Here is a 70321-nt window from a genome sequence, read left to right as displayed (position 1 = left end):
AAGGGAAATTATAATATCCAAAACTAAAAATGGAAGTAACTAGAAACCAATGTTGATTGTTCATCCACCTTCCAAAGTAAAGATAACTTTAAAAAATAAAATGTATAGAAATTAGAAAAACTGAATAAAAAACACATCTTTATTGAGACAATCACATAATCACACCAGACCAAACATTGTAACTTCAAAGCGATCTTATCTTGGAGTAAAATTTTCCCTATCATAGGATTCCATCATCCATAAAGTAGAGCATCATGATAATCAATTAAACTAATACCCAACAAAAATCCTACTTAAAAAAATCAAAGTAACATTTTTTTAGCACAAACCTCCAACTCTACAAGACCTGCAAACATCAATCAAAACCCTACAGCGACAGTTTGCAGCAACAGTCACCAGTTACCACCCCACTCTGTGCTCCCAGCGTGTTGCCGCCCTCCCATTGGCCACCATGGGCTCTTGCTTCTCCTCCGAGGCCCCCGCCGCCGGCGCGGGGCCGGCGTGGCGGAAGAGGCGCTGCGGGGAGCGGGAGGGAGCGGCTGCCGCCGGCGCCTTCTCCAGCGGCAGCAAGAAGCTCCCCGGAGGTGGCGGGGGCGGGAGAGAGATGACGGAGGAGGAACTCTCGCGGGTCGTCGGGAGGATGTGCGCCAACGGCGCGAGCGCGGTAGCGTGCCTCCACACGCAGCAGGGGAGAAAGGGTACCAACCAGGACGCCATGGTCGTGTGGGAGGTGAGCCTGTTACCGCCGTTTCTTGCCTGCTGGTTCGCTCCGGTGGGTTCTGAGCCCTGATCAGTTGTGGTATTCGGTCCGTGAGCGATCCTTGGTCCCAAAAGAGCCGCCTTTTTCCGCCGCGGTGCATGGTTTTACAGCGTCAAGTGATCGCATTTACCCTTCCAAAGTGTTCTTTGAGCTGTTCGTGGTAATGGCATGGTTGGGTTTTGATTAGGGGCATATTTTGATTTCGGGAGTTGTTTTGATTCGAAGGTATAAGCGCCTCTATGTAAAATGTTGTGATTTTTGATTCTCCTCTGATTCGGAAGTGTTCGTTGAATCTCCTCTGAGGTGTTCGTTGAAATGATTTAGATTGATTCGGATTTGTAGTTAGAGTTGGAGTTCGATATTTTATTTTATGATTTGGTTTTAGGAGGCACCCTTTTACTCCACTGGATGGCTTGCTTCGAAATGCGGAGGATTTTGCTTTAGATTATCCGAGCTTTAATCTGAAAGTGAGAAGTTTTTAGAGTGGAAAGTAGTAGTATGAATTTTTTCTGATGATTTCTGAAAAAAAAAATCGGATAAATGGGGCATGAATCAGCTGAGATGTTAGAGCATTGTTCGTTTCTCATCTTTGCTTTTGGTTCTAAACTTGTTTGTAGTTCAGGTGAGATTCTTTCCTGTGATCCTTGGCAAACTTTTTTTAGCTTTCTTTGTTTTGATCTCTTTTTGTTTAAAGAATGGTGTAATGTTTCTGTTTTCTTGAGTCGGATGTGCTTGCGATGTCAGATTATTAGTTGGGGCTAGTAATAGCTGACTTGTTCCATTTAGGGCCCATCATCATCAATTTCATTTCATGAACAGGTAGGCATCTAGTACAAACAATTGGTTCATTACACAATAGGTTGGTCTGCTGTTGTCATCCTTAGAAGTAGCTAAGGTTACGTAGGCTGTTGCCTTGTACTAGGTATTTAAGAATATCTGTGTGCATTAGTTTAGCAAGTCAAAGAAGTAAAGGCAGCCATTTTCTAAGATGCATGGTGGATCATGTTCTTCAGAGGAGAATGAAAATAATTTATGTGTGTAGATTCTCAGAATAGTGCTATTGATTGCTAATATTTAAAGAAAAAGGTACTTCCTTAATTAGAGTGAGGTATTTTTATTTTTGTTGGGACTTGAAATTGAGTTACTGCCTTATTTGCTTTTTGTTCTGTCTTGGGGTTTTAATTTTGCTCTTTGACAACATTTCCTCATATTTTGTTTTCGCTATAATGTCCATTATACCAGAATTCACATTTCCATTCATCTTTGAACATTTCATTGTGAATACACGATAGTGTTGTCGGGACTATTTGATGCCTTCAATAGGAATTTTCTTAATGTGGGACTATTCTCATATATTAATGATGGTCAGTCGCAATTGTTGCAAAACGGGCCCAATGAGTTTATTTTGTTACAATTTGTTAGTTCCTGCCATGGATGACCGGGTGTCCATTTGATAGTTTTTCCTTGCCTAAGTGTCTCCATAGTATTCTTTGTTGATGTTTCCTTTCTATTACTGTGTAACTAATGGAAAAATAAGATTCAACCAGCGCATTTTGTTGAAACTCAGTCAATGAGTCCATCTCCTCAATACTTTTCGCTGAATAGTAGAATACAATATACATAAGTGCCTCTACTTTTAGAGAATTACAGACATTACTATCCGATCAGATTCAGACCATTGGATCAACACAGAGAAAAAAATTCACCGTACAGTAAATGCTATTACTTAACTATTGTGTGATGTTGCCTTTCTGTTGCTTCAGAGTTTTAATTCAAGTGATAGCATCTTCTGTGGTGTGTTTGATGGCCATGGGCCATACGGTCATTTTGTTGCCAAGAAAGTTAGAGATTCTCTTCCTGTAAAGCTACGCACACGATGGAAAACCAGTGCTAGTGGGGGCACTAGTCCTCATCAAAATGGAAGCATTTCTGGAAGTATCAACTCCGAAGAAACTGCTTCTGTTGTTGATGATGAATGGGGTGAATCTGTTAATGGTGATCAGAGTGAAAAACTTCCCGAGATGTTTCTTCCACTTAAGCAGTCTTACTATAAGGCTTTCAAATTGATGGACAAGGAGCTCAAGCTGCATCCCACAGTTGATTGTTTCTGCAGTGGATCTACGGCAGTCACATTGGTAAAACAGGTAACAGATATTTCTAAACTTGCCCTGCTGTTTGTCGATACTGAAGCTTTTCAAAATAAGTGGTACAAATATGACTGGAATTTCTGGATGAGCTGGACATGGTTTATTTTCAGGGATGGGATCTTGTAATTGGAAATCTTGGGGACTCAAGAGCAATAATGGGGACAAGGGATGCCTCCAACAATCTAACTGCTGTGCAACTCACTGTTGATTTGAAGCCTAACCTTCCCAGTACGTTCATTTCTCACTTTGATCATTTCATTGGGTGTCCATGCGCATGGCTCTCAAACTGAGGCCCTTCTTAATCTGCATGTAGGGTCTTTCTTTTCATTTCTGTTCTTGAGGTGCCTTTAATTGAACTATGATATACATATGATACTTGTCCAGAACAACGCCTCCTTTTGGTGGTTGCAATATTTTACCTTCATTACACGTTCTTTAGGGGAAGCTGCTAGGATCCAGCAATGTAAAGGAAGAGTTTTTGCTCTTCAGGATGAGCCAGAAGTTGCCAGAGTATGGTTGCCAAATAACAACTCTCCTGGATTGGCGATGGCAAGAGCTTTTGGAGACTTTTGCCTTAAAGATTACGGTTTAATATCTGTTCCGGAGATATCGTATCGCCGTCTTACTGAAAAGGATGAATTTATTATATTAGCCACTGATGGGGTATGCTTCTTATCATCCTACATTCTTACTTAAAATGGTGCTGCGATCTAGAAATTTCGCCTGACAATGTATTATATCTTAGTTCTCCAGTCCCTTCTTAAATCCCTAAGGAGTAGTTTTCTTTTTAGCACCTTTGCACGGAAAGGTTTACAACCTCCAGCTGCATCAACCTTGTTATATTGAAAAGTTCAATGCATGTAGGTTTGGGACGTTCTCTCAAACAAGGAGGCTGTTGACATAGTAGCATCAGCCCCATCTCGGGCAACAGCAGCAAGGGCTCTCGTTGATTGCGCTGTCAGATCTTGGAGGTTGAAGTTCCCAACATCCAAGATCGATGACTGTGCTGTTGTCTGCTTATTCTTGGATCATGAAAAGTCAGCTGACTCGGTTCAAGACAGTGAACCCAAGGAGGAGACGGCAGAACCCACTGGGGAGGAGGTTTTGACACCAGATGCCAGTGCTAAGGTTGATGAAGGCATTGCAGATGTGAATGTACATATATTGAGTGAAGAGCAGATCACCGAGACCACGTTGGAACACTCCAATACGTTAAGGGACTTTGATGAGATTGTAGCGGTTGACGAACCTCCCATCTCAAAGGAGCCCGAAAGATGTGGATCTGCTCGCAGCCTGGCTGATTGCATATCGACAAACGAGGAGGAGGAATGGTCTGCACTTGAAGGTGTGACACGGGTAAATTCCCTCCTGAACCTCCCTAGAATACTATCTGGTGATAAGAGATCCACCAGCTGGAGGAAGCGGCGGTGAACAGCATATCCTCTGGTGAATTCAGGTTGGGTGCTTGCAGAGGCACATTTCAACCAGTATTGGCATTTTCAGTCGTGTAAAATTCTTCGGTCTCTGGGATTTGTTCTAGCTGATTTTTAGCTTCCCCAGATTGTTTTGACTGGCAGGCGTGTACATTCCAGATTGTTTGTTCATTCTTGTGCTTTGTCAGGAGGTGTTCCATGCTTGGGCTTCCTTCGTTTGTGCATAAGAAAGTTGTTATTCAATGAGAAGCCTTTTTGTAAATCATGCAATACCTCCTCCCTTCTGACGTTGGATGGATGCTCGTCTGCCGCCGTTACTGTATCAATACAGGAATAATTCAGTCCTATATGTTATTATGCATGAATTTAGTCACCTTCGTTGGCTTGGGCTTTGCCTGTGAAACTCACAGATCCTTTATCAAGCCTTACCTATTACTGTTAACAATCTTGTGTGTTCCATCATCGTCTCTGAATTCTGTACCAGCCAAACGGCACTTAATGAATCACACAAAGCTATGATCATTTGGAAGTAAAGAATGTCATGGGGAATAGAGTAATTTCCCCATGGTTCTTCTCAAAATCTTTCATTCCAAATTGACTTGGAACGTAAGAAGTTTAGATAATTTTCAACCATATTCTCTTTATTTTGTTTTCTTTCTGATTTCTTTCTCTGTTCTCATTCCCTTTATTTTCTCTTATCTTCAATAGCTTCATTTCAAGGAAAATCGCGAAGGGAAAAGAGAGAATTCCGTCCTGAAAGAAATGACCTAAAAATCCCGTCGTGAAGGAAAACCGTTGGAGCGTTGAAGGTAACGAAAATCCCTTCACGATCCCTTGGATGTGGTCTTATGAAAAACAATATACTCTCGGTTATACAATCTGTAGAACCAGCCCTAAAAAATTGGTTTGCCATCCTAAAGTTAGACCTTCTTGACTCAACAAGTAACAGTAACCTTGTTGTCAACCACTACCTTCGGTTTGCAACTGGAATTAGCTTTCCTTGACGAAAGCGCACACCCTTCCCTCTCTTCTTCGCAATATAAAACACACAAGTTGACTTTCAACTTATATTTTCTCCTATTATCCTCTCGTATAATAAAAAAACATTAAAACTCAAATAATTTACATAATTTTGTCATCCATCCTCTTTCCTAATTTTTTCTCTTTGTTACTGGATATCAGACTCATTTTACTAATAAAAATAAATAAAAAAATTAGAAGAGAAATTAACAGATAACCTCATCATCTTTTTTCAAATCTTATCTAAAATCAAAATATGATATTAATATTTTTATAGATATATATAATATTTATGTTTTGGTTGTAACTTTCCATCGCCACCCCCCTCCATATTAGCACACGCAAAACGACTTGTGGTCGAGCCGCCTCCGATCTGAACACCCCCCGCCCCTTCTCTCCCCTCCGTTTCCAAGCAGACGCGACTCGCGAGGAAGAAGAGGGAGACCAGGCGAGGCCACTGTTAGGGTTAGGGTTTAGAGGGAGGCGGGCTTCGGCGATGGCGCTCAAGTTCCTGAACAAGAAGGGGTGGCACACGGGGAGCCTCCGCAACGTCGAGCGGGTATGGAAGGCGGAGCAGGCGGAGGAGGCGGAGAAGCGCAAGACGGAGGAGCTCAAGAAGCAGGTCGCCGCCGAGAGGGAGAAGGCCGAGTTCCGGGCCATGCAGGAGCGGGCGGGGCTCAGGCCGTAAGTTTTCCGTCCTTCTCTTTTTGCTTCGCTCGATTGGATCTGAGCGGGTGGTCCGGCTAGGGTTTCGCTTCGATTCGATGGGGTTGGGGGTTGGATGGGGGTGCCATTTCTGGTATTTTTGGCTTCGTCCGATGCACTAATCGCGTGATGGTTGCTGCAGGGCGCAGGAGAGATTGGACTTCCTCTACGAGTCGGGGTTGGCCGTCGGCAAGAGCTCGGAAGGGTTCCAGGCGCTGCAGCAATCTGCACCGGGGGCACCTGCGTCCTCCTCTTCTGCCCAAGCGAGCGCTGCGGATTCTTCTAAGGTACAGTGCTTTCCTGTAATTCTTACCTCCTCGTTAATTGTAGTTTCTTTAGGCGCACCTCGATCAGGTGAGCTATACTAATGGATTGGGCATAATTTATAGCTGGAAACCAGTAAAAATGTTCTGGTTATTACCTATGCAGTGATAGAGATCATTTAATCAGGTAGGAAGACTATTTAGTCAACACCACGACAGAATTAGAATGTTACCACGCAATTGATTGTAGTGATGGTTGCATATGAATGTTGGGCTGAGGTCGCTATAGTAGGATATTGGAGATGTTAGCTAAGGACATGATGCTATGTCATGCTGTTACTCAAAGCGGTATATTTTGAAATCTCTCTCATCTAGTTAGAAAGAACACATCACAGAATATGTTGATCCTTTTGCACATATGCAGAGTTAAATGGTAGACGCAACAAGGAAGTGTTTGCCTAGCAGTGGATCCATGAACTGAATTACGTACAGGATGCTTACATGCTAACAACAATACTTTGTGTTATGACAAATAACATGGGTTCATGTTTTCACTCAATTTGTCGTTTCAACTTTATATCTACCCCAGAGCAATAGTTTTACAAATATCATATTTATCACATCACCAATAAGATTTGCATTTGCAGTCACGATATTATCTGTTTTATTTGAATGTTTCAGGCAGCTGCTCCAGGAGCTTTATTTGAGGATAAGCCCCAATCTGCAAATGATGCATGGAGAAAACTCCACTCTGATCCTCTACTGCTAATAAGGCAGCGGGAGCAGGATGCCATAGCAAGGATTAGAAACAATCCAATCAAGATGGCTGAGATAAAGAAATCTGTAAGTTCTGTTTTCCTTCCTTGAACTTCTGAGCAGCTCAACTATAGCCAAACTCATCTACAAATACTCTTATGGTTTCTAAGCATTTTCAGCTGAACACATTCATTGACACAATCTTTCTCTTGTTTAGGTTGAATCTGAGAAAAAGCAAAAGGAGGAAAAGAAAGAGAAGAAAAAACACAAGAAGCATCGCCACCACAAGAGTAAGAGGCATCACTCGCATGAGAATTCAGATTCAGAGGAAACAAGTGAGGGTAAGGATGAGAGAAGAAAGCAAGTTCGTTCTTCCCCAGAGCTTAAGAGGGAGGAGAAAAGGTCCAGGCATGAGAAGAAACAACACAGACAATATTCATCAGACTCGGACAATGATGAACCAATGGGAAGACAGCGGGAGGTGTCAGAAGATGATAAACCAAGGAGAAGATGGCAGGAGGCGGCAGAAGATGTTAAACCAACAAGAAGACGACAGGAATATGATGAACCTAGGAGAAGACGGCAGGACGATGATGAACCTAGGAGAAGACGGCAGGATGATGATGTACCTAGGAGAAGACGGCAGGAGATGTCAAAGCATAATGAGCATCCACGACATGATCACTTGGATGCTGATGATAGGAAGAGGAGACAGCATTCATCTCCAGACCGCTACCATAGTTATCCAAAGCATGATGGTTCAGACTCTAGGCACAAAAGAATTGAGGATGGGCACAAGACCGGCAATTCCACTTCTGAACACCGTTCTGGTTCTGAACAAGGTTTGGAAGACCAGAGGAGGCAAGAAAGCCAACAGGGCAGGAATGACGGGCCTTCGTTCAACCGCCGACGGGGTGGCGTCCATCATATGTCAGAAGAGGAGAGGGAAGCTCGACTGCGACAAATGCAGGCAGATGCTGAGGTCCATGAAGAGCAGAGATGGAAGAGGTTGAAGAAAGCTGCAGACGATGACGCTAAAGAGGCAGCAACTGTGAATGCAAACCAATTCAAAGGGAAGAACTTCTTGGAAGATGAAAAGAAGAGCATATTTGGAACCCAGAAGGGGGGCAGCGCCACGATTGAAGAGAGCATCCGGCGCCGCGCTTATTATTCACAGGGTGGCCGTGATGTTGAGCGCAATGCGTTCAGGCGGTGAATGAATCGTCTTCTGTATCGTCTTCTGTCGCTTCTTGTCTACCGTCCTGCTAGTACGTCGTGAAGAATTTTGTGTTATGTACAATAATATCACATTCTTAAAAATTTGCAGCAATGTCATGTAATCCCTCTGATTCAAATTGCATGTCGTTTTAGGATTCCTACGGCTATCAAGAAAGCTTGAGGCTCGATTCAAGCACGGCTTGAGATCTTAAGAAGCCAAACTTAAGTGTAACTATAAGCTCACGAGACTGTCGAGTTTGAATAGCTCATCAAAAGTTCGGTTAATCCTAACTGTTTTCTATCGAAGCGAAGTTGGTGTCTATTTATTTTAGTCAAGTTTATTTTTTTTAATCACATCATTTAATTTAAGTCTAATCATCTAACTTCAAGGCTATATGATTTTATACACACATGACTTATAGATATGGATATAAAAAAACTTAAGGCTTGCGAGCTACTCGAATTCGATTGGCTCTATACTCGATTTGAATTCGACTCGTGACTTTAACAAACTAAGCTCAAGCTTAATTATAGGCTTGGTCAGATTTTTAGCTCAAATCAAACTAGGTTCGAGTTTCTATCGAGCTCGGTTTGAGCTTGAGACGACGGGCTCGCTCCAATTTGGATCGTTGATAGTCCTATTCCTACTGGTCAAATTTATTTCATTTTAACCATCAATATATAAAGAATTAATTAGATTGATAATGTAAGATAGATGCTATTAGATTTATCAAATACTTTCATAATATTTTATTATCTTTATTTAAGATGTTATATTTCATAAAAATTATTAGTCAAAGGCTTAAATTGTATCTTGTAGATCATGTCGATGTCCTTAACATCATGTATTTTTTCTGGTATCTGTATCTGGCTCGATGGAAGGCGTAAAAAATAATTGGAGGGAGTACAACTTTGCTACATGATTTGAAAGTCGTGTTTAAGGAATGGTCGGCTTTCTTTTGATTGACGGTAATTCGGGATTTTGAAGCGGAAAGGTCCAACACACATGCTGGGCTTGGTCAATCCGTTGATGGCCTTTGTGGGCCGTGCTTCTTGGCCTGCTAATCCTGTAGGCCGTACTTATAGGCGTGTATGTATTCACTTCGATGGGGACTTATATATATATATATATATATATATAATTTTCAAAACTACACGTTTGTTTGAAAATTTGGCAGGAACGAGAATAAGATATCGCCCGATGAACAGGTGACACCTTGTGAACCCCGATGCTCAGAGAAGGTCTCGCCTGTTCAGCGGGTGAGAACTTCATTATACCCTGAACGGGCGGCAAAATTATAGTCATATGTTCATCGGGCGACATGTTTGTGAATTAATTTAATTTTCAGAAAAATAGATATGGTTCGGCGAAAAATGTTTGTTGTCCAAATAATTGTCCAAACGGCTTCACAGAGTGGTTCATTTTTTCCTTAATTTTGGTTTGATGTAATTTTGTCGACATTTTTTTATTTAGTTGATGTAAAGTTGTGTGAGAAATTTTTTTAGTGAAGTAACGTTGGGAGATACAAATTGAATTTGTCCAACAATAGTAGTTATGAAGCATAATTATGATATAACCCGGCACAGAGATTACATATGCTGATAAATATTACATTGGACATGAGATTTTTCGTCGTTGCGCGAAGGAACCTTAACCATAAAGAGATAATGACAACAAATATTGGCATATACAGTATGCCTAAAGACTAACCTAATTTTGTGTCGCTGCTTAACCTAACATGTCTTAGGGAATGAAAACAGTCTAGGTTACAATGGATGCTCTACTGGGTGAACCTAGGATATTTGCCCTTTATGAGGGCATCGGGACCTGCCGCCTTAGCGTGAAGGGTCATCTCCCGCTTTATTTCCCTCTTAGTTTCGCGTGCTTCAGCCATGACACGCTTCTTCGTTGCCTTCCTCATGTGCTCCTCCTCTTGACACTTAAGTCATAGTTCGTCCTACTATTGCTCGTACTCCCGGCGTTCATAAGCTTGCCTTCTCCACCGCATGCTCATGTCGACCCACTGCTTCTAGTTCTCACTTTGCTCTATATCCAGTCATCCTATGAAGTCACAGATAGGTAAAGGAGACTGGACAAATAAAACAAGAGGGAAGATTAGTAAGACGATACATGAAATCGTATGAAAACTGCCACAAGAATGATCTATGTCACTATGTCGGTGGGTAGTTATACAGTTCATGTCGAGACGCGTCGTACTGGTAGTTGGCACACATGAAGAAGCATCTATCATAGGTGTAGGAAATGTCTTGGGACTCACGAAGCCTACAAAAGTCGTCACAGAAGCATATCAGTGGTTTGACCCCTTGAAGGATGAAAATCCTCTAAAGTTTCTTGGGTGGGCTTAGTAGAACTGAGGAAGTTCATTGCAGTTGAGAGAGCTGATGAAAGAGTGGTCTATCTATGGTTGAGGGTGAAGTTATTTATGATGGCTAGCGGCTGGAGCATAGGAGTATTGTGCACAAGAATAAATGAGTAGGGATTCCCCGTGAAAGCTAAAAAAGTTACAGCAATGATGGTTGGTAGAGATTCGCTATAAAAGATGTTGCTTACTATGGTCATTTCATTCTGTAAAAGTCAACAATGAATTATTATTGCCTCTGCATGGAAGGCAAGGAATCCTATGAATGCATTGGGTTTAGAAAAACGTATTAGTAGAATGATAAATCATGACTATTTCACTGATGAAAGTAATGTACATCACATATAAAGGTCACCGTAAGTATTCATTGTTTGTATGTCATCGTAAGCATTCATTATCTGAAAGTAACGCTTGAGTCTATCAAGTATGTCATGCTATAGCTCATAAGGATGCATCTTGCCTTTACTCCTGTTGGATCCGGACCCAGATCTGCTTGCCATGGAAGGGATTGTGTTGGACTACATTGGAGATGAAGTAACCATGGATGGGTTACCCTTATATATACAAGGGGGGAATATTGTCATAAATTGTTCACTGTGTTCGAGAGAGAGTTATTCGATGTCAGGGTGGGTCTTAGGAAATCTTGTCGTGCGTCTTTCGAAAGCGTCCGCCAATAGAGAGAGAAAGAGGCGTAATACTATAGAAGAAGGAATAAGGTCACATGCGAGTGTCCAAGCTATAGGTGTAGGCCGGTTGTAGCTGCAAGTACTCGAGCATCTTCTCTGACAACATGGAGTGGTTCCTTTTACATTGTAACACCCAAAATTCAAATTTTTGCAATAATTTAAAATTATTCTAGAAATTTAATCAAGTGTTGCAACTTAGTTCAGTAGGAAATTAATTTCTAAAATTAACCTGGCCTAAGAGAATTGTTTGGTTGCATTCATGCCGATATAGATGCAATAAGGTTTTATTGGGTGGAAAAAGTTTGCAAAATTTCGCTAGAATTCACCGCTTTAAAACCTCTTTTGAAATTTGATGGAAATTCTAATGGAAAAAGTTTTGGAAATTAAGAAAATGCTCTCGGGCCAAAATCCTCCTTCTCCCTCGGCCCAAACCCCCTTTTTCCTTCCCTCCCGCGTGGGCCGCCGACCTCCCTTTCCCCGTGCCGGCCCACAGGCCGAGCCGGCCTGCTGGAGTTCTGAGTCGACGCCCCGCTCTCGCTGCCGTGTGGACCCGCTGAGCCCCGAGCCGAAGCCGCGCGCCGAGCCTTGAAGCCGACGGCTCTCCTTCTTCTTCCTCCGTCCGCCCGCCTCCCTACTTAAATGCCGCCGCCGCCGATTTCATTTACGGCCTCCCCGTTCATCTCCCCGCCCCGAATCACCTCTGTCGCGTGCACGTGCCCCTCCCCCTTCCTTTCCCCTCCATTTAAAGCCGTTTTGGTGCTCAACTCAGAGTAGAAACTGCCGGCCATCAAGGCCATGACTGCCGCCCCTTTCCCCTTCAAATTCCGGCCACTCCGGCCACCATCTCCCCTATTTAAGCCACCCTCTACCTTCCCGGCAAGAGTCCGCACACCACACGCTCGCTCACGCCTCGCTTTTCCGCTCCGAACGCCGTCGCCACCCTTTTCTTCTTCGGCTCCAGTGAGAAGCGCCGCCGCCGCCGTTCTTTGCGTGCGCACTATCTCCAGCCGAGCTAACCGCTCCTTTGGACCCGCAGGTGCCTCCGGAGCCGATCCCATGGGTCGTCATCGCCGTTTAGCCGTCAGAGAGCCATCCCCGCCGCTGCACCGACCGCCGCCACCGCCCTCGTCGTCACCCGGTCACCCCGATGCCCCTCCGGCCACCCTTTAGCTCGAGGTGAGTTCGTCGGGCTCCCCTCTCTCCCTTCCGCCGCTCGTCGGAGCAGCCCGGCCGCCGGAACCCCGATCTGGCCAACTCCGGCCACCCGCCGGCTACCCCGTCGCCGTTCGCGCCACTGTACCGAACCCAGGACAACCTCGGCCGTCGATCTCCCTTCTACGGCCAGGATTAAAACCTCTTCATTATTTGAACTTCGGTCCACCATGGACTCATGGACCGGCCAACCGGCCCTGGTCCATGGGCTCATGAAACTATTCCATTTCCTTTCTAATAGAAGAATAAACCAATAATGTTTATGACGTCATAAATCCAATTTCCAGTATAAAAACAATTCGGATTTTCTATGATAATAAGGAAATTTTGCAGAAACACCCCTGGAACTTCAAATAATCATAACTTTTTGTTCATAGCTCCGATTTAGGCGATTTTTGCGCTCAAACGATCGTAGCGTCGCGTAGAATCTGTTTATAGGGTTTTCATCTAGTTTTAGGAATGTTTGGTATACTGTTCTTATGTTAGATTGTGTACTCGTATAGACGATTCAGTCCAGGAGTTCGGCAACTTTCAGGAGGAAGATTTTGAAGGACCTGTGCATCACTTCAACGAAGGCAAGTGTCTTGACCATGTTGCAAACCCATTTTTTACATAAAGCTAGTCTTTGTCAAATATGCATGCTGTTTTACAAAAATAGGTAGTATAGCAAATACTAGTGTTAGATATAGATGTTTTATCCATACAAGATCATCATGTTTATGCTTAGCCATGCTTTAGATGAACATGTAGCGTGTAGGTGATGAATCTTGAGTTATGAACTAAAAATTGATATAGGAAGAATATCATGGAAACTGATGTTGTTAAGGGAGTTAACAACAAAGATAATTGGGGTTTTGGGCAAGAAAGGGCTACTTTTTTCAGCATGGTTGGTTGTTTGGTAGTATACCCTTATGGGGTTATTGGAGGTCTTGCCCAGACCATTTTAAGGACCGGTTCATGGAGCGAACATCCATGGCAAACAGAGCAACCACGAGACCAATGGTACGGCTTGACCTAGTAACTAGATGTTCTCCCAGTGTTGTATGAGCCAATCGGATGTGTAGATAAGGAAGGGTTACTTCCTAATTCTACCAGGCACAAGAGGGGGCTTCTGGGGTGGAGGGTTACTCCACTTATGTACGGCGGTGAAACCTCAGTGGGCAAGTACATACTGGGAGACTCTCTGGAAAAGCCTCGTAGTGATCTCTTGGCGCACACCCTAGAAGTGTGTAAGGTACCATCAGGTGCCGGCAACAGAGAAGATCACGACTCATGGGTAAAGTGTGCAAACTCTGCAGAGTGTCAAACTGAATATTCAGCCGTGCTCACGGTTATGAGCAGCATGGACCCTCACATGATTAGTCGGGTGGTTATTTTTCTTGGTTTGGGAATTGGGTTGAATTCCCGGAGGTTAAAGAAAATCTTTGGTACATCTTTTCCCGGTTAAAATAAAAATTTGTTTTCCATAGTTCAGTGCTAAAAATTGGCTTTTATGCAAATGAAACCCTAGAATAGGAAACCTTGTTTCAAGCCACCATATCAAATTCATTTTTTCCCCCACTTGTTGAGTATTGGAAATACTCACACTTGCTGTTTCAGAAGGTGAAACCTTTGAAGAATTTCCTGAGGACGACTTCCCCGAGGATGATGCCGAGTTCTAGGCTTGTGGAACTCTCGGTCGGCTGCCTGTTGGCTTGGAGCTGCGCCGTTCCTTTTTCTGCTGTGGTGTTCTTTTCTTTAGACCCATGTGTGGTCATTTTGTAATAATTTAGCATTGTAATAAGAAGCACTGTGTCTGTTATACTAATGAAGTCGCTATATGTATGATTAAACTGATCCTGGCATACATATAGTTTACATCTGGTTTTGGTCTTAAAACCGGGTGTGACATACATCATGCAGAAACAATATGAACTAATGATCAATGATAGAAGGGCAACATGATGGGTTACCCTTATATAGATAAGGTGGTCGTGACCTGTTTTAGAGATCAATGATACAAAGGGGAATATTGCTACACTGTGCGATGCTTTATCAATAGGGATAAGGTCATGGGCCCATGTATCGTCGCCAATTTTGTGAAGTAAAAAAGGTTTGTAGAATAATGGCTGGTGATAATTCATTCGAGGATGGTTACATAACACAGTTAAACTGCCAGATAGTTACATAACACATAGGAAATTTACAATTTTTGTGGCGTTAGGTATTATGGTCCATACAAAACGTAAGCATAACATGTAGACACACCTTAAGGAAAGTAAATAGCTGGCCTACAGTGGAGTCACACCAGAGTCAATCCACATCACTTGATGCTTCTTTCTTATGCGCTTGTAAGCAACCTTCTTTCTCACGCCTCCAATTCAGCTCGTCCTCGTCCCACTTCTTCCTTTGACCCACCCATTCTTGTATATGAAGTCATCGATCCACTGGTGAAATGCACACACCCTAGTTGGTGGTTGGACGTGATTTATTGCTTGTGGACGAAAAACGTTAGTATATGAAGTGAATGAAAAATTGTGTATTCTCAAAGTGATTATCTGATAAGATTCGCTCTCTTTAGAAAGCGTATCTATGTTAGAACAACGGAAGTACCTCCTCCTGAAGGTATCCAAGTCATGGGAACACTGAACACTGCATGTCTGTCTACAATGGCATTCGGGCCTCGGCATACGTTTTGGGAGTAAACGATTGTCGAACATGTCCCTGCTTGGATGATTTGGTGGATGACCTTTAAATAGTTGCATGGCCCTTCACATCTTCCTCTTTCTGTCATGCTTAGTGTTAGTTGTGTTCAGATGATCGAGATGGAGGTGCCTTATATTGATGAAGGGCATTTGATACTCTGGTAATATCATTAGCATGTGTTACTGCAATGGCAAGGAAAAACCCATGCATGATTCAATGTTGTAGTGCGATGAGGTGATGGGTCATTGTAGTTCGATAATTGACCTACAACGAGATTATGGTAAAGATGAAGTAGTCGGTTTGTATGTGAATAGACTTTTCAGTGCTACCTCTAATAGGCTAGTGCAGTCTAGTGAATAGACTTTTCAATGCTACCCCTAATAGGTTGGTGCAGTTTAGCGGATAGACTTTGTCCACTACTGTCGGGACATCTTCTATATAAATAAAACCCAATCGATCTATACTCAGACATCTCATGATCTTGAATTGAATCAAGACAATGGCGTATCCTCATCCTCTCGATGACACCATCGATCCACTGCATTTACATCCTCATTTAGACGTCTATGGTAGAGATTTCTACCACTACAAAACATGTAGCATGTAGAGGCACCATTTTTGTCTTCTAGAGACATTCTATGTTGTCTCTACATAGTCGTAGACAGATTGTCTAAAGTGTCATAGAGGTGCCACTACATGCAATGTCTCTTTGAACGAAGGGATAATTTGATAAATATCAATATATTCCATAATACATTTGGTAGAGACACAATATTGTCTCTATATGCTAGAAATATATTGTAAAAATGTGATACTTTTGTAGTGACCAATCCTCGAACTCAAGACCTCATGCAATCACAAATATATGCAAAAGAGAGCCAACTCAACCTCACATCATTTCTTGCTTAAATGTATGGTATAATTTTTATGAGTAGTTCACTCCATGCTTCAAACGTCAAAAAAGTGTCTCTTGAATATTAAAAGGAGTGTCTCAAATTATGTCTCTACAACATAACATCACATTAAAAATGCCTCAAAAATGTCTCTACGTAATTTTGTATTGACATTTTAGAAAATATCTTACAAAGATACCTCTATAGTTTAAAATGTCTAATGTAGTGTCTCTATACTTGAGACATCTTTTAAAGTGCCATAAGAAATATATTTACAAGATCATATGTCATATTTGTAAGGAAAAATCACATAGTGTCTTTACAAAAGTGTCTCTACACGAGGTTTTGTTGTAGTGTACGAAAACTACAATGCTCTTCCTTGCTCGTTTTGGCCACCATGTCGACATGGAGAAAAGATGTTGTAGTCCAAGTTTATGGGCATTTTAGTGATGTAGGCCATCATTTCTTCCATTGTCCACATTTCAAAGTACAAAGAAATAATAATCTCTTTTTTACTGATTTTGTCAACATGATTTCTTATCTCATCTATCACGTTTTCAGATGGATGATTGCGGTTTCACGTACTGGATTGACCCATGGATAAAACCACACATTCAAGAATACATCTATCACCCGCACGTTGTTATCGAGGAACTACATGAATAATTACGCCAAGAGAGAGCCAGCAACGTCAGAAGACGCTACATCCCACCTCGCATGGAAGGTCGGAGGAACAACTGAGAGTAATGTGAATGTGTTCTAGTGTTCGGCCGAGGATTTCGATTCATATTTGACTTGTAATGCGCAAATCATAATACGTACCAATGAGTAGCTGGAATTTGCCAATGACATAACACTTCCGATATGTACCCAAGGACAACCAACATAATACGTTAATATAAGACACTAACCATAATAACGGTTACACATGAAGTTCACAAATAGTTCATAACACCAATAATAACATAAGATCATGAAGCTAAACATGACTTAGTGACCTATAGGTTACGTCCCCTCTTGGGGATGACCCCTCTGGTCGCATCAGCCCTCAGGACCCTACACCTCCGCGCTCTAACCTGGTTAGCTGAGTACGTTAGCGGCGATAGTGACACGACGATGCAGTAGGTGGTGGAGTGGCGTAGCTGTCTTGGGAGGGCTGTGTCCCTGTTAATGGAATGCCATGTAGTTGCGATGCTTCGAACTCATCACTTTCTCTGAGGATAAACTTGTACCCAGAAAACTGACAACCCTCCTTGCTGAGAAATTTCATGTAGCTACCTTGCGCCTCTACGTCCCATAGATCGTCGATATCTACACATGGAACAACAAAGAACTTGGTTATCACTGATAAAGTGTTAATTACGTAACTATTGATTATGCATTAACGCAATATCGTACCTGAGCTGACGACGTGAGAAGTCGAAGGACCTGGGTCCATGGTGGAATGCTGCGTGGACCCACTCCCTGCATAGTAGTGGTTGCCGGCAGCGGTGAAGGCTGGCTTGAACGTTGTGATGCCATAGTGGGGTTCACCGGCGCCAGAGAAGGAATGCCTAGCCTAGGCACCACTGTAGTGGGGGTCAGTGGCCCTGGAGGACTGTTGCACCGAGGGGCCACCATAGTTTTGCTAAGAAGGCTCAGCGGCGAAGTTCAGAAGTACCAGCGGGTACAACAGGTCAACGGCGAACGTCGAACATATAGGTGGGTGCGGCGGCTCGATGAATGACACAGACGGGTGCGCCGGGAGAGGAACAGACACACATGCTCCCATCTCAACATCCGAGGACCACCTATAGTTGAGCGCCCTGAAGCCCTTGTTCACCTGCTAGATAATCTAGCCTAACGATGCGCTAACCTCCTGCTTGGGGACCTCGAGGCCACTATCAATCCGGACATTGGTCGCCTATGCCTCCACCTCAATTTGGTGTAGAATGTCCCTCTGCAAAATAAAAGTTTCATTTCATTACTCAATTTTTTTAGCAACAAGTGTCGTAAATGCAAGTATAGTAAATGAGGAGTCACATAGTATTGTGCGTACCTCAAGCGAATATGCCTGATCCTTGTGCATCGGATACGTGTCATGAACGTTGGCGATGTGAGGTGGAAGCTCGAACGGTGTGTACGTGACCCTCATGCGTGTCCTAGTCATAAATCATGCCAAGTACTCCACGTACGCCTCCTCTGAGTGTGGTCGATCCTCGTCGACGATGTCCTTGACAACATGGTCCCATTTGTCTACCCACATCTGGACACTAGTCGCAAATGTGCTCGTGCTATGAGTCCCCTTGCGTGTCAACCTGGAAAAACATAAACAATTGAGTTAACATGTTGTATTGTGTACAATGAAAAGATAAGTATATTGTTACATACTTATGTATGTTGGCAGGCACTGTCCTAGTCAACGGGATCGGGAACGGCTGGAACTTCCCAAATTGCCGCATCACATGATGCGATGAGTACTCCTCGATGTAGATGTCATAGAAAAGGGAGCACCGCGTGAGCCAGTACTCTTGGTCCCGTAAGCACACCACCAACGGTGCATTTCTTGTAAGTATGACCAATTCTATTGCACTTGCTGCACCATTTCATACGACACCTGACTTCTGCTTTGTCCATGTCATTATGGAGCCTTGTAGTCCAGCGTCGTCCCGTCTTGTGCTTCATCTTGTACGAATCAGGAATAAAATACAATCGGGCTCAGGTTCCTTTGTGAAAGATCCATAAATCCTAAAACCATAGATTTTATGGTTCTTGTAAGGATCATGTCTTGCAGTAGTCGAAGATGTATCTCCGAGTCCTCATCCCCGTCATGGTACACAGGTAATCACATGAGAGCATGGCTTGTGCAGTAGCATCGACTTGTAGCAGTTGCAAACACACCTATCGTCAAAGATGGTGCACTCTTGAATAACTCTCTCACGCTTGTCCCCCTCCTTCCTTTGTCCCTGCATAGAACTTTGCATCTGTGTTGTGCAGTTCCCACAATCTTCACCCGGTGCATCTTTGCCTTCTCTATCTTGTCTTCTATGTACTTAGTCATCTTCGTCCCATAAATCAGACGAGCATCAATCAATGTCGGGTGCGCTATGGCATAGCGGTCCCTAAAATACTTGCACGTCCCTTAAAATATGAACTCTATAGTACCCACCAGCGGTAACCTCCTCACACCTTTTATCACCTAGTTATAAACCTATGCCAAATTTATAGTCATAATGATGTACCTAGTCTCGTTTGTGTCATAGAGCAGAGCCTACTTCTCTTTCGACTCATTCTAAATCTACTCGCTAAACAACCTAGTAGATGACCTGGCTCTCTGTGTTATGCTAGCTTTATTATCTGTTTAGAGGGACTCAAGAGGTATTGGTTCATCCTACAGTCCCCTCATGGGCCTCCCTACACGCTTATGTGTTTGCTTCTTCGTTAGCTCATCCAGTGTCTTCCAAAGAGCATCAAACTTCCGCTGCTGGTTCTGACTGCACAACCTATTAAACATGCTAATGATGTTCTTGTTCTTGAATTGGCGGAAGAAGTTTGCACCCAAATGCCTCATGTACCACCTACTCCTGAGATCTGGCCAAACTGGTCCAGTCATGCCATCGTCCGTTTTGTTTTGCAGCTCCTGAATTGCCGCGAGCATCCTAGCATGCTGGTCATGTATAAGGCACACATTCGGTTGAGCACCAATAATTATTATCTTGACACGGTAGAGAAACTAGTACCAAATGCTGGTGTTCTCACTCTCCATAAATACAAATGCCAACAGCAAAACTTGGTTGTTCCCATCAACCCCAATAACAGTCTGGATCTGGCCCCTGTACTTCCCAGTGAGGAAAGTGCCGTCAATGCACAGGATAGGACAACAATGCTCGAAAGCTTTGACATGCTCCTAATACGAAGAAGTATCGCTTTAAGACATACTGCCAGGTTTCGATAATAATACATACTTATCAATATCGTAATACATCTCTGGATTCCTTCGAGATATGGTTTGCATCAAGTGTGAAAGATTATCATATGATGCTTCGTAGGTCCCGAACCTCATCTCAATTGCCTTCCTCTTTACTCTTCATGCCTTGTTAGAGCTGATAGTGTACTTGTATTCCTCCTCAATTTGCCTGATTATGGACTCTGGTTCGTAGTTCATGTTGTTCACAATCTAGACGTACATCACATTGACGACAAAGGCTAATGTGATGTTCCTGTGGTTGGGCTCAAGTTCGTCTAGGGTGCAAGTGTGCTCCACCACTATGGACACCTCCCAGTACTCAACACACTTCTCCTTGAAATCGTGCACCCATCACAGGCAACCCTCCTCACGCATTTGATATTGTATTCTTTCTTGTTTGACTTGACAATATAAAACTACCGACGAAGCGATGTCGCCCATTGAGTCACAGCTTCCTTCATGGCCTGACTGGTATGATACATAGCACCCTCGGTCATCTCATTCTGAGTACACTCCCAGACCACCTGATTTCCCTCATTCACCACAATATTGTTAAAGTTAGAATTGTCCCAGCTCGAGGGAACAAAAGTGTCGTCCTCATCATCCGATATGTCATACTCAGGGCATTCGTCCGCCTCACGATCATCCCGCTCAATTTGTTCAATTAGAGAAGGGATTTGTTCCCCTCGTCTGCCTCATCAGTCGGTTCAGTCAGATAATCCGATGAATGTCCACCATCAGGATCGATATCGTCATCATACTCCTCCTCATCACCTTCCTCTTTCGCATACCCCCACCCTCCATCTCCCCAACTATCTCCTTATTCTTCCATTGCACAAGCAATATAGAAGGACAACCTCTTTGTACAATATCCTGTATGTACCTCCATACTTGATCTTCACTGAGCGGGTACGCCTCCCAGTACACACCATCTCTCAGATGGTTGCCCACAATACTAATGGTAATCTCTTGAACATCGGGGTCTATTTTGAACCCCCGCATGAGCCAAATGTACAAGTATCCAACACTTTTGTGCATAACTCTGGAGATACCATTGTCCATTGACTGAAATACATACAATAATACATCTTTCGGACCATATAATATTTCACTGTCCCCATAAAAAATCCTAAATCGCCACATGCAAGACATACCTGGCAACCATCGACAAAAACCCTAATATTATTGCGACAGAACAGAAATAATTATAAAACTATATCTACAATGAAAAATTCATTATAAGCATGGCCCAACATGTATTCTACACTGCAACAAAATATTCTTGATCGCTACATCAAATACATCCAAATCCTACATCTACTACCTAACTTATGACTATAACAATTTAAATCATACATCTAATACCTAACATATGTCTAAATACTATATCTAATTGCTAAAATATGGGTACAAACAGGATCTATTTACTATACTATGTCTAACCCTAATTCTAAAACTAGATCTATATTATAATCTATGTCTAGTGGCTATCCTACCGGGTTTGTAAAAAAAAAACCTAGGTCTAATATGTCAAAACCTACCGATAATGCATATTCTACTAGGTTTATAAAAAAACTAACATACCTTTTTATCTCAGCAGGGCATCGCCGCAAATTTCTTCCTCCCTTCCCCTCTCCTCCCCTCCCCTCCCTCTCTTCCTCTCCTCTCTCGGTTGGGTGTGGTGTAAATGCTCGGCTGACGTTGACGCTTTTTTATACTCAGAAGATCTCGCCCACTGAACGAGCGAGACCTTCTGGATGGGCCCGTCCGGTGTCACAGCCACGAAGATCTCGCCCATTCAATAGGCGATATGAAATTCTCACTCGCTGAACGGGCGAGATCTTCTTTGAGCGTTAGGGCTCATAAGGTCTCGCTTGTTCATCAGACGACATCTTATTCTCACCCAATAAACAGACGACAGTAGCCTATTCCTATCAAATTTTCATACGGTCGTGTAGTTTTGAAAAAAAAAACATAAAAAAACCCACTTAGATGGATCGCCTTTATGTGCTTATCAATTTGCAGATGGGCTCTGCGAATATTGATGGGCCCTAAAAATGCTAATATCGAAGGGCTGTGGTTCAAGGCTTGAAGATGATGGGCCAACTAATGGGCCCTCGGGGACGTAGATAAGGCGAGTGGTGGGTCTACAACTGGGCCTCTTATGCCTTGCCAGCAGATGGGCCGTTTGGGCCATCCCAATCTGTTTTTTGCTGTTTCCCGTTTGATAACACCTCACTTCCTGCGAACGTGCCTTCGGCATGGTGGTAAGGCTTGAGTGTTGAGCCGAACCCACCCGGGCTTCAAGTCCGGGTGACGCGCGGAGGGTTCTGATTTATTTCGGATTTCTCCAGCTTCTCCGACGTGACGCTACAGAAGGGATTACGACGTGCTCGTCGTCTACGGGATTCTCGTTGGGTCCTGATGATCTTTGGATAGACGCTTTTTTCAAGCTGTGTGTAGTTGTAGGGCTAGCATGTGCGTGCGTTAGGTGTGTGTAGAGTGGATGCGTGTGTGAAGTGAGTGCGCGCGTACATGTTCAGATACTACAACTGTATTCAGTGGTGAAGAGTAAAAAAAAACACCTCACTTCCTCTCTCTCTCAAACAAAATAAAATAAAATAATTAATAAAAACCCATCTCACCGTCCAGAGGAAAACGTATTCTTAGCAGGCAAGATCCACTAGACGGTGCAAGAAGCACTCCACGCAGAAAATCCCAGAAAAACTAGATGGTGCAAGAAGCAACCATGCAGAAATCTGCAACCGCTCACCAACTATTCACTGCCATGCCTACACGACCAAGAAGCACTCCACATTTCATTTCCTTTTACTTTATTGAACAAGCAGAGGTTCTGCCCTCGAAATAAAGAATGTATTCGATCATTTTTTTAATTCCTTTTGTGCCTCCTGACTCCTGTCTGTCTGTAACTACAGATGTTGTCTCTCGTTTGCCACCATTGCCTTTTGCCATGGTATTTCACATCTACAATTGGGTGTTGTTCCCGAGTGCCTATACATTCCCCCTCTTGTTAAATAGAAGAATCAACATACATAAACAAGAATCAGAACAACACAAAGGCTACTGGTTTCCAATTACATTTCGATGAGTGCAACAAATACTACCATGCGCCGTGCCAGTTTGCTGCTTGCTTTCCTGAATGACGAGCTGCTGGACGTGCTAATGTCTACAATGGACTCACAGAGGAAACTCTTTCTGAAGGGCGTCAAGGTTGCGGGAATCGCATGCAGCAATCATATCAGCTCGTGAAGCATTACTGGTTCAAAATGGATCGACATATTATTCAATTAAAATCAGCACTGCTGGTTGTAAAGGTTCGCACCTAGGCACAGCAAGCGTACAAGACATACCTAAGGGAAATCCTCATGTACTGCCAGGCATTGTCAGCTTTTGGATTCATCGCAACTGCCCTTACATAGTATCGAATAGAATCTTCGTACAAACCCTGCATAAACAACATAGAAGAAAGTTGTATTAGTAGGGGTTAAGTGTACACAACTGTTGCCATGCAAAAGTAACAGAGTCGACAAAGGATACAAATTGAGAAGTTCCACCATGATTCGTGGCATCATAATTTTCTCTTAGATATATATATATAAGCGTTTGGTTTAAGGAACCACCTCATCCAAGATGGGTTGGTTCATTATGGGATCATCCCATGATATTATGGATTGGCAATATTACTTATTTCCCTAGTAGTCTTGTGCTTGCGAGGGGTAATATGGTCATGGATTGACCCATTCCATTCCTCAAATCAGCAAGTGGATTACGTGCCATGATAGGGTGGTCCATTAATCACATCCCTCAAACCAAGAAAATTGATATTCATCCATTCTGAAGTTACACAAGAGTTCACACTATCATTTATTAGACACTGGATAAAATAGATGTCATTATAGGACACCTGTACAAAAGGCTAAACCAGCGTTTTCAGAATTGAGTCGAAATCACATAACAGAAAGGAACCATTTGGCCACTATAAGTAAAAAAAAAGACATAAAGTCTGCAAAATCCACTCATAATAACATGGTTCTGAACGTTAGTGTAGTGTTGAGAAACTACAATAAACAAAACAAAAATATGGTTTACACATCACAAGGTATTATTAAAGAATGCAATTACACAGCAGATAATATAATCACGTGATAGCAATCTGCTAGAGAAGAATTACCTGGTTGGCATAGCTAATTCCCATATTGGCCCATGCACGCACATAGTTGGGTTTCAAGTCTAGAGCCTGAAACCAGAAGCAACATATTGTCATTAGTTCCAGATTTCCAATCCATAAACAAATGCTATGACACCTGCATGCCATAATCTTGGCTACATTGGAGAATAACAAAAAATAGTAGTAAGCCAAAGACCAGTTTAAATTACGACCATTTCAATCAGCCATACAGGTAGGAGATGATACAAGGACTGTTATATTAATCAAACAAGTTAAGGTGCTAATTTTTACCTGAGATGCCTATGCAGGATTGGCCACCAAATGAATGATTCATTGTATTTCAAATGATTTTAACTTAAGTATTTTGGATTTACTATAATGCTACAAGTATTGGGATGTAGCAATAATTATATTACGCAGATTTTTTTTTTCCCATAGAGGGCATGGGGCCACAAAGGTTGCAACATGATACCTCAACTTCCATGTCTATTAGTCTATGGACTGGTCATTTCAGTGTTTCAATAAAAAGTCCAACAGGTCCAGAGATGCATTATTTAGGAATTTGTGTTAGATAAGAACCAAACTGCTTTTTACTGCTAACTTTTGCAGCATACACAGAATACAACAGCCAGAAATATTCCTCCAAAAGGAATAGCCAGAGCCCAACAAAAGACTGGATCAAGTGGCCATTTGAGCATCAAGCACGATAGAGACAAAGTGCCGTCTTGTTTAAACAAACATATATATACATTCTGGTAGTTAGTTGGACAAAACGATCACAAAGTTGAATATGTTTCGGAACCAATTACCTGCTGATATGCCAATATTGCATCAGCACTTTGGATGCTGTTTGCTTGGGTTGCACCAAGCTTGTTCCAGAGCGAATAGTCCTGTGGTTTGAGCTGTAGTGCTGTCTTAAATGAAGCTATAGCTTTATCATATTCTCTTGATAGGTTGTATAAAACTCCCAGAACTATATGGACATCAGCATCTTCAGGTGACATCTGAGCAGCTTCATTAAACAATCTAACAACCTGATGAGATGTAAGCATTTAAGTATGTCAGAATGAAATTGTTTTTGAGAAATTAATATGTTGAAACATATTATGCATGGGAAGAAGTGCGTGACTACATTTAAAAGCATCTAATTATGTATGCAGGATACCTATCTGCAAGCTGAAGATGTCAGGGTTTAATAAGTTAATAGAGTAAGCTGAAGCATCCATGCTAAAAGTACAAAGCATGCACTTACATCAGGACCATAAGGTGAATCAGTTGACTGTGGAGGGGCAAGGCCCCCATATTTTGGATGATTCTGAAGCCACCTATAAAGATATCTTAATGCTTCTCCCTGCTCCAATTCTGCAACAATTGCATGGAAGAATTAAATCCTATCAAGATAGCATACAATGTGCTACTTCGATTAATTTCCTGTTTGAACTAAATTTTAGAATGTTAAATTATAAAATGCTATCAGCAAAGCTTTCCATTATTGGACATGAAGCTTGGAGGAGGATGGACAACTTTTAGTTTTCTTTCAAATTAGAAAAGGAAAAAGGAAATAAGCATATTTTTTCCTCAAAAATGAATTAGTTTTGTTTAGTTGTTAACTATTCCTAGTGAAATAGCTTGCATCAATGCGGAAATCATGTTACATACAATAGTAACTTCTATCACCTAATTATCTGCAAGAGCACCGATGCAGATTGAGAAGGACACTAAATTAATCTCATGATTCCAAGCACTTACCGTTTGTGTGACTGACACCAAGAGAGAGAAGAACTTCCAGGTTTGTTGGATTAGCTTCGTGCGCCCGCATCATTGCTGCGATGGCCTGAATGCAAAGCAATAAATTAGAAACAAAAATCACCTTAATGAAAAGCAGAAGCATGGAACACCTAGGTCATAACATCATATTTCATGGTGCTGAAGACTAACTATAGAAGCACATTTTCCTGATAGATTATAATCTGCATTACATATGTATTATGTATGTAATTTTTGCAAGGTACACAGAATTGCAATGGAGCATGGTCCACATCATTCCTCATGAGAATTAGCACACCGCATGCAGAGCAGCTATAAAAAGTCAAATTTCAGCCACATGCTTTGGCCTCTCAGATTTGGTTAAAAGATTTTTGAAAACTGATCTAGTTCAAACTCATCACAAACACAACTGATGCACAGAAACATGCAGTGCATACATGTTGGACTACCACAGTGAGAAAAAGTTGGTACATGGTTGCCTAGCATGTATTTTGATATGACCCTAATTGGCATATCAACATACAATATATCAACATATAACATCACCTGTTGGTCATCATCGTTTTCTGCATGAGTTATTCCAAGCAACCTCCAACCTTCAGCATTATCAGGATTCTTCAAAACTTCAGCCTCTAAAGCAAGAACAGCTTCACTTAAGAGGCCCTTGTGGAAGAGATCCTGTCCTTCCTGCATTGGATTAGGGTGACCAACATACGGATTCATCTCAGAAAAGACATAAACCCCTCGAGAAGCACCTGAACTTTGTTTAGAAGCTACCAATTGTTCTTGGAACCTTCAAACAAAGCATGATAACAGTTAGTGGTATGATGTAACAGCTATACCAAAGCCCCCCCTACAAAACGTACCATAATTCATCTATGGCAAAAGAAAATAATTAAATAATTGTGTTATGGTTTACCAAACTAGATGGGATGTTGCAATAAAGAACCCAAAGTTTTTTTTAGTATCTGACACAAAGATAGGTCTGACAACACACGAAGAAAGAAGCAATAGATGTTGACTCAACCTTAATGCTGCTGCCATGACAAAACAAATGTACAGAGGCGCAAGAGACTTGTACTTACTCATCTACCCATGGATCAGCAGAACTTTCACCAAAACCTCCTCCACTGAACTCCTCTGCCCATTTATCAGTGACATTTAATTTCGAGAACTCATCAACCCAGTTCTTATTTATCCCACCCTGATTATGTTCACTAGAGAACTCGCTAACCCACTTGTCCGCTCCCTGTGAAAGCTGGAGAATAAAAATTAGTGGGAAATATCATCAGAGCATAGCGGATATAAGTGTGAACGAAGCAGCAAGTGTGATGTTGTTAACACCAAGTATGCCAGAACACTGAACAGTTTGTATTAAAGGACAATCATTTGATCATATGCAATAGAGTTTTGTCGGTCCTTGAGAGAACATTATCCAGACACCATGGTCTGAGAATATTTACTCAGAAGCTTCAACAGTTCTGCTAGTCTGTACAGAATGAACGCATCCCGAGTCCCGACAATTTCTAGCTTCTCACACGCTCATAGGCAGAAAAGCTTACAAAAGTTTCATGTTATTAGGCACCATGATGCGGTAGTGATTGATCATTTTTTTTATTCTGACCAGAGAAAATTAAATCCCTATTCAGCATGTCATACATATATTTGCACACATCCAGCCATGTGGTATTACCTCTTCATGCACAAACTGATCAGCCCATGAGTTTGCATTAGAATTGTACTGTGTTTGAAATTCATCAGCCCAGCCACTGGATTGGGATGCTGAACCTTGTTTTACTTGATTATCTTCTATAATAAGTTCACCACGGCTCATCTTTGAAACAAACTGGAAGAACTTAGAATTCTTCCCAAAAAGAAAAAAAAAAGGTATTGTCAGGTCCTTAAAATAGGATGATCCAAAGGACCCTATAGTATAACATAAGATTGCTAACAGTATCGTCGGTTGACTTGAGTCTAGAAAAACTAAAGTCAGTACTGAACAACAATGGTTCAGATATGACCTAATATATCAATAATAGCGTGGTATACCAATGTGTGAAATCAATACAGAAATCATGCACACTATGCCCTCTCTGCATATCCAATGAAGGCTCCCCTCTGTCACTCCAGAAAGCAAGATTATATTTAGGTAATTAAGGCATTAACTTCAAAGAGATCAAAAATATTGCTAAAGTTTTACCATGTCATAGAATTTATGGAGAAATAATATCAGTTTACAGAAAAAAATTGCAAAACACTTTCCATAAAGTGACATCTAATAGAATATGCAAACAATTTCTAAATTGATGAATCATGCGTCATCCTATTCAAGTCAACAAGTTATCCATAGAATAAAATGCCATAAGCCTCTACACCATATAGTTTCACTCTACACCACATAGTTTCACTTGATATCATAGGAAAACCCACTCCAAGCGGGACATGCATGATGATAAAAATGCTCCGCATTCATATGTGGCAAAATGATAGATCAAGATGTCCACATGTGCGAATTGACATGGATTTTAATTATTAACACATCACATTCAGTCAACCAAGTGCGTGCAGAGACAATGATCAGAACAAATGGAGCAAATTAGGACAGGTTGTGATTTGGGCAAACTTTAACTCCAGTTTGAAAAACAAGTAGATACTACTTATCTAGTAAATTATAGCGTACACATAAATTAGAGTTAAATAAACAAATCAGGTCGTCATTTATACCTGAAACTTTGGATCATTATTACTTGCTAATGTTTGTGCAAGCATACGGGATTGCTCCATAGCAGCCAGGTTTGCCATGTTCGCTCCCCCCATATGACCCATGGCCATCTGAGACTGATGCTGCCGCAAGATAAAAAATAAACGAGAATTTAAACCACGGATACTAGAAATGAACATGTGCAGAAGGACATTGAAACAAGGCAACTCAATTTCAAGTCCAAAGAGGATATGGAATTAGATCGAAAGAAAATAATCTCAAGAAGGAAAGGTCATATCCATTCCACATCCCATCTGTTTCTAAGAGTTCATGTCCATGAAATTGTTAATATGAGCAGCAAAGAGCATCCTACAGAATTAATACTTGCTGAAATGCCAAATAGGCATGCTGAAGGCTGACCTGTTCAAATTCAGAGGCCCAACCACTGGGACCATATTGCTGCTCAAAAGAGTATGCCCAATCTTCTGGGCTACTATTTTGCTTGCCGAACTCAGTAATCCATTTATCTGCAGAATTATGCATTGGGGCAGATCTCATAGCACTTTGGGACTGACTCCAATACTCCTCCAGCTCTGGGTATGGTCCATGCATGGGGCCTCTCATTCGATAATCATTGCCAATATCAAGCGAATGCAGCAACGTATTGACCTGACAAACATAAAAGAGTGACATTCATCAACAGACGATAAGAGAAATATTAAAGTTAGATGGTCACAGCATGTAAAATAAAGGTACTGTACAATAGTAGTGAAACGTCTGAAGAAATCAGTATTTTGAGCAACCCTCAAATGGTCCTAGGTAGTTTTCAGATTCAAAGAGGTTAGAAATTAACCTGGGCCTGTATATACTCTTCAGGTTGGTCAGCCAAAACATGACGTGCCATTATGCAGCTACGATCACGTATGCATTGTTTGTCACTTTCAGATAACCCAAGTGCTGGTACTGGAACAGGTTGAAATGGCACACCAGCCCGGCCACTTGCAAGAAAAGAATGCAAGACACCAGACAACAACCTTTGTGGTGGACCTGAAAGGATTGTTTTGGGAGTCATTATAATGTGTCGTATTTTGTTATCATTGTAAACTGCAAAACTAGGAAAATAGTGGTGCCTTTGAGGTAACTGTTCATTTCATATAGTACGGTAGCAAGTCACAGCTAACTTGCTGTCTAACGAAATAATTGAAGTAAAAGACGCAGTAAGTTGCTTTACTCAAATAATTATGAATTACCAGAACAATGCATCTATTTATCAAAGATCACAGCTACCATACTTCCTATAATACCTTCTTCTCAATATATTAAACTTGAATCCTCACAATTAAATATGATTTTGCATAATAAAGACCCTCCAAGACATTTGGCTGTTCTGGAGTATGTTAGCACCATATTTTAAAGCAGCAACTAATGGCTAATGCCTACAGTCATAAGCAATGAAGGCGCAGCCATGCAGAAGAATATGAAACACCTTGCTCAGGATTGCTTAGGATGCAACCAAGCCTTCTATCCCAAGCAAGTTGGGATGAAACCCAACAAGAGCCACACAAACCAAAAAAAGATAGTAGTAGTAGTAGTCAAGAAAAAAACTTGGTACAGTATGATGAACTCATGAATTTAATCAAACTATCAGATTTGCATTTGGTGCCATGTGTTGCGCAGACAAACATCCAGTGCATATAGACAAACTAAAGTCTAAAAAATTACCATCCAAGGGCGGTCCAAAGGTTGTGCCTGTATTGTTATAAATTTGATCAAATTCTGCAAAGCGTGATTCTGCTCCTCCAAATTCAGGGAGCCCCGGAGGCCGAAAAGATTCAACCCAATCATTAGCAGGACCCCCACGAATGAAGTCGGCACCCTGCAGGTTCTCAATTACAGTTAGGACTTAGGACGCAGGAGTTCCTAGAAGAAACAAAAAAGCAGCGATGCGAATAACCGTCACCCGTGCAAGTGGTCGTTGATCTTGTTTGAACTCATTCTCTGAACCGGGTATGGTTGACAAGGGAGCAGCTGTGTTAAAATCAGATGTAGATGGAACACTAACAGAAGCGCCAGGAAGTTCCTTTATTGACTGCAAAAAGAACAGGGTGTTGTTATAAAGAAAGTTGTGTCGATGTTAACTATAACTTATTAATGCATTTAGATATTAACCACTTCAATATATTAGAGATCCACTTGTATTCTTATATCAAAGAAGCATAGTACGGTTAGTAGGTCAATCAGAAATTCCCACTAAGCATTGTTTACTTAGCATTTAAATTGAGAAACTGAACATGCTGTGGACTGAAACAACATGAGCTATTTTATCCCCCATGTAGTTCTCTTTCACAACAGAACAATATTATCGGAGGAAACTGCCTCAAAATTTATAGATGAACTGACGGGAAGATTGCAAGGTACTCAAGTACTAGGAACAGGCTTCCAGAGTAAGTACAAGGGTACATGATCATCAACGAGGTGCACTGGCAATTTCAGTTCCAGCTAAACAAATACACCACGCAATCAGAGACAAGCGGCAGCACAACACAGAGATCAGTAATACCGTTCAGAAGCACATCTACACTTAGACCGGTGTTTTGATAGAGCAAATTGTTCCGCACAGCTTCACCAACTTCGCACGATTACCGGACGCATGACACAAAACAAAACAAACCTACGCATCACGAGATGATCAAAACCACCAATTTAGACTAGCAGAATCACTCTTGCTTTCGGAACAATCAGCACAATTGCTCCGTCCGCACCAAATCATCACCGCGCGGAGGACCAATCTAACCGGCAGCAAGTCGCTGACCCAAGCCTAACCATCACCGCAGGTCCGCATCGGCGGCGGAGCCTCTGAACTCGAGGCGAGGCCGGCGGGATCGGGTCTAGGGCTTACCTGCGCCTTGGAAGACTGGCCGAGGACGGCGTTGGCGAGGGCGCCGAAGGGGTTGGACGACGACGCGCCATCCGGGGCGCAGTTGTTCTGGCCCGTGACGAGGTGCCGCATCGCCATCTTCGCCGCTTTCTCCGCCGGACGGACTGTCAGGTTCAGACCGGCCGGAACCTGACAAGGGCGCCCTCGGCGACGCCGGCCCGGTGAGGCTGAGAGTCCTGCTTCGGTCGCCGGCGACGAGGGGCGTTCGCCTCGAGGTGAGGAATTGCGGGTGCGGAGGGCAGTAAGCTGTCAGACCCGATAAGACCAGGATACCGCACCGGACACGTGAGATTGAGCTGCGTACGTATGGGTGGTTGTGGACACTTTTTTTTTCAAGCTCCCTGTTGTTAAGGTTTTTCTTCCCTCTCTCCTTTTTCCTGTGCGAAAAGAATCCCAAATGAATGACTCCATGAGTTCTTTGAAGTTCCCATTGATTATCAAGGAAAAAAAATCTGGGTGTTTCTGAAAACTCCGATAATATGGACAGTAGCTATTTTAGTTTGAGATGAGCATTGTACTATAGTCGCGAGATTAAGCTCTGTTTGATGTAAGAAATGTTTTGTATTTTGTCAGAATTAGCGGAATTCTTGTCAACCAGTATTTTTTAACGTGATTTGAATTTAAAACGGGAGAAACATTTTTCTTTGTACACTGCGAGGGGAAACATGCAAAAGGTGGTTTCTCTAGTTTCTGAATCGCTTACTTCTCATTTATAACCAACCGGAAGAATCAGAATAAATTCAACTAGCCAAATGATTGTACAAAATGATTCTAATTAATCAGATAAATATTATCAGAATAAAAACTAAAATCAAAATATTTTTAAAAAGAAACTAGAACCAAAATATTTTTAATAGAATTTGAAACCCTACCAAACTGACCCAAGATGAAGAAGTGTTGGTTCGCGATTTGCATTTGTTTCATGGAAATTGAGTCATATTTAACAGTTTTGAACAACACAACCCCTTAGATTGATCATTTTTAGTTATCTTTGTTATCATAACACCCTCTTCGACGTCACCGCTTGTTGCTTGATAAGTTATCAAAGTAGGAAAGTTGAGTCGTGGGTGGTGATAACAAGTGGAGATGCAACGGTGAAGTTATGGGACGACGCCGGACTGGACTGGTGCTGTAGTGGTGGAAATCGGAGCATCAACAACGCGGTGAAAGCATAGACTCGGCGGTGACGACGCATCACTGGGACTAGCAAACACGCACCTATTTATATATATATATATATATATATATATATATATATATATAATATTATGATTTGTGCTAAAAATTTTCACAAAAAAATATATTACGTCACATTGATACGGTTTTTCAAATTAGCATGTACATTGATTACATTTGATTGCAGATTGTTTGGTCATGTAAGATATATGGTAAAGATCATTTAGATGTATAATAACTTGTCTATAAGAGTATAGATATAGATTCATTGATGGCACATTTTTTAAGGAAGTATCGGTCCATTTGAACCCTACTTTTTCCATCGAGGACCAGTCCAGACCAGCCCGTAAAAGCCCATCTAGCCTAGCCTACAAAGCACAATTAGCCTAGCACAAAAGCCCATGTAGGTTATAGCCCATCCGAACCCAACCCGAGACGCAAACCGTCTAGGTCTCTCACGCACGCAAGCCCGAAACCTAAGCACGCCGAAAGCCACCACAGCCCAAAAACCCCAACCCCACCTCGCCTCCTCCCGTCGCCGTCGCAATCGCTGCCGGCGCTAGCTAGGTCACGCTCGCTCTCCCCCTGCTCCGACGATGTCGGCGCCCTCCGACTCCGCCACGGCCACAGCCCACGCGCCCGCGTCCGCGTCCGCCGCTTCCTCCAGCAGCGGCCTTACCTTCAAGCTCCACCCTCTCGTCATCGTGAACGTCTCCGACCACCACACCCGCGTTAAGGCCCAGGCTGCGTGCTCCGGGGACGGCTCCTCCTCGTCCGGGGAGACGCAGCGCGGGTCGAGGGTGTTCGGGTGCGTGATCGGGGTTCAGCGCGGGCGGACGGTGGAGATCTTCAACAGCTTCGAGCTCGTGCTCGACCCCGTATCCGGAAGCCTCGACCGCGCCTTCCTCGAGAAGAAGCAGGAGCTCTGTAAGCTGATACTCAAATCTACGGAGTTTCAGGGTTTGATGACGCTTAGAATCCTAGGGTTTTGTGGGTGGTTTGATGAGTGCTTGTTGCGGTTGTGGTTGTGCAGATAAGAAGGTGTTCCCGGACTTCTACGTGCTGGGGTGGTACTCCACTGGGAGCGATGTGCGGGACACCGACATGCAAATCCACAAGGCCGTGAGTATTTAGAACCATTTGCTCAAGTGCTTAATACGTGAGACTGTGACATATTAAGCCAATCATTTCCAAAAGGCTTTAGTGTTTGCTCATGTTATGAAGAAAATGTGGGGTTCAGGTGTAATTTACTGTTAGTATACTTAGCACTGGTAATGTTAGGTGAGACGCAGAGCAGACAACAATTATGCTTTTTAATGATTGGACATGTTTGCTGCTGTTTTCACTTCATGCTGTTGCATTTCACATGTTTACTTGCAAAATAAGAGAAGAAGTTCTCTTAATGCTCGTGGAAGGTTGGGGATTCTCTGATTGTAGTATTGTAATCAGTGCTGAAGCAGATGATAGGTAACCATTCGTGCCAATAACCTAATAATGTAAACCCATTTTTGCTTCTATTAAGGTTGCATTTGATCTTGGCTTGAGAATAGTTGAGGAAATACTTATCAAAATGGATGCTGTTTTGTTCTGCGCTATACATATTAATTTGCCTCCCTGCATAACGTTTTTTTACAATTTTTATCCAGTTGATGGATGTTAACGAAAGCCCTGTTTATCTTCTATTAAATCCTGCAATCAACCTCTCCCAGAAGGACCTCCCTGTGACTATTTATGAGAGTGGTAAGTGAATACGATCTTGGAATCATTGAATGTAATGCAACTGACTTCTCTTGATCCTTGGTTCACTCTGAATCCGTTATTTAACTTCAAGGATTTTATATGCGCTGCATTGACTATTGAGGTTTGATTTTGGGTGCATATAAGTTATGCATGCGTGTAACTTATGTAATTCTAGAGTTATTGTGTAAACCACCAAGTCTAACACTTCAACATCTTAGTTATTTAATTGCTCATTAACTTCATGGTTTAGAGCAACAAAGGATATTTATGAGGTGAGCTGAAGATTTAATCTTGAAATGATGAAATTTGTTAGTTCATGTATATATATCCTCTTTCTACCTTGCGTTATGATATACTGCCCTTTTCTATAAATGTTTGTTTATCTATTTGCTAAGTTCCTTCCCCATATGCCATTATTTAGCTACATTAGGTACTAGTATAACATGGATAACCCTTGAATTCTCTCTTCTTGCAAGATACTTAAGCCAGTCTGTAGTTTTCTCATTGTACTATTGTTCTTCTCTCATTCCCTTTTTCTGTCTATGCATGCTGCTAATTTCTTCTTTATCTTCTGTAATGTCAAGAATTGCATGTTATTGATGGGAGTCCTCAGCTCATCTTTGTCAGATCAAACTATACAATTGAGGTTAGAATTCTCCTCATGTGTTTGTCTAGATGCAAATTGTTATTGTTAACACAAGTATGTTTGATTAAAGACTGTAGAGGCAGAGAGGATATCTGTAGACCATGTGGCACATCTCAAACCATCTGATGGTGGCTCTGCCGCAACTCAGTGTAAGTATTCTCTTTCGAACATCACTTCAACCTTTTGAGTCATAGAGCTCTACTACCCATGGTATCTTTCTGGACAAATTATACTAATGGATGCTTTTGTGCAGTGGCTGCTCATCTTACAGGAATACACAGTGCCATCAAGATGCTCAATAGCAGGGCCCGTGTTATCCATCAGTTTCTTGTTGCCATGAAAAGTGGTCTGTGTATATTTTAAGTACTACGGTGCTCTCTTTCGTCACTGACATAATGTTTTAGCTCCAAAATATTCTGTTGTTCATCTTTAAACCAATCCTTCAAATTTTGATTGCCCAATTTTTTCAGTCTCTCTGTTGAACTTTTGGCACGAGTACTTCAATTGCAAAGCCTTTTCCCACGACTGCAGGTGAGGTGCCAGTGGATAACTCACTGCTTAGGCAAGTCTCAAGCCTTGTAAGAAGACTGCCAGCTATGGAGTCACAGAAATTCCAAGACGACTTCTTAATGGTATGCTAAGTTTATTACTCATCTTTTAACAAACTACTCTATTACTGAAAGAGATTTTATCATACGACCGCTATTATTTAAAATTGCAAGGTCAGTTGTACTTGCCTGTAAGATTGATTATCTGTATTTTCCTTTTATGTTGTGTACCTAAGCTTGTATTATGTAGTTACGATTTTGCCTTTCTTTCCAGGAGTACAATGATACTCTCCTCATGACTTATCTTGCAATGTTCACCAACTGTTCAAGGTATGCAGTCACCTCTTTCGCAGATGAAGTTCCTTTGTCAATACCTTAGTTCTTCTGTACCCTTAGCACTTGAGATCTCAAAAGTGATGACACTTTTTAACTTGCAGCACAATGAATGAGTTGGTCGAGAAGATCAACACTAGCTACGAGAGACCCGCTACCAGAAGAGGAGGCCGAGGTGCTTTCATGTGATTCACCTGCAGTGCTTCTGCTGCTGCTCTCATCCGCGGCTATTTTTTGGAAATAGTTTCTTGTATCCTGAGGCTACTTTTTGCATGCAATCTATTAGGCACTATCGGCTATACAGCAACTCTTGAGTTACTTCAAATTTCACATGTTCTCTTGGTTCGGCAGGGACAGGTAAACATGATGATTTAATCGATTCTGTGCCTAGGTGATAATCCCACTTGTTCCGAAGTTGATATGTAAAGTTCATCCTTTCACTAGAAATTCTGTTTAATTCGTAAATGGATATTCATGCTGATCTGTGTACTTCATTTTGCTTAACAAAACCTTGAAATCATGTGCCGTGCTTTTATTGTTGACGCGGCATGATGTGATCTGATGGTCGATGAGCATTGCGAACTTCGTGTGTGCTGGGTGCAAGAGTGATCTCGTGGCATACGAAAAAAAAGAACTGTTCTATAGAAGCCGCAAGCTGATGTAGCCTGTTGAAGTAGCATCTGGATATTCAGGTGGTTGTAATAACCCAGTTGCCAGTACTTGCATCCCAACCATCGTCTCAAAGCAAACTTAATTTGGTCTCGCAGATACCGGGTCGGCTGTAGAGGAATGAATTCTGACCGAGCTGACTATGGTATACTAACTCTATTATGATATTGTTTGGCACGGTTAAAGAGTTTTTATTAAAAGTGGTTTTTGCTAAAAACTGATTATGACTTATATCAAAAGTTATTTTATGAGAATTTTTTAAGCTCTCAGTACATTAGTTTTTTATAAAATACTTTTAGTTGGTTTATTTAACTTTTAGTTTATTTTATCAGAAGCCAGTTTTTAAAATCCAATAATAAATCAGTCTATTTTTTAGTTCATTTCATAAGAATCAGTTTTTAAAAATTCAGTAATAAATCAGTCTATTTATTTTAGTTTATAGGTTTTGAGAAACAGAAAGCTAAGTAATAAACGGTGCTAAACACAACCTATATGTAAGCATTTGGAGGAAGGCAAACAGCATCTATCCCAAATATAATATTACTACCACTAGATGTTATTTTAGTATTTCACCGTATTCCAAATCTGCATCCTGGGCGTGCAGTCCGAATATAACTGAGTATGTTTTTTTAGATAGCGAACAAGTTTGTGAAGTGAAGAATCTGCCAACAGCAGCAATAATACGCAAGCATTGAAACCCAATGGGAAGTTTTGCATCAGGAGGCCGGCGGCGACGATAAAGAAGCTGGTCGGTCGCCCCTCATGCAGGCGCGCAACCAGACCAGAGCGATGCCATGCCAGCTAGCTTTTCTCCAAGGAGAGAAGCGACGACGAGATTTGCCGGCCAGCGTCCTGGACGAGCGGGCCGTCGAGCGTCCTGGACGAGGAGGGAAACAGCGGCGGCGGGAGACGGAGTAGGAGGGGGGAGCGGGTAACGTGGAGGGGGGAGCTGCAGGAGGAGCGGATGTCCGTTCTCAGCCGTCGCCGTTGCCGGACGGGAAGAAGGAAGGATCAAGGATGGCAGGCGCAAAAGAAAAGAGGGACTACTTTGTAAATTAGGGGATTTTCTGCAAAAAGTTGCGTTTTAGGGGGTTTCTATAAATAGTTAGATCACGATTATTAATCGCAGTCTTTTAGGGGGGTTTATGAAAAATATTGACGTATGATTAATAACCTGATTCAAACAAGGGGTGTTATGTAACCACAATCAATCCGTGGGTGACGCAAGAAATTACCGTTGGATTAAGGCCTACTCCAACAGCAGCGCCATCCACATCCACATCATTGTTTTAGTTACTGTAGCGAAAATTTGCCGCTCATCTGCCTCCAATGGAGCCGGCTACTGGCCCTACAATGTTGCTGCTAGTGGCATTTTGAAGCTGGCAGATGGCAAATTTGTCGAACGTTTGGAGCTCCCTCTATTACTGTTCACAGCGTATGCACGTGGGTTCGAATAGAGTAAGAGAATAATAGAAGATAAGAAATAATATATCTGTTAGCGATGTAAAAAATAGAGGATACTGTAATAGTGTTATAGGGGTGAATTTTTAGAGTTTCTGTTGGAGATGACCTAATAGCGAGCAATTGCCTTTTGACCCAAGCCATCAATTGGGTGATGTACGGAGGAGAAGAAGAGAGAGGTACAAACATAGACTTGTTTTGCTGGAATGTTTGGGGAACTCACCAACCCGTCAGGATGCGGTTCGCGAAATCATCGCCATGAAAACATGTCACATCGTTTGTCTAGAGTGTTGTAATTAGATTACAGTTAGTGACGATGTGTCTTTATAAAAAGACATGTTCTTTGATTAAAAGACTTCATATTTTTTTTATTGTGTCTATTAGAGAGTGACATGTCTCTTCAATAACACCTCTTCAATGACATGAGTTTCTATGAAATTGCAAAATAGTCCGACAAACAGTACTGTGTATTAAGTACTTAGACTCTTAAAGGTTACTGTAATTACATCTAGTACACTTTACTATTGTAATTTGACATTTTAGACCCTATTTTTCTGGAATATTATGCAATATTCAATGTGTTTGCTTCATGAAATCCCTATAGCATGCAGTTAAATTAAAGATCATGTTAATTTTGCAATTGAGAATTTTCTTACAGAATTACATATTAATTCTCCTTAATTAAGCCCAAAGAATTTTTATGCCCAAAAGTGCTTAATGCAAGTAGAATTAAAAATGTAAAGTTAAGTGACTATCTCAACTAATATTGGTATAACACAAGGTCATAGATATTATGAAATCTACTGCAATATTTGTAGATTATGCTCATAACAGCGAATTACTCCTCCACTACTATGCAATCTGCACCATTTTTGGTGACTACCGTCAAAGGGTTAAATTACTACATTTGATGTCTACACTATTTTGGTGATTATCTTCTATATGATTACCTCCATTTAATATTTATAAAACACAATTTAATGGAACAATGCCATCTACTGCATATTTGCAGATTATCTACCATTACTATGATGTCTACATTTTTTTCATCTTAATTTAATGATTACCTTCAACGTGTTCTTCTAAACATTATAATTAGCATAACACAAGGTAATAGGAATATAGGTGTATATTGACAAATATCAGATTATGCCTTCTACTAATATGAGATCTACACCATATTTGATGATTATCTTCAACGTGTTAGCTACATAATTTGAGGTCTACACCATTTTGGTTATTACCTTCTATGTGATTACCTCCATTTAATATTTACGAAACACAAGATAATAGAACAATAGCATCAACTGCATATTATCCACCATTACTATGAGGTCTACATTTTGTCATCTTAACTTAATGATTACCTTCAACATATTCTTCTAAATATTATAATTAGCATAACATAAGATAATAGAAATATAGGCGTCTACTAGCAAATATCTGATTATGTCTCCTACTACTGTGAGATCTACACCACATTTGGTGATTATGTTCAATGTGTTAACTACATAATTTGAGGTCTACACTATGTAATTCAAATCTCAACTTGACTTTACAAATTTTGCATTATTATTACAACATTATCATGAAGATTTTTAATTTACCTACTATAAATTAATCAAATCTATGATCAAATCCATATAAGATACAATGACCGGCAAAGAGTTCGATGAACTCGCGTTTGATGGTCACAATGATTCAACATAGGTTATGGATGTCAGGGTCAACCTTGCGTTTCGCGGAATAGTAGCGGCACTACCAACCTCCCCAAGAGGGAGATCCGCCGCCACCAGATCATGTTAAATATGGTGTATTATACATATGGCATCATATCTATCCGGATCTCAAGTCTAAGTATCTGATGGAAGAAAATCCGAGCACTCTGTGGCTAGCTCTTAAAACAAGATATGAACAACAGAAGGTAGTCATTCTATCTGATGCAAGTCATGAATGGACACATCTCAGATTACATGATTTTAAATCCGCCAGAGATTACAATCATGATGTTCATAAAATCTGCTTAAAATTGTGTTTTTGCGATGCGGAAGAATAAATAAAACTTTATCTTCTATGCTTCCCGCTGATAGGATTTTACAGCAACAATACCGTGCAAGAGAATACCGAGTTTTTCTAACTCAATACATGTATTACTTCAGGCCGAATAGCATGATGAATTTCTTCTATGGAATCATCATTAGCGTCCAGTCGGCGCTACTCCTTTATCTAAAGTACATACTAATGTCTAGAATAACAACAAGTTCGATGGCTTTTTTAGACATCATCCAAATAACTTCAAAAGTAAACGCAAACGCAACAAGAAGCAGAAGACGGATCAGGGTCAAGGCATTTTCAAACTTGACAAATCTAATGTTTATCGCAAGTGTGGATGCTACAAGCACTCCATTAAGAAATTTTGCACCATAAGATATTTAATTGATATGTATTTCCAATTCGTGGGATGTAACCGACCTGCTCAAGGGCAAAGATTTGAAGTACACTTCAATATTTAAACTGACTTCATCAAGGAGGCTAGTTATTCATAACATGTTCCACAAGAACCAAGTAAAAACCAGACTCTTCTGCAACCAGAAGATCCCATAAGCATGGAAAATATGATTATCAAATTTGCTTCGCACGACATGTTTTAAGACCTTATATAGTCTTCCGATTCCTTAGATGCCATGTTATCTACATCACATTAATGTTGTAATACAATATTATATTAGTAATATGATAATACAATAAAGTATGTATGTATTTTATATATATGATAAAGAATTTTATATCAAATTCTTCAATTCTATATATAGATTTCTACGAGAGTCAATTCGATGGAGGAAATATGCCTTGTGGACAACTATACCAGAAATTCTATATTTAGGGAAACCAAAATATTTCCAAACTCTTTATAAGAGATAAGGAAATATTTTGATAATCGTTGGACGCGATGCAGTGATTGTTGGCTCTGGTCGTACCATAATTACTCTCCCTATGGGTATACAAGTCATAATCATTGATGCTCTACTGTATCCCGATTCAACCCGTACCTTACTAAGTTATAGAGATATCCGTCAGAATAGTTTCCATATTGAAACATATGATGACAGCAAAGAAGAATTTCTACTCTTAATCAAAATAACGGATATGAAAATCTTCCCAAAATACCATATGGATTGTACTATACATATATCAAATTCCGTATCACATATTGCGTACAAATAATTTTTCTATCTTGATCAAATCAAGACTTGACATGATTGTCTTGACTACTCTACCTTAGAGATGATGAGATAAATTATTAACAATTCTATTGGTCACAATATTCCCAAAATCTTCAGATTTATGTGCACCACATGTGTCATAGGGAATTTAATTCTAAGGCACTCTTACCTTAAAATTCAAAATGTGTCATCCAATTTCTTCCACACCTGGTTTTAAGACCAAACCGAATGTGAACTACATGTATACCAGGATCAAGTTATATACACGTAGTGATATCATAAATAAGTATCAGACACAATATCAATTATTAAAATATTACTTTATTACATCAATGACCCAAGGGTCTAAAAGAAGATTCCAAAGCAGCGAAAATAGACTTAGCACGGTGCCCAACTCCACAGGCAATCGACTGAAAAGCCGCCTGCCTAGAACTCAACACCATCTTCTGGGAAGTCCTCGTAGTCTTCACCTTCTGAGTAGCAACAAGATTAAGGGGAGAGAGCAAGTGTGAGTATATGGAATACTCAGCAAGTGTGAAAAAATATGACATGTGGGACAAAAGTCAAGATAGGCTTAACTCAAGGGTTTATTTGCATAAATGCTATTTTAGTAGTAAAACAGTTGTAAAAGTAACCTATTTCTATATGAATGATTCTTTAAGACAAGAGCTAAGGTTCCAACCACCTTGCTCCACAACCTAGATTCCAACCACCTCTAAACAAAGCTATCTGGAATCACAGTTTTCACCATTGTGATCCACCAGATCCAACCCAAAACCAACCCAAGAACCACCCAACTAATCATGTGAGGAGTCCATGCCGCTCATGACCATGAGCACGGCTGATATATCAGTTTAAACTCTGCAGATGTCGTACACTGTACCCACAAGATGTGTCCTCCTTTTTGCCTGTGTCGATCAAACACTTACACACTTCTGAGGTGTGCGGCCAGGCTTCCAATGTAAAGCCTTTCCAACGCCTCTTTTAGCACGTGTTGATCCGCTGAGCTTTCACCACCGTACATAAGTGGAGTACACCCTTCACCCCAGAAACCCTCTCTTGCGCCTTATGGTTCCAGGAAGTACACCCTTCCATCCCCATACCACCAAATGGTCTTCACCATGCTGAGAGGATAGCGAATTACTCGGCTAGGCCCGTCCCATACAGGCTTGTGGTTGCACTGTTTTCATGGGTGGTCGTTCTACGAACCGGTCCTTAACATTGTCTGAGCAAGACCGCCATCAACCCAACAATAGGGTAATAACCAATTATCTAAAAGCTAACAATTCTACTAGAACACATCCACATGCCAACCAACATGCCAACTTACATAGACTCTACTTTCTAGGCCTAAGCAATTTACCAAAGTTCATAATTATTAACCAAAACATATTTTCCTATGCTATCCAAGAGTAAGCACAGCTAAACATTTTCTACCTAGAATATGACAACCAGACTACGGCTACAAGGAAGGTTATGAAAAACTAGTAAACCCTAACCATGGGATAACACATATTTGACAAGCATGTAATTTATAAAACAAATATTTTTCAAAAATAGGTGCAATATGTTCAAGGACACTTGCCTTCTCCGTTGAGTTGCTTGAAATCCCCGAAGTCTTGATCCTGGATACTCTCGAACGCCTCCGAAACAAACTCCTCTACAAGCAAGCAAACAAGCACCACTGAGAATAAACACTAAGTAAAGCAAACACATAAAACAAACAATAGAACAAGCAAAGCAAACACATAAAACAAAGCGAAAACTATGGCTAAACGAATTTCTAAGTGACTAAAAACGACAAAAACTATTTTTGGAATTAAGCCTAATTTTTAAAAGGACTAAAATATTTACTTAAAATTTTGTAGAATTATTTTATAGCATAAAACTAATTAAAACAATTTTATGAAAATTATTTGCATTTTTGTAGAAATATAACTAATTTTTATATGCATCAAAACAAATTAAAAACATTTATTTTATCAAAGAATTCATTTGTCAACATTATAAGAATTGATATATATTTTCTAAACTATTTTACAAAACAAAAACATTTATTCTAACCTTAACTATTTTTCAGAAATAAAACAAAATTGAAGACCTATTAAAAACATATTAAAACATTTATATAAAGCATTTTCTATTTTCTAATTTTTTTCTAATAAAGAAAACCTATTTTTAGAATATTCAAATTATCGGGAATTATTCTTCTAAAGGAAACTCAGATTAACTGCGCAATCGTTGATGTCATCGCTGATCGGGCTGCTGACTTCGCTCGGAAGTGCTGACTGGACTCGTCACGTCGGATACAAGTGCACACGTGGTTGCTCACTAGGCTATGCTGACTCGTCGCAAAACTAATTAAATCCTACGCGCACGATCTCAATCGGACGGCCAAGATCATCTAACGCGAAGGGGTATCTACCATCTAATCTACGCCATACATCTAAGATTGGATGGTGGGGGATCGGCCTACCTCGGCTCCAACGCAGGAAGTCGATGGCAATGAGCGGGCGCGACGGGAGAACGGCCGAAGACGGACAAAGACAAAGCCGCGGTGGTCGGGAGATGATGGCGAACGGCAGAATGTGACCGGAAGGCAACGGTGAGTTCGTTTGATGGGTCGCGGCACATCGGGGAAGACTGGAGTGGCTCGGCGATGGCGGGCTTCAACAGCGGACGTTCGGCGATGATGGAAGCTTGGTGTGGTGGCTGGAACTCGACAACGAATGGTCGCAGGTGACAACGTGTGGACGGAGAACACCAGCGTGCACTCGTATGATGCTGGGAGGCTTGGAGAGGCCCAGCGACGACGGCGGGATGCGATGAAGCTTCGGTGAAGGCATAGGAGCTCACAAGTTGAGAAAACTCGATGATGTTTGAGGGCTTGGGCGCGGTGGAGTGCAAAGAAGCTCAGCCGAGAGGTGAATCAAGGTTTTAAAGAGGGAGGAGGGTGAATCAAGCTGAACAGCAGGGATTGATGGTAGCGGCGGAAATTTGGGTTTGGTTTCCATACTCCTCGTTCACTTTCCTTCACGATTGATCTCGTCTGATGGCGGTCTTCAACGTGGGCTTCAGTTACCAAACGAATGTGGCCTCCTTCCTTTACTAGAGCGTGAAATCAACAGAATTCAAATGGGCGAGGCTATGAAGACGGAGAGAGAGGATTCGGGAGGAGAGGGAAGGAGCTGACAGGCGGGACCCACAAGACAAAGAGAGAACACCGAGAGAGATCGGATGGAAGGGAGAAAACAGGCATGACAATTTCTTGAACACCTTCAAGAACATATATATGGCTCTATTCAGCAATATTATGGACCATCTAGTTACTCTACAATGTTGATTGATGAATCTACAAAATAGTCTCATATATGTCCTTATATATAAGGCACCACAATTATGCCAAACTCATTGATCACATAATTAAAATTAGAGCAAATTTTCTTGGAGGCAGGATCAAATCCATTCACATGGATAATGTCGTTCCTTAACGTGCATTCAATTATTGTTTGGTTTTTATGCACTACTGCATTACATACCATATGAGCACATTCATAATGGTCTAGCTGAATTTCTCATCAAGAGAATCAGATCATTTACATGAACATCCATAGAATTACAATTTGCTAACATCTTGGTGGTGACATGCTGCTTTACACACCGCATCATTAAACTAAATTCATCCAACTGCAATCGACGCGCGTCAGGGCCAAAAAATCTCTAAATTTTTCTCTAAATTGTGAATTTTATAATATATATAATTTGGAATGAATTTGTTAGGCTACAAAGAAAGTTTGCAAATATTTTGTAGACTTCATTGGGATTTGACATAGCTATGTATGTACTAACATCAAAATCATAAGAATTTGATGAATTTGTTTGAACGTATGAATTTTGGTCAATCTCCGAGATGGTTCTTCACATCTATGGCAAATGTATTCGTGCCAAGTGTTCCATGTCATTTACAACATTAGGGCTCATACATCTGTACTAAGGGGGTCAAAGAAGAAGGCATTGTATGACGTAGATCACTGACTCAGCGTTAGCGTCGTAGGTGTAAGGTCAAGCTCTAGCATGTATGAGATCAATGGCAGTATGTTGAACGGCCCAGCCATCTGACTATGACATGGTGGGCCTGCTAACAATGACTATAACCCAGCAAGAATGATTTGGGCCCGAGCAATGAAGAACTGCTGTCAACGGGGAAGGATCAGGAGGAGAAGAGAAGGTCGACGACTTAGGTGTAAGGTCAAGATCTAGCATATTTGAGATCAATGGTGTCGGAGGATGAACTCCTGTCGCAGGGATTCCGAGAGATCCCTTTTTAAAGATTCGGCCGGGGGGATGATCCTGAATGAGCTCGTCTGGGAAATAAATGGGAACGGAAAATAAATGCAGTGGCTGGTGGTGGGGGATGATCGACCTAGTGCAAAAAAGATGGATGCACTGGGGTTTAGACAGGTTCGGGCCGCACGGGGGCGTAACACCCTACTCCTGTGTGAGTGCTATATCTTTCCTTGAAGGGAATTCTTCAAGGATGTATCTGGTTACAAGGGTGTGCTGTCCACAGAGAGCTTGAGGCTCCCGTGTTCTGGCTTTGCTCGAGCTTGTTTGTGATGTTCTTTGTGTGTACCTTACGTATCTTTTGCCTGTGAACTTTTCCGTGTTGCGCCTTTCTTCATGGGTTGTCGGGGTCTGTCTTTATGTGTTCTCTATCCTTTTCTTTTATAGACGCGCCGACCTCGACTTATCCTAAATGGGAAAGAGGGGGCGCGAGTGCCAAGGTGCCACGGAGAAAGGCGTCATCATTCCGTCTTGGTGAAGTGACAGGGGCGGTGGAAAAATGCGGTGTGCATCCGACCACCCGCCATTGTGGATGTCCTCCAGCGCCATTAAGAGGGCCCACCGGGCAGCCACAGAGGTGCCCGGTGCGCCCACCCTGTCTTGTTCTTCTGCCAAGGCAGGGTGGCAGGCGGAGCGCTTCGATTCTGGCAACGTTATCCCAAGGCACTCGGATGAAACGGGATGGGACCCGTGCATTTAATGGACCCACGCCCCCCTGCCCAAGCATGGCAGGGTTTGACACTAGGGCGTGGGCAGCTGAGAATGTCAGGATGTCAGGCCGCGCGTGCCTATTAAATGCGGCATTGGGCCTTTGACTGGCTGACACCCCGATGATGGGACCCTTCGGGTCGTCGGACGATCTTGCGCGAACCTTCGGGGAACCGAGTCCTCGGGGGCTGCCACGTGCAGCCCCGAGCACTCTCTCCCAAGCACTTGGGGGAGACCTTCGGGGAACCGAGTCCTCGGGGGCTGCCACGTGCAGCCCCGAGCACTCTCTCCCGAGCACTTGGCGGAGACCTTCGGGGAACCGAGTCCTCGGGGGCTGCCACGTGCAGCCCCGAGCACTCTCTCCCGAGCACTTGGCGGAGACATTCGGGGAACCGAGTCCTCGAGGACTGCCACGTGCAGCCCCAAGCACTCTCTCCCGAGCACTTGGGGGAACCTTCGGGGAACAGAGTCCTCGGGGGCTGCCACGTGCAGCCCCGAGCACTCTCTCCCGAGCACTTGGGGGAACCTTCGGGGAACCGAGTCCTCGGGGGCTGCCACGTGCAGCCCCGAGCACTCTCTCCCGAGCACTTGGCGGAGACCTTCGGGGAACCGAGTTCTCGGGGACTGCCACGTGCAGCCCCGAGCACTCTCTCCCGAGCACTTGGCTGTTCGGATCATCAGGGGACTACAGTACTCGGGGGTAAGTGAGAACCCTTCCGAGCACTTCCTTCCCGGTACTTGGACTCTGCGGATCATCGGGGAACTGGGGTGCTCGGGAACCAGAGGCTGCGGCCCCGAGCACCTTCTCCCGGGACTTAGTTTCTTCTTATCCTGCAGGGTGGACATCGCGGGATGGTGACACGTGGCGGATGGCCGGCCCGGTCTCGGGACTCAGGGACCCCTGTTTCCTAATACACCGACAGTAGCCCCCGGGCCCATTGGTAGGCGACGGGACGGAGACTGCGGATGGGCCCTTCGTCGCGGCCGAGGCCGAGGCTGGTGCAGACGCCATGTGGTAGGCTTTCGAGAGGTGGCCCTTGCGGACCCAGACCTCAAGTACGCCCCAACGGGAAAACGAGTGGACGCGTGTCCACACAACTTCCGAAGGGTATGATGACCGTACGGGCGGCACGCGCAGTCACCGCGCAAATCGAGGAAAATATGCCTGGCAGCCGCTGACATTGCGCGATCGGCGGGAGATTCGCCTGGCGGTTGCATCGATCGAGGCGATGCTTCACCGAGCGAACCGTTTGGGCGGCAATTTTTGAACTTTGAGATATAAAAGGGGGATAGGATCGGTCCGTCCCCCTTTTTACGCTTTCTTGCACTTGTGCTCTTGCTTTCTTCGTGCTCCGAAGCCCTTAGGAAATTCTCAGGCGACCGGAGCATTCTTCCTTCTCTCTCTCTTTCCACCACCAAAACACCTTCCATTCTTGCCGAGATGACGAGGGTCGGAGAAGGACACTGGGACAAGGCTTCGGACAACATCTTGCCGGAGTCTCGTCTGAGGAACGAGGAGGCGGCGGACAAGATCAGGAAACTGCTGGTGCCGGAGGGGCAAACAGGTGCTGTGGTGGTGAAGCCGGTGAGCCTGACGCTGGCGACGACCGTCCCTGGGCGGATCGTCCTATTCACTTCTTTTGTGGCGGCGGGGTTGGTGCCGCCGTTCTCCACCTTCTTCTTGCAAGTGCTGGAGACCTACGACATTCAATTGGTGCACCTAAGCCCCAACTCCGTGGTGGTGTTGGCGATCTTCGCACACCTCTGCGAGATGTTCGTGGGGGTGACGCCGTCAGCGACGCTGCTTCGCCATTTCTTCATCCTTCGGCCGGTGGGGAAGAAGAGGGGGCACTCCACGGCGGACGTCGCGGGGTGCTGCAACCTTCGGCTCCGGGACGGCCTGGGGGATCATTACATTCCCCAGGTACTGCGTAGCAAGTGGGAGGAGTGGCGACGGGACTGGTTCTTCGTCGACGTCGACCCCCACGAGCGCCTCGAACTGCTAGAGACGGCGGCGGAACCTCGGAGGTCAACGTGGGAGGCGCCGCCGCCAAAAGACGCGAGGCTGAAGCCGGTGCTGGAGCGCATCCTGGAGCTGCGCGAGTCCGGGCTGACCTCCGTCATGGTGGTTGTGGACTTCCTGCGTCGTCGGCTGGCGCCTCTACGAGAGCGGGCCCGGTCGAGTTGGTTCTACACCGGGCCGGAGGATATCACCCGGATAAAGATCGGCGCAAGCTGGGATCTGGGCCCGGGGGAGTTGAGGGGTGTGACGCGGGTGATTACCGGAACGGAGGACATAGGCCGGGCGGAACTCCCGTGGCCGGAGATGGCACTATGCGCCAACCCCGACCGGGTGGCAATCATGGCGCAGCTGCCGGAGTTCGACGCCCAGGGGCCTGTGGACCAGCCGAGGAGCCGGAGCCCCGAGGCCTCCGAGCTCCCCGGGTTGGAGGAGGTACTTGGCGAGGAGGCCACTGTCAGCTTGGCGCGGGCTGGCGACGGGGCCGCCGCAGGCAGCAGCCGCCGTGCCAGAGAGGAGGGCGCCTCTGAAACCGTCGTGGAGGTGGCGCCGGGGGACCGGGGAAAGCGTACCCGAGCCCTGATTCTAGTGCTGGAGCCACGGCTGGTGCGGATGGGGCCTGCGCCGGCGCCCGCGACCTGGGCGGCGGTACCTGAGACCCGGGCGGCGGTACCTGAGACCCGCGCGGCGGCCTCTGAGACCCGCGCGGTGGCCCCGCCGAGCCCTCAGCGGAAGAGGTGACGGGAGAAATCCGGGCCGACGGCGCCGGACCCGGACTTCAGGCTCCCAGTGGCCAAGTGGCAGTATCGGTGAGTCTCCTTTCTTGCTCTTTCCTGGGCGTTTCTCGCCCGAACTGAGCTTTGACATTTTTCATCTGTCTCCCGTAGGCCGGCCGCAGGCGCCACTGCGACAGAGAAGGCGCGGGCACCAAGGCCAGGGCCGAGCCCGCCGGCCGTGTCGACGGAGGCGGGCACGGGAACGGCGGAGGCGCCAATTGTCTTGGCGGCCACTGGGAGAGAGGTGGAGGCGGCGGCCGAGAGGAGGACGGAGCAACCGTCCGAATCCTTGGTGCCGGCGGAACCTACCCCGGGCGCGGAGAGCCCGGGGCGAATGACGGTGGAGGTGGACGTTTTGCCGAGGCTGGCGGACGGGGCGGCCGATGCGGGAACACGGCCGCCGTCCGAGTCTTCGGCACCGGCGGAGCCTACCCCAGGCAGGCAGAGCCCGGGGCGGATGGTGGTGCAGGGCCCTGTAGAGAGCTCGGACCCCCCGGAGGCAATCTGCGGGGAGGCCTGGGCCCCACCGGTGCCCGACCAGCCCACCAACCCGTTCCTGGCTGCCATCGAAGGCGTCCAGGCAGCGGTTGGGCGGCTGGGCACGGCGGTGAACACCAAGGAGGGGGAGCTCGAGGCCGAGCGCGCCCGCCTGGCATCGGAGAAGGCGCAGCTGGCGGGCGCCCAGGAGGGGGCCCGCGCGGCGGCCGCGCGGGAGCAGAAGCTCCTAGAAGACACCCGCGCGGAAGTCGCGCGGGAACAAGAAATTTTGAAGGCCGCGCGGGCAGTAGCCGCGCGGGAACGAGAAGACACCGCCCGCCTGGCTGAGGCGTCGAGGCAGCAAGCTGCCGAGGCCCTTGCCAGGATGGGGTAGGCGCAGGAGAGGGAGGCGGTAGTCGCAGCTCGGGAGCAGGCGGCGGAGGAGCGGCAAGCCGAGCTGACCCGCCGGGAAGGTGCAGCCGAGAAGACGCGCGCCGACCTCCAGCATTAGGAAGACGACCTCCGAAAAATCAGAGAGGACATCCGCCACTGGGAGGGGGACGTCTCCCTTCGGGAGGTGGATAATGAGCTGTCGGCGGCGGACCTCGGCGCTCGGGAGGATTCGGTGGCCCAGCAGGAGGATGTGCTGGCCCGGCGGGAGGGCGAGCTGAGTCGCAGAGAAGGTGAACTGAGTCGTCGAGAGGGTGAGACTGCTGCGGCGGCAGCCGCCGTGGCTACCAGGGCGGAGGAGAACACGAAGCACGAGGCGGAACTGACCACCCGTGAACGCGCCTTATCCGAGATGGTGGCCAAGACGAAGCAGGCTGCCGGGCCCGCAGCCGTTGGCGGTTCTTCCGGTCCGTTCGGGGACCAGGGACTTGAGGCGCAGCTGCGGGCCACCAAGGAGAAGCTCGAGACTTGAGGAGAAGCTCTCACGGGTCAACCTGCAGCATATGCTGGAAGATATACTCCGGCGGATGCGGCGGGCCGTAGAGAAGGGTGGTCTTGGACGGCTCGTTGAAGACCAGAAGAGCGACAGCCCCGCACGACAAGTGCTGGGGCTCCAGCAGGTCTGCGAGCGCCTTGAGGCCCTGCCTTGGGCGGTCCAAGAACTTGCCGCCCGGGAGGGACGTGGCTTGGCACATGCAGTGGCTGAGCACGTCCTGGTCTGCTACCGAAGCAGGGACCCGAACTTCCCGCTGGAGCCGGCGCGGGAGGGAGTGGTCGAAGCTGAGGGAGAGGCCACCCGGGAAGCAGTCCGGAGTACCGCCGTCGTGGCGGCGGCGGCACGCCCCCGGGGACGACTCAGAGGACTCAGCTAACGCCTCCACTGCCGACTAGATCCTTTGTAGCTTTTTTCTTTCTTTTGTTGTCTTGATGAATGTAGATATAGGAGTGAACCCTTAGAAACGCTTTGTATATGCCTTGTGAATATAATGGCAGCTTTTCCTTGGGCTCGCAACTCCAATTTCTCTGAGTGTTTGATATTTCTTCTGATGTTTCGCTTTGATGTCCCGGGGAGTACTCAGTCGGGCCGTTCCCGACCTTCCCATCCCCGAGAACGAAGTTGTCTCGATCGCTGTTGTTGGCGCAGTCAGCCCTCGAGCTCTCGCGAGTCCGCATTGTCTAAGTTAAGAAAAACAAAGACACAAACTTCCTTGCCCGGGAGATAGATTAATCCAGCACGGAACACGTCGTGCCTGGTGAACACTTTTTCAATTTGCGACCACTCAGTTAGTAGACGGGAGACGCGTGCGGGCGAGAATGTGACCAAGAGTCCTCGTGGTCCGGTGGTGCCCGGGCTTAAGATGGACCGGACCGAGCACTGACAGCCCGTCCCCGAGGCCTGAGCTCCGGACTACTCGAGCAGCTCGAGCGATAAGATTACCCAGGGCACCCGAGGACTCGGTAGTGCTCGGGGTCCTTAAAAGCGGACCGAACACCACGACCACCACGAAGGGCTTCGGTCAGACATTACCGTACGCGCGGTACTCCTTTCTACAGACCGCTCTGTCGTTCTAGGAAAAAGTAGACACGCGGCAGGGTTTTGCGCGCGAGGAGATCACCTCGCCGAACAGATTAAAGCGCGAGAGCCCCCGAGAATGACTCGGGAACATAAATTTACTGAAAGTGGACTTGTCTGAATATAACCACTCACCGGACAGCTGTCGGCCTTCCGGCCAACCGATCCAGGAGGGGTGCGCTTCCGAGCTCAGGTGCCCGGGGACTTGGTTCTTTCAGCGGAGCGCCCGAGCGCCCAGAGGCATACGAGGCTCCTGGGGTCGGGTGATCTCGACCACCCATGCCTAAGTGGTAGGACCACCCGAGGACCCTTGGGGCCGACCAGAGACCGGGGCATTGAAGCCCTCGCAGCCGAACTGCTCGTGATTGCCAGCCTGTGACTTAAGAGAGAATATAGAATTTCTTTGTCTGGTGCGCTCTGTTAGTGCGGTACTTGTTTTAGACTGCTCTCGTTTTCGACCCGAGACCTCTTGAATGCCCAACCCGGTGAACAAGAGCGGACAGAGGCATAACCCAGAGGTCCTGTGATTCGGTGGCGCCCGGGTATGACAGACCAAACCGAGCACCGACAGCCCGCTCCAGGGGCCTGAGCTCCAGACTACTCGAGTAGCTCGAGCGATGGGATTACCCAGAGCACCCCGAAACTCGGTACTGCTCGGGAGCCTGCCACGACACCGAACACCACAGCCTACCATGCCGGACGTAAGTCAGCGGCGACTGCTCGCATGCATACCGATTGGGATTCTTTTATCAGCGGGGAAAATGAGAGAGCGAACTTTCGCTCGCACAACCGAGCACCTCACCAGACAGATTAAACATACGGAATCCAGAAAAATATTTTGACATAGCGATTGCCTATTGAAATACTGAATGAGCAATGTTTACAAGGTTGGGCGACGGCGACTTACCCAAGGGGTGGAGCCCTCGGACTGCTTGGGCGGGGGGAAGCCCCCGGCCTGGTTGTCCTGAGCCGCGAGCACGACCATCTACGGGTAGAATCTTTGGAGATGCTCAATGTTCCACGGGTTCGGGAGTGGCTGTCCTTCCTCTGTCGCCAACCTGAAAGAACCTGCCCGCGGGACCGCGATCACGGTGAAAGGACCTTCCCACATAGGGGACAGCTTATTCATTCTTTCGCGCGACTGGACGCGTCGGAGAACTAGGTCCCCCACCTCGAGAGATCGGGCCCGGACATGGCGCAGATGATAACGCTGCAGACTCTGCTGGTACCGAGCCGCCCGGATGGCGGCACGCCGCCGGCGCTCCTCCAGGTAGTCCACGTCATCGCGCCTTTGCTGCTCCTGCTCACCCTCAGAATACGCATGCACTCGAGGGGAGCCCAGAGTGAGCTCGGAGGGGAGGACTGCCTCGGCGCCATAGACGAGGAAGAACAGAGTCTCCCCGGTGGCGCAGCTTGGCGCAGTCCGATTAGCCCACAGCACGGCTGGCAGCTCATCCACCCATCCCTTCCCGTGCTTAGCGAGCACGTTATAGGTCCGGGTTTTGAGACCCTTCAGTATCTCCGCGTTGGCGCGCTCGACCTGCCCGTTACTCCGAGGATGAGCGACGGAAGCGAAGCAGAGCTTGATGCCGAGGTCTTCGCAATAGTCCCCGAACAGGGCACTCGTGAACTGGGTGCCGTTGTCGGTGATGATCCAGTTCGGGACGCCAAAGCGGCTAGTGATACCGCAGATAAACTGGAGCGCCGTGTTTTTGGTCACCTTGATGACTGGGACCGCCTCCGGCCACTTGGTGAACTTGTCGATGGCGACATATAGGTATGCATAGCCCCTAATTGCTCGGGGGAATGGACCCAGAATGTCCAAACCCCAGACCGCGAAAGGCCATGACAGGGGAATGGTATGAAGAGCCTGAGCTGGCTGGTGAATCTGCTTTGCGTGGAACTGGCACACCCTGCAGCGCCAAACCAGCTCGGAAGCATCCTGGAGAGCTGTAGGCCAGTAGAAACCTTGCCGGAAGGCCTTCCCGACCAGCGTGCAGAATGATGAATGGCCACCGCACTCGCCCTCGGGGACCTCAGCGAGAAGATCGCCGCCTTCTGCCCGGGAGATGCATTTCAGGAGGACACCTCCTGCGCTACGCCGGTAGAGATCCCCATCTACTATGGCATAGCGTCTGGACTGCCGAGGAACTCTTTCGGCAGATGCCTCATCCCCAGGTAGGAACTTTTCTTTCAAGTACCCTCGGATGTCAGACATCCACGAGGCATCTTGAGAACACTCGGCGAGCGCAGCGCACTCTCCGGGCGGCGGCGCCCTGACGGGGCTTCCCACTGAGGGCACCGCCGGGGTCCCCTGAATTGAGTTCGAGGTTTCCCCTTCATCCTGTTCGGCAGGCAGGACGGAAGGCCGTGCGAGTCTTTCTTCAAAGACTCCGGCAGGGACGCGCGCGCGTGAGGAGGCCAGGCGGGAGAGCTCGTCGGCCAGAGTGTTGTCGCGGTGAGGGATGTGCCGCAACTCCAGGCCATCGAAGCGCCTCTCGAGCTTCCTGACCGCAGCCACGCACGCCGCCATTTGAGGATCCGTGCACTGGTACTCCTTGGATACCTGGTTGACGACCAGTTGGGAGTCCCCTTTGACCAGGAGGCGACGAATCCCGAGCCCCACCGCAGCCCGGAGGCCGACGATGAGACCTTCGTACTCCGCCATGTTGTTGGATGCGCGGAATTGCAACTGCACGACATACCGGAGCTCTTCACCCGTTGGGGAGGTGAGAACCACTCTGGCCCCTGCGCCTTTCAGCGAGAGGGAGCCGTCGAAGTGCATGACCCAATACCCGGGCGCGTCGTGCCTGGGATAAGCAGAGATCTCTTCTGGGACGATGTAGGGGACGGGTGTCCACTCTGCCAAGAAGTCGGAGAGCGCCTGGCTTTTGATTGCCTGGCGACTGACGAAGTGTAGGTCGAACTCCGCCAGCTCTACTGCCCATTTGACAACGCGCCCGGTGCCTTCCCGGTTCCGGAGAATGGGCCCCAGTGGATACGTGGTAACCACCGAGACCTTATGCGCCTGGAAGTAGTGGAGTAGCTTCCGGGAAGCGACGAGCACGGCATAGAGCAGCTTCTGAGCCTGGGGATATCTTGTCTTGGCTTCCCGGAGGACTTCACTGACGAAGTACACCGGTCGCTGCACCCGGCGGGCCCGGACGGCGGCTCCACCCGGGGGGCTGCTGCAGCCCCCAGGCTCGGCGGCACGGTCGGGGCTGGCCGGGCACTCGGGCTCGACTCCCTGGCTGGGAGGAGCAGTGTGCTCGGGCTCGACCCCTTGCCCAGGGGGAGCCGCGAGGACAGGTGAGTGGTCGGGGCCTCTGGGAGCTGGGACCCAGCACCCGGCCCTGAACACTCGTCGCGCTCCACCACCAGCACTATGCTCACGACCTGAGGAGTGGCCGAAACGTAGAGCAGTAGGGGCTCACCTTGAGAGGGAGCCACCAGCACGGGCGGCGAAGTGAGGTACTTCTTTAAGTCGCGGAAGGCCTGCTCGGCCTCCGGCGTCCAGTCGAAACGACCGGATTTCTTCAGAAGCTTGAAGGGGGGAGCCCTCGCTCCCCAAGCTTGGAGATGAAGCGCCCGAGGGCTGCCATACAGCCGACGAGACATTGGACCTCCTTGAGTTGAGCCGGGGGTTGCATCTGCTCGATGGCCCGGATCTTCTCTGGGTTGACCTCGATTCCTCGGCCAGAGACCAAGAAACCAAGGAGCTTGCCCGCCGGTACCCCGAAGACACACTTCTCCGGGTTGAGCTTGAGGCGGGTAGAGCGGAGACTGTTGAAAGTCTCGGCAAGGTCCTCGAGCAGGGTGGCGCGGTCTCGGGTTTTGACCACGAGATCGTCGATGTAAGCTTCGACGTTGCGGCCAACCTGCGAGTTAAAGGTAATACGAATAGCGCGCTGGAAGGAAGATCCAGCGTTGCGCAGGCCAAAAGGCATTGATATGTAGCAATAAGTCCCCACCGGAGTGGTAAAAGCAGTTTTTTCCTCGTCCCCCGCGGCCATGCGAATCTGGTGATACCCAGAGTTTGCATCTAAAAAGCATAAAAGATCGCATCCCGCAGTTGCATCTACAATTTGATCAATGCGAGGTAAGAGGAAGGGATCTTTAGGGCAAGCCTTATTTAGGTCGGTGTAGTCCACGCACATGCGGAGCTTGCCGTTGGCCTTCGGGACGATGACTGGGTTTGCGAGCCAGTCGGGGTGAAGGACTTCTCGGATAAATCCGGCGTCGAGGAGCTTGCTGACCTGCTCGCGGATAAACTCCTGGCGCTCAGGCGCCTATCGCCGGACCTTCTGCTTCACCGGGCGGGCGTCCGGACGCACCGCCAAGTGATACTCGATCACCTCCCTAGGGATCCCGGGTATGTCGGACGGTTGCCAGGCAAACACGTCTGCGTTAGCCCGGAGGAAGGCGACGAGCGCGCTTTCCTATTTGCTGCCCAGGTCACCGCCGATCCAGACGACTTGGGTAGCGTCTTCGCCCACCACGACCTCCTTCGTTGGAACAAAGGCGTCGGCGGTGAGTCGGGGTTTGGATGAAGAGGGTCCCGGGCACCCTGTAGAGCCATCGACCTCGGCCTGCGCTGAGACCAGAGCCATGTATGACTGCTCAATGCAGGAGACGGCGCCGCCGGAGTCGGCGATCACGGAGATGGGGCCTGCGGGGCCTGGCATCTTAACCGTGAGGTATGCATAATGCACGGCCATCATAAACTTGGCGAGCGCCGGACACCCGAGGATGGCGTTGTAGGGGAGAGGGAGCTCCGCGACATCAAAGAGGACGCACTCCGTGCGGAAGTTGTCCCGGCTCCCGAACGTCACGGGCAACTCGACCTGCCCGAGGGGCAGGGAGTGCCCGGGGGTCACCCCGTAGAAGGGGAGCGGTGGCTTTAGGCGCCTGGAGGACACCTGCAGTTTCTCGAAAGCCTCCTTGGAGAGGAGGTTGAGGTCGGCACCACCGTCGATCAGCACTCTGCCGACCTTAACATTGCAGATAGTGGGAGACACTACCAGAGGTAGTCGCCCCACGGCTGCAGTACTGGCGGGGTGATCAGCCATGCTGAACGTGATCGGAGCATCCGACCACCTCAGGGGCCTTGCGGCCTCCTCGCTCGGGGTTGCCGAGCACACCTCGCGTCGCATGACCATGATGCCACGGCGCGAGCAAGGCGTGTAGGCGCCTCCGTCGATGAAGGCGACGGCGTGCTCGGGCTCCTGGAAGCCGAGCTCGGTGTTGTCGGGGGCGACCTCAGCATCACCTCCTCCGCGGGACTTGTCGCGCTCCCTCTGGCGCTGCTCCATGAGTCCTTTGACCGTACGACACTCCGTGAGGTCATGCCATCTGGTCTGGTGTATGGGACACCATTTACCTGGCTCAGGCCCCGCGGGAGCGGGGGCCCTCGCTGGAGCAGGAGCTCGGCGGGGGGTCGGGGCTCTTGCGGGAGCCGGTGCCCTAGCTGGTGCCGGGGCCCTCGTGGGCATGGGGGCCCGAGGAGGAGCCCTAGCAGGGGCCCTTGCGGGACGTCGGTCGACGCCCGGCCGACGCTCTTGCCGGCGGTCGGGCACTTGCGGCACCCTATGAGCGGGGACCTGGGCCGGCTCAACGGGAGCGGCCTCGCGCTTCCTTCTCTTCTTCTTTTCCCGCTTGTCGAAGCGGGAAGAACTTGGCTGGTCGGAGGCGGGGCGAGGAGCATGCCACGCCCTGGCCTCCGCGGCCTTGGCGCACTTATCGGCCAGTGCGAAGAGTTCTGCAGTGGTCTCGATCTCGTGCGTACCTAGCTTTTCGAGCATCCGCTCGTCGCGGACGCCCTGCCGGAAAGCAACAATAACAGCATGGGGGGCCACTCACGGAATAGTATTGCGAACCTGGCTGAAGCGCTGTATAAAGCGCCGCAGTGTCTCCCCTTCCTGCTGTTGGACGGCGTGGAGGTCACACTCCAAGCTGGGGCGCGTAAATATGCCCTGAAAGTTGGCCACAAACTGGTGGCAAAGGTCATCCCAGGAGCTAATAGACCCTGGGGGTAAGTTCATAAGCCAAGAGCGGGCGGAGCCCCTCAAGGCAACATAAAAATAGTTTGCCATCATCTTTTCGCTGCCTCCGGCCGCTTGGACGGCCGTTGTGTAGATCTGGAGGAACTCGACGGGGTCGATGGACCCGTCGTACTTCTCCGGCAGCTCGGGGCGGAACTTGGAAGGCCACCTGACCCGGCGGAGCTCGGCGGTGAAGGCACGGCAGCCGGTGCCGTACCCCGCAGCACGAGTAGGGGTCCTTGGTGGCGAGTGGCGGCGAGCCGGGGATTCCCGGTGGCCTTGGGCCGGGAGAGAGGAAGCCTGGTCCTCTGCCCTGACCCCCTGCCGGGTCTCCCGCTGGCGCTCGAGAGTAACTCGGGCATCCTCGTGGCCCCTCTTCTCGTCAAGGTGCAAGTGAAGGTCCCGGGCTTCGGACACGGCCAGGGGGACGGCAATCCGCCTGGAGGCCCCTCGGCCCGTGCGGACGTTGCCCGTTGAGGAGCCGGCTCTGGCGGCACCACGCTGAGAGGTGGTGCGAGGACTCCCGGCCTGCACCTGGCGACGGGCAGTGCCAACCAAAGCGACGACATCTTGGATCCACCGGCCTTCCGGAGTGTTCGGCGTGGCCTGAACAGGCGGGTGCCTGAGGAGAGCATGCGCTGCAAGCAGCGCGCTCCCTGGGCTGGCCTCGCTGAATGCGAGCCTGCGCCGAGGTGGCACCCGACGCGGTCCAGAGGCGGACCTAGTGGCCGGGGTCCCGACCTCCTGCTGGGGGTCGGAAAGTGCATCGGCAGCGGCGGCGGCGGCCCTGATGGGCCCAGCGCCTTGATCCCCTTGAGTGGGAAAACCGTGCGCGTGGATGGCGGCTGCTGCTGGAACGTAGCAGCGACGGGGCTCTCCCGGGCATCGGGCAGCACTCCGTCACTGGAAGTAGAGCCGGAACGCTGGAAACGGTGCCCACCAGCCATCTTTTCATGTGGAAAAAAGCAAACAAACAAATCCAGGGATACTCCCCCCTACCTGGCGCGCCAGCTGTCGGAGGATGAACTCCTATCGTAGGGATCCCGAGAGATCCCTTTTTAAAGATTCGGCCGGGGGGATGATCCTGAATGAGCTCGTCTGGGAAATAAATGGGAACGGAAAATAAATGCAGTGGCTGGTGGTGGGGGATGATCGACCTAGTGCAAAAAAGATGGATGCACCGGGGTTTAGACAGGTTCGGGCCGCACGGGGGCGTAACACCCTACTCCTGTGTGAGTGTTATATCTTTCCTTGAAGGGAATTCTTCAAGGATGTATCTGGTTACAAGGGTGTGCTGTCCACAGAGAGCTTGAGGCTCCCGTGTTCTGGCTTTGCTCGAGCTTGTTTGTGATGTTCTTCGTGTGTACCTTACGTATCTTTTGCCTGTGAACTTTTTCGTGTTGCGCCTTTCTTCATGGGTTGTCGGGGTCTGTCTTTATGTGTTCTCTATCCTTTTCTTTTATAGGCGCGCCGACCTCGACTTATCCTGAATGGGAAAGAGGGGGCGCGAGTGCCAAGGTGCCACGGAGAAAGGCGTCATCATTCCGTCTTGGTGAAGTGACAGGGGCGGTGGAAAAATGCGGCGCACATCCGACCACCCGCCATTGTGGATGTCCTCCGGTGCCATTAAGAGGGCACACCGGGCAGCCACAGAGGTGCCCGGTGCGCCCACCCTGTCTTGTTCTTCTGCCAGGGCAGGGTGGCAGGCGGAGCGCTTCGATTCTGGCAACGTTATCCCGAGACACCCGGATGAAACGGGATGGGACCCATGCATTTAATGGACCCACGCCCCCCTGCCCAAGCATGGCAGGGTCTGACACTAGGGCGTGGGCAGCTGAGAATGTCAGGATGTCAGGATGTCAGGCCGCGCGTGCCTATTAAATGCGGCATTGGGCCTTTGACTGGCTGACACCCGACGATGGGACCCTTCGGGTCGTCGGACGATCTTGCGCGAACCTTCGGGGAACCGAGTCCTCGGGGGCTGCCACGTGCAGTCCCGAGCACTCTTTTCTGAGCACTTGGGGGAGACCTTCGGGGAACCGAGTCCTCGGGGGCTGCCACGTGCAGCCCCGAGCACTCTCTCCCGAGCACTTGGCGGAGACCTTCGGGGAACCGAGTCCTCGGGGACTACCACGTGCAGCCCCGAGCACTCTCTCCCGAGCACTTGGGGGAACCTTCGGGGAACCGAGTCCTCGGGGGCTGCCACGTGCAGCCCCGAGCACTCTCTCCCGAGCACTTGGCGGAGACCTTCGGGGAACCGAGTCCTCGGGGACTGCCACGTGCATCCCCGAGCACTCTCTCCCGAGCACTTGGGGGAACCTTCGGGGAACCGAGTCCTCGGGGGCTGCCACGTGCAGCCCCGAGCACTCTCTTCCGAGCACTTGGGGGAACCTTCGGGGAACCGAGTCCTCGGGGGCTGCCACGTGCAGCCCCGAGCACTCTCTCCCGAGCACTTGGCGGAGACCTTCGGGGAACCGAGTCCTCGGGGACTGCCACGTGCAGCCCCGAGCACTCTCTCCCGAACACTTGGCTGTTCAGATCATCGGGGGACTACAGTACTCGGGGGTAAGTGAGAACCCTTCCGAGCACTTCCTTCCCGGTACTTGGACTCTGCAGATCATCGGGGAACTGGGGTGCTCGGGAACCAGAGGCTGCGGCCCCGAGCACCTTCTCCCGGGACTTAGTTTCTTCTTATCCTGCAGGATGGACATCGCGGGATGGTGACACGTGGCGGATGGCCTGCCCGGTCTCGGGACTCAGGGACCCCTGGTTCCTAATACACCGACAAATGGCAATATGTTGAACGGTCTGGCTGTCTAACTATGACATAGTGGGCCTGCTAACTATGACTATAACCCAGCAAGAATGATTTGGGCCCAAGCATCGAAGAACTGCTGTCAACGGGGAAGGATCAGGAGGAGAAGAGAGGGTCGACAGCTTAGGTGTAAGGTCAAGATCTAGCATATTTGAGATCAATGGGAATATGTTGAACGGTCTGGCTGTCTAACTATGACATAGTGGGCCTGCTAACTATGACTATAACCCAGCAAGAATGATTTGGGCCCAAGCAACGGAGAATTGCTGTCAATGGGGAAGGACCAGGAGGAGAAGAGAGGGTCGACAGCTTAGGTGTAAGGTCAAGCTCTAGCATGTATGAGATCAATGACAATATGTTGAATGGTCTGGCCGTCTGACTATGACATGGTGGGCCTGCTAAGGGCGTCTCCAATGTGACTAGAAACTTGGTCCTAAGAGATCGAATATAACCTAGTCCTATACATTGCAATACTTGGTCATATGAAAAAAATATTGTAGGACCGATCCTATGCATGGAACCTGGCCTCAGAATAAAAAAAACTCTAGTCCTCGATGCTGCCTTCACAAAGTCGAGCCCAGGGATCGTCTGGACGATTGGTGTTCTGTGTTTTTTAATTAACACATGGGCCCCACCTTAGATCCATCCAGGTTCTAAACATCAGTACATGCAGAGCCCAACTTAGGACCAACCTCGGTTCCATACATTGGAGATGGCTTAACAATGACTATAACCCTGCAGGAATGGTTTGGACCCAAGCAACGAAGAACTGCTGTCAACGGAGAACCGCCATATGACTATGACATGGTGGGCCCCGTCAATCTATGGAACGTGGGCCTGGCTACATATGACATGTGGGCTCGGCTATATGTGACATGTGGGCCCGACTATATGTCACGTGCCCGAGCAAACGCTGGTCAAGAGCTCACATGCATGTTCGATCCCTTTATTCCTTATCTACTAACTGTTGCTATCTCGATCCCTCAATACGCACGCCTCCTGAGGTCTACGCGGTGGATCTCCTCTGGCCTCATCGTGAGCGGGGGCGACAGCGAGTCTATGCCGCGGATCTCCCTCGGTCTCATCATCGCCTGAGGTTTGTAGTGGGAGGGCACACCGGCGGGTCTGCGTCGGCATGAGCTTGTCGCCGCCTAAGGTTCATCACGAGAGGGTGTGACAGTGGGTCTATGCCGCTAGTAGGCCATCATTGACTGAGGTCCAATGTGTGTGCTGATCCGCAGCTCCTGTGGCCGCCAAGTCGCCTCCGCCGTCGGGTTCACGTCGCGAGGTCAGTCGCGCAGGAGTCCCTAAAGCCGAGATGTCCTACTTGTAACATCCTGAGTTTTAGCATATTAATTTAGCAAAATTCATTGCAAGTTTAATTATATATATATATATATATAAATTCATATTTATTAATTGGTTAAGTATTCCAAAATGCACCAAATATATTTTAAAGTAATCCCTGCCTTAAGTTGATTCATGCACAATTGGTTTATGGATTTTATTCTTCCTTGAATGGATATTTGAATTGTACGTCTCTCGCTTCAAATCTTTTCTGTTTTTCTATTCAACCCAAATCCAAATTGAATTCAAATTCTTCCTCAGGAATCAAGATCCTAGTCCAAACCACAATTCAAATATGTTTATTTGAATTGATATGAATCCAAGGTCAAATCCAAATTCAAATATTTTGATTTGAATCTAAACCTAAATTCTTATCCCCTTTTTCTTTTTTTCTCTTCCCAAGCCGAGATTTTTCCTTTCTCTTTCGTGAGGCCCACGACATCCGGCCCAGCCCTCCTTTCCGCGCCCCCTTCCTTCCCCGCGTTGGGCTGCGACCGCGCAATCAGCCCATTCAGCCTACGCGCCCTCACGCTGGACAGCCTCCCGCGCGTGCGCCTGCGCGAGCGTGGCCGTCCACGCGTTGCGCATCGCCCCCCCCCCTCCGCCGCTATTCCTCGTCGTCAAGCCTATTTTCCCCATTGGCCGCCCTGCTCTGCGGACGCGCCCACACGCGCGCGTAACCAAGACGTTGTCCGTGCGCCAGGCAGCCCAGCCAAGCCGGCTGTGGCTCGGCCCAGTGGCCGGCTGGCCTGCCAGGCCGGCCCGGCTGCCAAATGCCTTAAGTCCGTGGGCCGGCCCAACTCCTATAGCCCGCTAAACCACCCAGCCGAAACCCGAGCGGGCTGATACTGTGCAGCCCGACACTGTGCAGCCTGACATTGCGCAGCCCGACACTGTGCATCCCAACACTGTGAAATGGAATTGGACGGAGAGGGCTCAGAAGTGGTGATGCGTCCGTAAGGGCGACTAAGGTCGGCAGCGATGGTGTTGTGCTCCAGCTTGGGGAGGGCCACTGTTTTATACTATACACATCACTGTCGGCTCATCCCATCAGCCGACAGTGATATTTAGTTATCACTATCGGTCGGTGGTTTAAGCCGGCAGTGATGAGACGGCTAGGCATTATTGTCGACTCAAGCCATTGGCCTGTAGTGATTCCCCTTATCAATGCTAGTTCATAAGTCATGATGGTTGTTTCTTCATGCGCGGCCTACGAACTGGCAGTGATGTCTCATCATTGCCGACCCGTAAGCCAGCATATAAGCCCAGTTTTGTAGTATTCTCTATTATGCCTCTAGTCATTGTCTAGACGAGGCCTCCTTTCCTCATAATATTTTATGCTCCATCGAGTTTGCAGTAGCAAGCCTTGGTGGTGGACAACCCAGTAGTGATACCTCATCACTGCTAGCCTGTAAGCCAGCATATAAGCCCGATTCTATAGTAGTCTCGATTATGCCTCTAGTCATCGTCTAGACAAGGCCTCATTTCCTCATTATATTTCATGCTCCATCGAGTTTGCAGTAGCAGACTTGGGCGATGGACCAGTGGCGGACCCAGCCCAAAGATTTAGGTGGGGCGAAGACGAAGGACAAATTTAATCAACAATAAACATTAAATGACATAATGTGTGCCCGGCATTGCTTCTCCTCCAGCGCACCTGCATTCCCACTTGGCTCCAGTAGCCTCCAGCACGCGCTGCACACCCGTGTCCCCACCTGCCTCCTGCTTCGGCTTCCACTTCCACCGGACCATGCACTTGCCCGACGCCGGTCCCCGACGAGCAGTCTCCCATCATGTGGCTCTGGTGGCTTCCTGAAAAGGGCATGATCCTAACCCAAATCTCCACATAAAAAACTCCCTCATCCAATTTGTTCTTCTGGAACACAGGAATAGAGCAGCAAGCACTTTCGTAGAAGCTAGAGCCCAAATCCAGTTCACCTCCCTCTCTGTTGGCTCTGTTCCAATGTTCCCCGAGTGGCCAAATACCCAAATCCGTGCGTGGGGGTGAGTCCGCGATTGGGCGACCGCACGCAGGCGAAGGCGCGTTGCCGCTCGGGGGTGACGGCGAACGGGGCCGCGGCCCGCGGGGGTGTTGATGCAACACGCGGCTGGAAGCGTGGGGCCATCGGCGCGCGCTGGGCGACAGCACGCGGGGCCGTCTGCGCTCGTTGGGTGACGCCGCACAGTGCCGTCGGTGGTCGGCGCGCAGGGACGTTGGCGAGTGGGCGACCTCGCACAAGGCCACAAGCAACGTTGCGTGGGGCCGTGGGGGCGTTGACGTGACTAGAAGCGTGGGGCGATGGCACGAGGGGACGCCGGTGCGCGCAAGGGCGACGACTACGGGCGCGGTTGACGATGCGTGGCGGCCTGGCGACACTAGGTAGAGCAGGTTGCTATGGTGCTGCCACAAAGAAGGGCATCGACGCATCGGTCGGATGGGAGAGGAGAATTGGGAATTGGGGCAGCCACAACCTAGGCTGGGCCTTGCAAATCAAGTGGCCCGATCGGCGGCCCAGAAACCTGAAGTTGTTCTTCTTCCTACCTAGCTTCAGCACGTTGACGCGGACGACAAGACAAGCTAACAAGGGCACCTTCGCACCTAGGCGCTAGGCGAGCCGCTGAGGGTGAAGAGGTGTGGGGGGGGGGGGGAGGGGGTCGCCGTTGGCTTAGGTAGGGCGGCCGTCCAACCTTGCCCTATTGATCGGTCCGCCACTGCGGTGGACGCAGTGCAGCTGCAATCGCAGCATCTGACGCTGTACAAGGTGGATGCGAATCTTCAATGCTTTGTTTATAAAGCTCACATGGAAACAATCAAACAATTGCAGGCACAATCGAATTCTTATACATTGCTATTTCACGTATACTCTGGGTTCATGCTTGGATGCAGTGAAGTGCAGTTTTGGATTAATCCTTCAATGATTCTAACTGGCGCACGGTTTTTTAATTGCAGAATTAGCTTCTGTTTTTAATTGCAGAATTAGCTACTGAAACAAAGAAGATGAAGGTGCTCCAGCCCCTGTTCCACAGGACAAACCCACACTCTCTAAAGGCTAAAGCAGAGTGAGGTGCTAATCAGGACTCGCTAGTAGGCTTGCTCATGGGCAGTCCGGCTCGGTAAGCCTGACCACACAACATTTTTGTCCGGTCCAAGCACGACATAATTCGGTGGGGATCAGGTTGAGCCAGCATGGCATGGCTAGTGTGCCGTGTCTGGACTGGAAGTGTGGCATGCCGCATGGACAAAGTATGACCCGTTTAAGTTTTTTATTTTTTAAGAATATATAATTTGTTTAAAGGTAACAATACATATAAATTGTGTGTAGTGGTAGTGCATTTTACTTCGAAGCACAGTCACAGACTCGATTCCGATTGGCACCTATTTTTTTGATTTTTGACATGGTAACAAGCTAATGGGCCGAAAAAATTCATCGGGCCTACAATACGTAAGTCAGAACGGCATGATCCTACCATAAATAAGTTATGCCTGGACCTAAGTTGACACGACATGACCCGCTTGACTAACAGGTCTAAACAGGTTGTGCCTAGTTGGGCTTAGACCATGCCATGCTGGGTGGCCCAGTTAGACAACTCTAGTATACGGGGCTAAGCTTAGGCTTAACTTACCAGCCTGTAAATCTACGGTCAAAATAACAACAATAATCCTTTTGTAGAAATACCAAACTTTGACTAGTGAAAGAAAACTCTATAAAGAAAATAAAAAAGTAACGGGATAAGGAATTCCATAAGAAAATAGAAATTGGCAACTGTAACATATAAAAGACAAGTAGGGAGGATAACTTAATACATTTTGTTGACTTGAGGGATCTTTTATTTGGAAAAATCTTTGTTGAACAGTTATTGATTTACAATATATGCAAATGAACATTAAATTTTAAAGAGACTAACGATTAGTATTATTAGCAATTTAGTGTTTATATATTTTATTATTAATTATTAATTATTTCTTTTGGGATGTAATTTAAGGAAGTCCCTTATACAAACAATAGTAATAATAAACTATTTTAAAAACTAGAGATTCTATAAATTAGAATGCATAGTAACTGGAAGGGGATTCCATCGATGAAATAATGCTAACTTATATTGATTTGTTTCCCTTTTGTTTGTTAGATAGGAGAACTGATACTAATTCTTGACATGAGGGGAATTTTGTTTTGGGATGATGGGATAAGGATTCTTCTCTCCATGAATATTCGTTTCGCTTTTATTCATTCGTTTCTTCATCTCCTATTTGTAACTTATACTGATCCATTTCCCTTTTATTTATTGGATGGATAGGAGAAGTGATACTGATTCTTGACATGATGGGCATTTTGTTTTGAGATGATGGGATAAGGATTCTTCATTTCATAAAAAAGCTTGTGTACTCATTATAATAATTATTATTATCTATTTTTACTTTGGTAAATGCTATCCGTAGGCCTCAGGGCTGCATATAAGAAACTAAAAGTTAAAGTATTCAACATTAACTGAACATATATAACACCGATGGGCGTGTGATTTTACCATAAATTCCTTAATTAATACTATATTAGGAATGTATAATGATGTTTTTATCATTTATGGGCCAGTTACATGGTGGGTGGCAATGCTATATCATTTTGAGGTTTAAATTGAAGTTGTTCTCAAATTGATACTTGGATATGCCTTCATATAAAGTTGGGTTTTGAGTTCTATACTCTCCGATTTAGTTTGGCGAGTGTGATGATAATGACCCTGATTTGCTTGACCATATCTTTCCGTTAATTATGCCTAATCCTTAAGCTGGTGGGGAAATTCGGACCGTTACAACCAATCTTTATCACCTTTTGGATTTTAAAAATAAGGGGAGAGAAGTTTTGGGAGGGAAGTCATGAGGATGCTCCAATTGCGGTTGGGGAGCTTTCAAGCAACCTCCAAAACTAGTAAATAGTATATTTTTGATAAATCAAGAGAATAACAACCATTTTTGAAGGAGAGGGGGGTGACATATGGAGCTCATTTGATAAGATATTTGCCCAGTTTGCAACTAGTTTGTTAAGATAACATTTAAGGGATTCTTTTGTAAACTGCTAAATTGTTACAGTGATTCTTTTCTATACGTAACCCAAAATTAATTTTCTTCATAATTCTATTCCGCCAATCTTGCAAAAAACAGTAAATTTTAGAATCAAATCAACACTTTCCCGCCGCCACCATCCTTTTTTTTTTTTGGAAGAGGCAAAATATTATTAAGCTAAAAAAATACTACACACCTTAATGGCAAGGACTTCCCAAAGAGAAAAAAGATGAAAGAATACAAGGACATCAGGCCAAACCAGAAAAAAAAAAACAAATACAACACACATAAAGTGAGCCTCAGATCAGATGAGAGAAAAAAAACAAATACAACCACGTTCTATTCAGCGGGCCAAGCTTTACTTGGATTATAGCACGGAGCATTTTCAGATTAATGAGGTTGATATAAAAAAAAATCTTATTGTAGATATAAGTACATTTTCTCAACGTACAATGAAAGAAATATTCATATTTGAAGAAAAGGAATATTGAAACATTACTACTCAAAATTAAGCAAATAATGACATCTTGCAAAAGCAGAACCGGCATCTTGCAAAAGCTGAAATTTTATCTACTAGTCATGATTCTCTTCTTTAGTTTGAACCCATCCTTCCAGTTCTATAAATACCTAATTGTTAGCTCGCCTTGTACTCATCCATCATGCTAATAGACACGATATCTTCTACACTCTCAATCACCAAGTTCTCTAGCTAGATTGAGGTATTTTCTTTCTTTCTTTCTTTCTATCCTTTCTTTTTTTCCATTCATCATGCAGTGATTTTAGTTGTTTTTTTTGGCTGATTCAAATGGTTAAACTATACTTGTAGTATAATCCTCTATGAATTAAAAAAATAAATAGTACTAATTTGGAAGGGATGCTCACCCCAAAGGATAAGGAGGTACTTACCAGCCCTTAGATTTTTTCGGACCGGACTTGGGCTTCAAAAATAGAACAAAAACCCGAAAAAGTATGAAAAAGCTTGAGAAAACCCAGAAAAGCTCGAGCCCAACCAAAAAATCCACGGTCAGGCCTAGAAGCCCAGCCTAGCGTCGTGCTCAGGCTTATGGTTTTCTGTCCGCCTTTTCAACGCCCAGCCCAGCCTTTGAATAGGTATACTCGCTAGGGTGTAAATTTATGAATCTAAGAGTACCTGTCGATTCTCTTTAGTTTAACCAATAATACTATTTTTTAGATTAAACAAATTTTTAAAAAACTATTGTAATAAATTAAACTAAATAGAGTCAGTGGATACCTTTAACTTCACTAATTTACACCCTTTAAAAGTCGCAGCTTGCTCATTTGTGAACTGCCTTCTAATTTGCTAGTTTCCATCCACAAATAGCTAATAAGTGAATCGCATAATGCAAAGGCATGTGGTGTCTATGCCAGAAAAGGTCGCTATTGTTCAGCCACTGTGATATATCATACAGGTCTATGTTTCCTTTTCTATCATTGCTGCCATTTGTATCTGTTGGTAGTCTGAGGTACCCACTTGATATTTCAGCTATTCGTACGCCCCTTGCCTAACTCATACAAGAAAAAAACTGATGTTATCGTCCTGTTTGAGGACTGTTTAATACAAGTATTCCTTCACTTGATAGTATTGTAGTCTATTTTGAACAGCTCATTGTAACTTATTATCAATTTTTGGAGTAGTTTTCTCTATGTTAATGGGTCATGTTGTCTTGACCGGGCTGGATCATGAGAAATGCAATTCTACATGGCCTTACGCATGCATATACTATCTCAGTTATTCATCTCTCATATCTAATACTCATCTATTCGTTAATTCTTTTATTTATCTCATAAATTTTCACATCTCAACATAAATAAATGATTCTCATAAAACATACATCCGCATGTCCTAATAAAATTTTCTTGTTCGCTAAATTGCCATCCCTAAAGACGGAGGACATCAAAATAATTTAGTATATACCATTAAAGTCGCATGCACTTTCAGATTTTTTGAAAATTTAGTATATAACATTAAATACGCATGCAATTTTATGTTTTTTTGTTAACGAGGGATTCACTTTTAGAATCTGAAGTGATACGAGTGACAAATTCTATAAGGCATGCGATTTAGTGATAAATATTGAAATCTGCCGTGTTAGACGGGGCAAAATGCCAAACTCATTGAGTGGCAGGTACAACTACGCCACAAATAATTAAAAAAAAGCTCGGTCGAGGCCGGGAACAGAACGGGACGGGACGGCCTCGCTCGCGCTGGCCTCCCTCAACCGGTGGTGCCCTGCTGGACTCCGGCGGGTCCTGCTCGCCCTCTCGCGGCGCTGGCCTCCCCGACCCGGCGGCTCGACTCCGACGCTGATCTACGCCGGCGGGCAGCCGCTGCTGTCGCCACTCGTTAATCCGGTTGGTACTTTGCTGCTCCCCCCCCCCCCCCCCCAACCATCCTCCTCCTCCTCCATTGTTGAGTGCCATTTGTGTCATCTTTGCTCTTGAGTGCGTTGCTGATTGGAGAGAGCTCCTTTTTTTTTCTCCACATTTTGTTCGTGGTTGGCACCTTCAATCTTGGTGAGAGCTCGTTAAGCCATGTATTCTTAGTTGCAAATCGAATTTTGAGATGTAAACGTGAGCTTCCCCATTTCTAGCCAGCCAAACAAAGCTACAGCGGAAGGGATTGATAAGAAGGCATCGGGTGGTTGGAGGGCATCAACTCAATCCCCCCTTTGGGTTGTTTCTCCTATGGATGGTTTTCCCTAGCTGACAAACCAAACCTTAGGCTAACTTGCTTGGATCTTCCTTTTTATGTTATAAGATTTAATAGTTCCGCGAGATCCCTTACCTGCTGTGAGAAATCAAATCCAAGTTTTCCACAGAAAAATTGGGGGTTCAATTGAACACCCATGCCCAACGCTAAATCCGCCCCCAAGAGATGGTATTATTATGCAACCAAGGAGCTGACGATGATTCTGCTTCCAGTGGTTGCCCACATGATTAGTTATCTATGTGATGTTTCTTCAGTTAGGAAGGTACACGATATCCAAATTATATGGACCTTCTCCTGGCAGGTTCTCCAGTGAGAGGAACTCAATGGGAACGGAAGGAGTACGCTGGTCATATGGTCAGAAGACAGTAAGATACAGCTAGTGATTTCATTGACCATGTGCTTGTTTGCAACCTGCTGATCACCTCATGATCCATGTCTTGCAGGTGACTGGTAGCACGAGGAGGATCTCATCAGATAGATCGGGTG

General features: G+C 46.2%; 5 protein-coding genes across 11 annotated transcripts in view; 4 read left to right on the top strand and 1 right to left on the bottom strand.

Moving 5' to 3' along the window:
* Window positions 1–308: 308 nt before the first annotated feature.
* On the top strand, window positions 309–4743 carry LOC133895620 (probable protein phosphatase 2C 66). Its single transcript, XM_062336070.1, has 5 exons — window positions 309–730; window positions 2524–2904; window positions 3018–3135; window positions 3347–3570; window positions 3772–4743. Exons 1-5 carry the CDS (start codon window positions 452–454, stop codon window positions 4336–4338), a joined length of 1569 nt encoding a protein of 522 aa, XP_062192054.1. The 5' UTR covers window positions 309–451; the 3' UTR covers window positions 4339–4743.
* Window positions 4744–5691: 948 nt separating this feature from the next.
* LOC133895580 (uncharacterized) lies at window positions 5692–8608 on the top strand. The gene is made up of 4 exons (XM_062336007.1): window positions 5692–6044; window positions 6208–6352; window positions 7010–7171; window positions 7302–8608. The coding sequence occupies exons 1-4, from the start codon at window positions 5857–5859 to the stop codon at window positions 8298–8300; spliced, it is 1494 nt and encodes a 497-aa protein (XP_062191991.1). The 5' UTR covers window positions 5692–5856; the 3' UTR covers window positions 8301–8608.
* Window positions 8609–22898: 14290 nt separating this feature from the next.
* On the bottom strand, window positions 22899–32003 carry LOC133895376 (peroxisome biogenesis protein 5-like). Of its 5 annotated transcripts, none has more exons than XM_062335638.1 (15): window positions 31662–32003; window positions 30723–30851; window positions 30512–30638; window positions 29616–29809; window positions 29183–29431; window positions 28786–28905; window positions 27755–27925; window positions 27147–27319; window positions 26608–26854; window positions 26044–26128; window positions 25547–25656; window positions 25104–25328; window positions 24298–24363; window positions 23477–23571; window positions 22899–23382 (listed from the first exon to the last, which is right to left on the bottom strand). In XM_062335638.1, exons 1-15 carry the CDS (start codon window positions 31776–31778, stop codon window positions 23304–23306), a joined length of 2187 nt encoding a protein of 728 aa, XP_062191622.1. In that variant the 5' UTR covers window positions 31779–32003; the 3' UTR covers window positions 22899–23303. The 5 variants fall into 5 exon arrangements, with proteins under 5 accessions (XP_062191622.1, XP_062191620.1, XP_062191621.1 ...); XM_062335636.1 differs by having other exon boundaries at window positions 30485–30638; window positions 31662–32002; XM_062335637.1 differs by having other exon boundaries at window positions 27147–27310; window positions 30485–30638; window positions 31662–32002.
* A 1165-nt stretch (window positions 32004–33168) lies between these two features.
* Window positions 33169–36637, top strand: LOC133896208 (COP9 signalosome complex subunit 6-like). The gene is made up of 10 exons (XM_062336764.1): window positions 33169–33239; window positions 33398–33803; window positions 33910–33998; window positions 34523–34616; window positions 35201–35262; window positions 35333–35411; window positions 35516–35608; window positions 35794–35894; window positions 36085–36140; window positions 36248–36637. The coding sequence occupies exons 2-10, from the start codon at window positions 33473–33475 to the stop codon at window positions 36330–36332; spliced, it is 990 nt and encodes a 329-aa protein (XP_062192748.1). The 5' UTR covers window positions 33169–33239; window positions 33398–33472; the 3' UTR covers window positions 36333–36637.
* A 32515-nt stretch (window positions 36638–69152) lies between these two features.
* Window positions 69153–70321, top strand: part of LOC133894984 (uncharacterized) — a 4220-nt gene continuing 3051 nt past the window's right edge. The window contains exons 1-3 of one of the 3 annotated variants that reach the window (XM_062335207.1): window positions 69153–69477; window positions 70137–70189; window positions 70279–70321. The exon at window positions 70279–70321 is cut by the window's right edge and continues 1721 nt beyond it. In XM_062335207.1, the coding sequence (XP_062191191.1) occupies window positions 70187–70189; window positions 70279–70321 (46 nt within the window). In that variant the 5' untranslated portion in view covers window positions 69153–69477; window positions 70137–70186. Of the gene's footprint in view, window positions 69478–70136; window positions 70201–70278 lie in introns of all 3 variants that reach the window. The other 2 variants (XM_062335205.1, XM_062335208.1) reach the window with 2 other exon arrangements.

The sequence above is a fragment of the Phragmites australis genome, chromosome 16 (assembly GCF_958298935.1).
Source record: "Phragmites australis chromosome 16, lpPhrAust1.1, whole genome shotgun sequence".
Classification (NCBI taxonomy): domain Eukaryota; kingdom Viridiplantae; phylum Streptophyta; class Magnoliopsida; order Poales; family Poaceae; genus Phragmites; species Phragmites australis.
This window is presented reverse-complemented; position numbering and strand designations above follow the sequence as displayed.

Excerpts from the sequence above, each read along its gene's own strand:
- LOC133895376 (XM_062335636.1), bottom strand. The coding sequence starts at position 31,778 with ATGGCGATGCGGCACCTCGTCACGGGCCAGAACAACTGCGCCCCGGAT. Across the intron at positions 29,810-30,484 it reads CTTTGGACCGCCCTTGGATG|GTCCACCACAAAGGTTGTTG; the intron begins GTAATTTTTTAG and ends CAATCCTTTCAG. Across the intron at positions 29,432-29,615 it reads AAGAGTATATACAGGCCCAG|GTCAATACGTTGCTGCATTC; the intron begins GTTAATTTCTAA and ends TATGTTTGTCAG.
- LOC133895620 (XM_062336070.1), top strand. The coding sequence starts at position 452 with ATGGGCTCTTGCTTCTCCTCCGAGGCCCCCGCCGCCGGCGCGGGGCCG. Across the intron at positions 731-2,523 it reads ACGCCATGGTCGTGTGGGAG|AGTTTTAATTCAAGTGATAG; the intron begins GTGAGCCTGTTA and ends CTGTTGCTTCAG. Across the intron at positions 3,571-3,771 it reads TTATATTAGCCACTGATGGG|GTTTGGGACGTTCTCTCAAA; the intron begins GTATGCTTCTTA and ends CAATGCATGTAG.
- LOC133896208 (XM_062336764.1), top strand. The coding sequence starts at position 33,473 with ATGTCGGCGCCCTCCGACTCCGCCACGGCCACAGCCCACGCGCCCGCG. Across the intron at positions 33,804-33,909 it reads CGAGAAGAAGCAGGAGCTCT|ATAAGAAGGTGTTCCCGGAC; the intron begins GTAAGCTGATAC and ends GTGGTTGTGCAG. Across the intron at positions 35,895-36,084 it reads TCCAAGACGACTTCTTAATG|GAGTACAATGATACTCTCCT; the intron begins GTATGCTAAGTT and ends CTTTCTTTCCAG.
- LOC133895580 (XM_062336007.1), top strand. The coding sequence starts at position 5,857 with ATGGCGCTCAAGTTCCTGAACAAGAAGGGGTGGCACACGGGGAGCCTC. Across the intron at positions 6,353-7,009 it reads GCGCTGCGGATTCTTCTAAG|GCAGCTGCTCCAGGAGCTTT; the intron begins GTACAGTGCTTT and ends TGAATGTTTCAG. Across the intron at positions 7,172-7,301 it reads TGGCTGAGATAAAGAAATCT|GTTGAATCTGAGAAAAAGCA; the intron begins GTAAGTTCTGTT and ends TCTCTTGTTTAG.